Source organism: Phascolarctos cinereus, unplaced genomic scaffold (genome assembly GCF_003287225.1).
Source record: "Phascolarctos cinereus isolate Bilbo 61053 unplaced genomic scaffold, phaCin_HiC Scaffold_5;HRSCAF=322, whole genome shotgun sequence".
NCBI classification, from domain to species: Eukaryota; Metazoa; Chordata; class Mammalia; order Diprotodontia; family Phascolarctidae; genus Phascolarctos; species Phascolarctos cinereus.
Genome location: NW_027555958.1, coordinates 361,244,483 through 361,316,571, shown reverse-complemented (window position 1 = coordinate 361,316,571; position 72,089 = coordinate 361,244,483). Strand labels below are relative to the sequence as shown.

Here is a 72,089-nt window from a genome sequence, read left to right as displayed (position 1 = left end):
TATTACCATACCACCTTGCTGAATTAGAGACAGTGGCCCACACAGGAATCAAATTTATAATCTTGGCATTATTATGACCATACTCCAACCTAGTGAACTAACCAGCCTATAACTTTGCACTTTTAAGATTCTTTCCTCATTGTTTTACTCATTTTTTTTTCTGGAAGAGGTTGAACTAGAATAATCTGTAATGTCCCTTCCAAACACAAAAGTTGCTTAATTTTATAAACCTAATATGTGCTATTGGGATCATAGTAGGAGGATTAAATAAGTTTGGCTAGAGTAGAGAGTTCATACAGGGAGGACAGATAAGTTTTGAAAGGTGAGTCAGTATCCACCTAAGGAATATGGAGGTTCATGGTCTCAACCAGATCAGGATCTATCAGTAACTTCCAACATCTGATGGATTTCTAAGCAATTGGTTGGCATCATGCTTGTTCAAAAGTTCTTTCTTAGATTGACCTGAAATCTGCCTCTTGGTAGCTTCTATGTATCATTCCCAAATTTGTCTTCTGGAGCCAAGTAGAATAATATTAATGCTTTTTCCATATGGCAACTTTTTAATTAATTAAATATCATGGAATTTAAGTGATTGAAGTGATATTAGAAAGCTATCTAATCCAGCCTGTGCACGCCCAGGTGGTGGTTTTCTGACATTCCAGAAAATAATGCTTTACTCTCCCTCCCTTATCCCTGTTCCTCCTCAAAATTATCATTTATACATTATATGCATATATATACATATATATATATATATATATATATATCTGTGTGTATATACATATATATTTATGTATGTGTGTGTGTATATATGTATGTATATATACACATATATATGTATGTATATATATTATCTTCCCCTAATAGATTATGAGCTTCTTGTAGGCAGAGACTTTCAGTTTCATCTTTGTAACTCCAGTGCCTACCTAAAACAGTGCCAGAACATGTAAGAACATGTGTTCTTCAGTCATGTCTGACTCTTCATGACCCCATATGGGGTTTTCTTGTTAAAATAAGGGAGTGGTTTGCCATTTTCTTCTCCAGCTCATTTTACAGAAGAGGAAACTGAAGCAAACAGGGTTAAATGACTTGCCCAGGGTCATGTAACAAGTGAATGTCTGGAGCCAGATTTGAACTCAGGTCTTCCTGACTCCAGGCCCAGGGCTCTATCCACTGAGCCATCTAGCTGTTCTAGTGTGCCTGGCACGTAATTGGTGCTTAATATTTGTTGATGGACTCTGAAGAGAGGAAAAGTGATTCCTATATTCCATGTGGAATCTTTGCTGTTGATTCTTCCTTCTCAGGTTAGTCAATTATGAAGATCATCACAGATGACCTTTGGCTAGTTCTAACACAATAAGAACTTGTAACTGAGTAATGGCAATGGAGATGCAAAGGATGGATTAGAGTGACTTTGAGAAGGATGAATCAACAGGTCTTAGTAACTAAATGGATTTTGAAGGTTGGTGAATGGGGTGAAAATTCTGTTTGGCATCCAAGGTCCTTCATGGTCTCTTTCCTCCACCTTTCCAGTCTTCTTACATTTTTCTTACATGTCTCTATGTACTCTTTGTTCCAGTGACACTGGCTTCCTGGATGTTCCATGAACAAGCCACACTATCTCTTGGCTCCAGGAATTTTCTCTGACTGTCCCCCATGCCTGGAATGCTTTCTCTCCTCTTCTGGCTGCTGACCTCCCTGGCTTCCTTCAAGTCTCACTTAAAATCCTATCTTTTATAGGAAGCCTTTCCTAATCCCTTTAATTCTAGTGCCTTCCCTCTCTCAATTATTTCTTATTTATCTTGTATACTTTTTGTTTTGTTTTGTTTTTTTGCATGTTGTCTCCCCTATTGGATTGTGAATCCCTAAAGGGCAGGGACTGTCATGCTCAACTGCAGTACCTGGGTCAAAGTAGGCACTTAATGGCTGGTTGCTTGTTTAGTCAACTGTATTGCCTGGAACAAAGTAGGCACTTAATATGTATTTATTGACTGACTGACTGAATCAAAGATATTATGGAAAGATCCTAAAATTCTATTATTCAATGATGCTAGGGTTTCAAACCCGGACAATCAATACAGCATCTTCAATACTGGAAGGAAAGTCAGAAGAAAGAGCTGATTTGAGACTGAGGGGAAAAATGATGAGTGGACTTTGAATGTAAGATCACAGCATCATAGATTTAGAGATGGAAGGAACCTTAGAGGCCACCCTTATTCTATTCATGAGCAAACTCAGAGTGGTAAAGTGAATTGCTTATGGCTATGCAGCCAGAAGGTGTCAGAAGTGGGATCTGAATACAAATCTTCCTGACTCCAAAGCCAGCACACATGATCAATTTGAGATGATGGTGGTACATCAAAATGGAAATATATATATATATATATATATAGGCAGCTAAGTGTCACAATGGATAGAGTGTCAGGCCTGGAGTCAGGAAGACTCATCTTCCTGAGTTCAAATCTGTCCTCAGATACTTACTGACTATGTGACCCTGGGCAAGTCAATTAACCCTGTTTGCCTCAGTTTCCTCAACCAGAAAATGAGCTGGAAAGGGAAATGGTAACCCACTCCAGTATCTCTGCCAAGAAAACACCAAACAGGATCTTGAAGAGTCAGACATGACTGAAAATGACTAACAACAGAAGTTATCATAGCTTAATAGATTTAGAACTAGAATGGAACTTAGAGACCTTCAAAGTCTATTTTACAGATGAAGCAATAAAGAATGAGAGAAGTTAAGGGGTAAGCCCAGGGTCATATAGCTGGTAAGTGTCTAAGAAAGGATTTTAATTTAGATCTTCCTAATTCTAAGCCCAGTGCTATATTACCATACCACCTTGCTGAATTAGAGACAGTGGCCCACACAGGAATCAAATTTATAATCTTGGCATTATTATGACCATACTCCAACCTAGTGAACTAACCAGCCTATAACTTTGCACTTTTAAGATTCTTTCCTCATTGTTTTACTCATTTTTTTTTCTGGAAGAGGTTGAACTAGAATAATCTGTAATGTCCTCCTTCCAAACACAAAAGTTGCTTAATTTTATAAACCTAATATGTGCTATTGGGATCATAGTAGGAGGATTAAATAAGTTTGGCTAGAGTAGAGAGTTCATACAGGGAGGACAGATAAGTTTTGAAAGGTGAGTCAGTATCCACCTAAGGAATATGGAGGTTCATGGTCTCAACCAGATCAGGATCTATCAGTAACTTCCAACATCTGATGGATTTCTAAGCAATTGGTTGGCATCATGCTTGTTCAAAAGTTCTTTCTTAGATTGACCTGAAATCTGCCTCTTGGTAGCTTCTATGTATCATTCCCAAATTTGTCTTCTGGAGCCAAGTAGAATAATATTAATGCTTTTTCCATATGGCAACTTTTTAATTAATTAAATATCATGGAATTTAAGTGATTGAAGTGATATTAGAAAGCTATCTAATCCAGCCTGTGCACGCCCAGGTGGTGGTTTTTGACATTCCAGAAAATAATGCTTTACTCTCCTCCCTTATCCCTGTTCCTCCTCAAAATTATCATTTATACATTATATGCATATATATACATATATATATATATATATATATCTGTGTGTATATACATATATATTTATGTATGTGTGTGTGTATATATGTATGTATATATACACATATATATGTATGTATATATATTATCTTCCCCTAATAGATTATGAGCTTCTTGTAGGCAGAGACTTTCAGTTTCATCTTTGTAACTCCAGTGCCTACCTAAAACAGTGCCAGAACATGTAAGAACATGTGTTCTTCAGTCATGTCTGACTCTTCATGACCCCATATGGGGTTTTCTTGTTAAAATAAGGGAGTGGTTTGCCATTTTCTTCTCCAGCTCATTTTACAGAAGAGGAAACTGAAGCAAACAGGGTTAAATGACTTGCCCAGGGTCATGTAACAAGTGAATGTCTGGAGCCAGATTTGAACTCAGGTCTTCCTGACTCCAGGCCCAGGGCTCTATCCACTGAGCCATCTAGCTGTTCTAGTGTGCCTGGCACGTAATTGGTGCTTAATATTTGTTGATGGACTCTGAAGAGAGGAAAAGTGATTCCTATATTCCATGTGGAATCTTTGCTGTTGATTCTTCCTTCTCAGGTTAGTCAATTATGAAGATCATCACAGATGACCTTTGGCTAGTTCTAACACAATAAGAACTTGTAACTGAGTAATGGCAATGGAGATGCAAAGGATGGATTAGAGTGACTTTGAGAAGGATGAATCAACAGGTCTTAGTAACTAAATGGATTTTGAAGGTTGGTGAATGGGGTGAAAATTCTGTTTGGCATCCAAGGTCCTTCATGGTCTCTTTCCTCCACCTTTCCAGTCTTCTTACATTTTTCTTACATGTCTCTATGTACTCTTTGTTCCAGTGACACTGGCTTCCTGGATGTTCCATGAACAAGCCACACTATCTCTTGGCTCCAGGAATTTTCTCTGACTGTCCCCCATGCCTGGAATGCTTTCTCTCCTCTTCTGGCTGCTGACCTCCCTGGCTTCCTTCAAGTCTCACTTAAAATCCTATCTTTTATAGGAAGCCTTTCCTAATCCCTTTAATTCTAGTGCCTTCCCTCTCTCAATTACTTCTTATTTATCTTGTATACTTTTGTTTTGTTTTGTTTTTTTTGCATGTTGTCTCCCCTATTGGATTGTGAATCCCTAAAGGGCAGGGACTGTCATGCTCAACTGCAGTACCTGGGTCAAAGTAGGCACTTAATGGCTGGTTGCTTGTTTAGTCAACTGTATTGCCTGGAACAAAGTAGGCACTTAATATGTATTTATTGACTGACTGACTGAATCAAAGATATTATGGAAAGATCCTAAAATTCTATTATTCAATGATGCTAGGGTTTCAAACCCGGACAATCAATACAGCATCTTCAATACTGGAAGGAAAGTCAGAAGAAAGAGCTGATTTGAGACTGAGGGGAAAAATGATGAGTGGACTTTGAATGTAAGATCACAGCATCATAGATTTAGAGATGGAAGGAACCTTAGAGGCCACCCTTATTCTATTCATGAGCAAACTCAGAGTGGTAAAGTGAATTGCTTATGGCTATGCAGCCAGAAGGTGTCAGAAGTGGGATCTGAATACAAATCTTCCTGACTCCAAAGCCAGCACACCTGATCAATTTGAGATGATGGTGGTACATCAAAATGGAAATTTCCATCAGGCATTTGAAGATGTGGGAGGGAACTTGGGAGGGAGGTCAGGGTTGCTAAGGCTTCAGATCTACAGAACATGTAATTACTAATTTACTGTAGAATACTGAATACAAACTGAAAGTTTTTGGACTGGGAGTTCAGTCATACCCATGTCGCCAGTGCCCATTAAATTCATAGATCTGCTTTCCTTATTATGCAGAAATTCCATTTCATAACTGCCGTCAGACCCTCCAGGCAGCGTAATTCAGGGAGATTATTCTTGGGTGGTTCAAACCTTGGACTTTGGCTTTAGGAATAGAGAATACCACCTGAGATGTTCTATCATCTCCTGAAAATTTGCTTACTCTCTCTCTCACAAGTTGGGTTAAATGTTGCGCTAAGCAGCAAAATTAGAAAATTATTCCATCCCTAACCTTTATTAACACTGTGATGCAAATTCACTAAGGTGTAGGAAAAAGCCCTTCATGTAAACTTCAACAGCATTTTTACTTATGCCGTTAACTTTTAATTATCTGCATTAAGGAGGGGAGGGGAGAAGGATAGATAGATAAAGATAGATAAGTTATCAAGCGCTTACTTGTAATCGGGCACTGTGCTAAGTACTGGGTACACAAATATAAGCATGCAAGATAGTATCTACTTTCAAGAGCTTACATTCTAATTGAAGAAGACAACAAACAAAAGAAAGGTAGGAAGACAGTGGGGATCATGGCATGAAGTCTAAGATGAAGCAAAAACTGACCTAGCAGAGCTTGGGTTCCTAAAGTGAGAATCCAGGGTTCCAATGGGAAACCGGAATATAGGCTGCATGATTGGGAAATAGCTTGAAAGTGGAATGGAGGCCTATTCAATGATTCCTGAGTTCTCTAAGATGGTGATAAGTAGAATGTGATTTTTAATAGATCCTACCAAGCTCAAAAAGCTTCAGGTACAGGACTGATGATAGGATGAGCATGTGTCATTTGAGGACCAGTCCAGCTCACCATCAGAAGGTGTCCACATTATTTTTTGACCTTAGAAACTCATGAAGACATTGTGCTAAGTTGTGGACAGATTGAGATCTATATTGGTGGAGGTAAATCATGATTGGGATAAAATCATACGGTTTTTTTTTTATCCACTGGAAGAAGTAAAAGTAGTTCAACAAGGTTAAGAAGATACGGTAATTACCTTGTGAAGACATATGTAAGAATATAAGCTTGTTTGGGGTAGAAACTTCTATTTTTATTTGTATTCCCAGTGCTTAACATTGTTTTGCATATAGTGGGCATTAATTGTTGAACTGAATGACCTTGCAGGAAAGGTCAATCATAATCAATGCCAAAAGATTTTGTAATGGTAGAACACAAGGTCCAGTCTTTTCTCATGCTCTTTACTCAACCATACCCAGAATTATTGGGATGGCAGCTTTCTCTCTCTCTCTCTCTCTCTCTCTCTTTCCCTTTCCCATTACCAACATTCCCTATTTGGCTTGTGGAACACTCCATTTCTTCCATATACTCTTGGCCTTATTATGAACATCATTCTTTTTTCTTAAGTCTTTCTTTATGTACTCAAAATTATATAATCTCTACTACCACAATCACCTTCTTTGAGATACTGTTGTTGAGACTGGATATCCTTAGCCCAACCAGGTGGAAGTACAGCAACCCCTCATGGGCTTAATCCAGCTATTGATAGGTATGGAAGCTCTGACCCAGGCCAGTTAGCCACCCCTTACGGACCTGGTGGCTCCCTACTCCCAGGGACCCACTGTATCAGTGTTGAACTGATTGCATAAACCTCATCAACTTTAGCCCTACTATAGCTCAGAACTTGCAATCCTCGAGCTTCAGTCATTCCTAGTAGCAGGAATTACAGGTATGCACCACCATTTCTAGATTCCTTGAGTTTTAAAGCCACATTCATTAAAAGCCCCAACACACCAGTGGAAATCACTCTAGCATGTGCAGGACATTATGGTGAGGTTTGGGTTATAAAGACAAAAGTAAATCAGTCCCTGCCCTCAAGATTTCATTCTTGTAGGGAAAATAATATGTACATGTGCTGCTATATATTGAGTACATGCAGAATGAATACAGAGTAGTTTTAGGAAGGAAGGCTTTAGCACCTGAAAAAGCTCCACAAAAAGGATAAACTTAAGCTTAATCTTCACATGAAACTGATTTAAAGAAGCAGAGATGAGGGAGAACTTTCCAATAATTGGGGGCAGCAAGTAAAAATACACAGAAATGAGAGGGGTATTGTATATGCACAACAGCAATTATGTCACTATGGCTGGACCTTTTAGTATGTAGAAGGGTAGGAAGGAGATAGGCAATAAAAAGCTTTAAATGCCAAAAAACAAGTAAGAAAAGTAATAAGGAGACACTGGAGCTAATTGAGTACTGGGTGTACTATGACATGTGTGTGTGTGTGTGTGTGTGTATAATGTGCGTGTGGTATTTGCATGTGTGCGTATGACAGAGACAGAGACAGTCAGAGAGATAGACAGAAAGAGAGACAGAGGCAAAGACACAGACAAAGAGAGAAACAGAGAGAGACCGAGTCAGAGAAAGAAAAAGGGAAACCTGCACCTAAAAAAAATCACTGGCATCTGTGTGGAGGATGAATTGCAGAGTAGTGAGACTTAATGGAAGAAGATCAAAAGGGAAGATCTTGCAATAGTCCAAGAAAGAGGTGATGAGGTTCTGAACTGGTTGTTTCATGAGTAGAGGAAAGGGGACATATGTGAGAAATCTTGTGGAGATAGAAATAATAGGGTTTAGCAACTGCTTCGGTATGTGGGGTGAGTGAACAGTTGGGGATAAAACCAAGATTATGAACTTGGGGGACTGGAGGGATGGTCACGTTTTCAACAATAATAAGGGAGGTAGGGAAAGAAGTAAGTTTTTGTTTTGGAAAATATAATGAATTCAGTATTGGACATGTTAAGTTTGAGATGGAGTTTAAAATGTACAGTTGGTGATGCAGGACTGGAATTTGAGAAAAATTAGGGCTGGATAAATAGATTTGGTAACTGTCTGCATAGTTACGGTATGTGAACCTTTGTGAGCTGAGGAGATGAAAGAAAGTACGGAGAGGAAAGAGAAGAAAATCCAGGAGAGATATAGGGGATACCTATATTTATTTAGGAGGCATACTAGGAACAAATATTCAGCAAGACAAAACAAAACAAAAAACCAAAAATGCAGAAAGAACAGTAAAACAGATAAAAGAGGAGCTAAGGAAGAGAACAAAGTAACAAAAAAATCACAGAGGAGAAAATGCCTGGGAGGACAAAGTAATTAAGAGCATCAAATGTTACAGGAAGGTCTAGAATAGGGTTGGGGAGCCTGCGGTCTTGAGGCCACATGTGGCCCTCTAGATCCTCAAGTGCAGCCCTTTGATTAAATCCAAACTTCACAGAACAAATACCATAGTAAAAGGATTTGTTCTGTAAAGCTTGGGCTCAGTCAAAAGACTTCACCCAAGTACCAAGAAGGTCTCGAGGCCACAAGTTTCCCACTCTTGGACTCTAGAAAGATTAGGATTAAAAAAAGAAACTCCACTTAGATTTGTTAGTGAGGAGATTATTGGTAAATTTTTGTTAAATAATGAGATCAAAACCCAAATTGCAGAAGTTTAAGAAGAAAAGGAGAAAATTGAAAGATCAGGCAATAAATGTACATCGCTTCTTCAAGGAGTTTGCTTGAGAAGGGGAGCAGTAATATAGTAGAATAACTGACAGACATGGAAAGATCTAGTGATGTTTTTAAATATATATATATTTAAGGATTGTGGAAATTGGTATATTTGTAGGAAGAAGTGAAGAAGCCAGTAAATAAAGGTATGGTAATTTTTCTCTCTACAAATAAGAACAACTTTTCTTCAAATTGCACACTGGCAAAGATATATAGCTGCTGGAGATTCATTACTACCTGTTTCCCATAGATATCAAAATAATCACTTTTTTTTTAGTTGTACAGTGATATTTATCACATAACCATTTATTTAGAGAACATTTGCTGCTAAATATTGCAGAAATAATGGGAAAGAGTGATTACCTTTCCAGCCTCTGAAATTAAAACCTTGAGCAGAGGACAAAGATCACTCAATTAAAAATGGAGGATGAAGGAGAAAACTGCTCTCATACATCCACTAAGCCACAGACAGAAACTGATACAAAATCTAATAAAGAATAACAGTAGAAGGGATCAATTATTACTCATAGCAGAAAACAAAAAAGAGCAGGAACAGTAATAAAGCACATAATTCCATCTGTCTACACAAAGAAAGTACAAAGAGACAAATTCAACCTCATAGGTATCAGTGATACTGGGTGAGCTGTTAATTTTGACTGGAAAATGGCTTTTGAAGGGTAAAGCCTATTAAAATAATTTTTTAAAAATATTACATATTTTCCAATTAAATGTAGTTTTTTTAACATTCCTTTTTAAAAATTTGATTTCCAGATTCTCTCCCTCCCTCGCTGTCCTTTCCTTCATTAAAAAGGCAAGAACTTCGGTATAGGTTATGTATGTGTAGTAATGACAGATATTTCCATATTGGTCATAAGAAAGAAAACATGGACCAAAAAAACCCCAAGAAAAATAAAATTTTAAAAAACTATGGGGTTTTTTTGGGGGGGGTGGTTAGGTAATGGGGTTAAGTGACTTGCCCAGGGTCACACAACTATTAAGTGTTACGTGCCTGAGGCCATATTTGAACTCAGGTCCTCCTGAATCCAGGGTTGGTGTTCTATCCACTGAGCCACCTAGTTGCCCCCCAAAACTATGTTTCAATAGGTGTCTAGACTCTATTACTTCTTTCACTAAATGGGGTTCACATTTTTATCATTTCTTTGGAATTGTCTTAGATCATTGTATTACTGAGAATAGCTAAGTCATTTACCATTGATCATCTAATAATATTGCTGTTACTGTGTACGATGTTCTCCTGGTTCTGCTCACTTCACTCTGCATCAGTTCATGTAAGTATTCCCAGGTTTTTCTGAAAATATCCTGCTCATGGGGCAGCTAAACGGTGCAGCTGATAGAGCACCAGCCCTGGAGTCAGGAAGACTTGAGTTCAAATCTGGACTCAGACACTTAACTAGCTGTGTGACCCTAGGCAAGTCACTTACCCCCAATTGCCTTTAAAAAAAAAGAAAAAAAAAGAAAATATCCTGTTCATCATTTCTTGTAACACAATAATGTTCCATCATAATATGTATGATTGTGATAGAATGTATATATCACAACTTATTCAGCCATTCCTCAATTGATGTGCATCCCTTCAATTTACAGTTCTTTACCACTACAAAAAGAGCTGCTACAAATGTTTTTGCATGTAGAGATCCTTTCTTTCTTTCTTTCTTTCTTTCTTTTTCTTTCTTCCTTCCTTCTTCCTTCCTTCCTTCCTTCCTTCCTTTCTTCCTTCCTTCCTTCCTTCCTTCCTTCCTTCCTTCCTTCCTTCCTTCCTTCCTTCCTTCCTTCCTTCCTTCCTTCCTTCCTTCCTTTTCTTTCTTTCTTTTCTTTCTTCTTTCTTTCTTTCTTTCTTTCTTCCTTCCTTCCTTCCTTCCTTCCTTCTTCCTTCCTTCCTTCCTTCTTCCTTCCTTCCTTCTTCCTTCCTTCCTTCCTTCCTTCCTTCTTTCTTTTTCTTTTTTCTTCTTTCTTTCTTTCTTTCTTTCTTTCTTCTTCCTTCCTTCCTTCCTTCCTCTTCCTTCCTTCTTTTCCTTCCTTCCTTCCTTCCTTCCTTCCTTCCTTCCTTCCTTCCTTCCTTCCTTCCTTCCTTCCTTCCTTCCTTCCTTCCTTCCTTCCTTTCTTTCTTTCATCTCTCTCTCTTTTTCTTTCTTGTTTTCTTTGGGGTATAGACTTAGTAGAGCTATTGCTGGGTCAAAGGGTATGTGCAGTTTTATAGCTCTTTGGACATAGTTCCAAATTACTCTCTAGAATGATTGGATCAGTTCACAACTCCACCAACAGTGCATTAGTGTCCCAATTTTCCCACATCTCCTCCAACATTTGTCATTTTCCTTTTCTGTCATATTAACCAATCTAACAGGTGTGAGGTAGTACCTTAGATTTATTTTAATTTGCATTTCTCTAATCAATAGTGATTTAGAGCATTTTTTTTCATATGACTAGATAGTTTTGATTTCTTTATCTGAAAACTGCCTGTTTATATCCTTTGGCCATTTATTAATTGGGGAATGACTTGTATTCTTATAAATTTGACTCAGTTCTCTAAATATTTGAGAAATGAGACCTTTATCAGAGAAACTTGCTGAAATGTCCTTCAGCTTCTTCCCTTCTAATCCACATTAGTTTTGTTTGTGCAAACCCTTTTTAATTTAATATAATCAAAATTATGAGTTTTATATCCTGTAATGCTCTCTTATCTCTTGGTTAGTCAAAAATTCTTCCCCTATCCATCAATCCGACAAGTAAATTATTCCTTGCTCTTCTAATTTGCTTATGATATCACACCTTATATTTAAATCCTGTACCCATTTTGACCTTATCTTGGTGGATGATGTGAGATGTTGGTCTACACCTAGTTTCTGCCATACTGTTTTCCTAGCAGTTCTTTTTGTCAAATAGTGGGTTTGTGTCCCAAAAGCTTGGATCTTTGGGTTTGTCAAACATTAGGTTACTATGGTCATTTACTACTGTGTGTTGTGTACCTAATTTATTCCACTGATCCACCACTTTATTTCTTAGCTAGTATCAGATTGTGTTCATGATTACCACTTTGTAATACAGTTTGATTAAGCCGCTTTACTTCACATTTTGTTTTCATTGATTCCCTTGATATTCTTGACCTTTTGTTCTTCCAGGTAGATTTTTTAAATTTATTTTTTATTTTATTTTTTTTTTAGATTTTAGATTTATTATTTTTTCTAGCTTTGTAAAATAATTTTTGGTAGTTTAATTGGCACTGAACAAGTATACTAATATAGGTAGAATTTTCATTTTTATTATGTTGACTTCTCCTACTGATGAACAATTAATATTTTCCCAGTTGTTTATATCTGTCATTATTTGTGTGAAGATGTTTTGTAGTTGTGTTCATATAGTCCCTGGGTTTGTTTTGGCAGGTAAATTCCCAAGTGTTTTACAATTATTTTAAATGGATTTTCTCTTTTTATCTCTTTTTCTAAATTTTTTTGGTAACATATAGAGATGTGGATGATTTATGTGGGTTTATTTTATATCCTACAACTTTAATAAAGCTGCTAATTATTTCTTTTTTTCTTTTTTTAAGCTTTTATTTAGTATTTTATTTTTCTGCAGTTACATATAAAACAATTTTTAACTTTAGTTCTTAAAACACTGAGTTTCAAATTTTCTACCTTTGTCTCTTCCCACCTGCCTCATTGAGAAGGCAATCAATTTGATATAGGTTTTAAATGTGTAGTCATGCAAAACATATCCGTAATAGTCACGTTGTGAAAGAAAACACAAACAAGAAAAAAACTCAAAAAAAATAAAGTAAAAAAAAATGTATGCTTTAACCTGTATTCAGATATCACCAATTCTTTCTCTGGGGATGGATAGAATTTTTCATCACAAGTCCTTCAGAGTTGTCTTGGATCATTGTATTGCTGACAGTACCTAAGTCATACACAGCTGATCATCTTACAATATTGCTGTTACTTTGTGCACATTACATTTCACTTTACCTCAGCCCATGCAAGTCTTTTCAGGTTTTTCTGAGAACATCCTGCTCATCATTTCTTATAGTACAATAGTATTCCATCATAGTCCCATACCACAACTTGTTCAGGTATTCCCCAGTTGATGGGCATTCCCTCAACTTCTAATTATTTACCCCCAGAGAAGAGCTGTTATAAATATTTTTGTGCATGTTAAGTCCTTTTCTTTTCTTTTCTTTTTTTTTATCTCTTTTGGGATACAGACCAAGTAGTGGTATTGTTAGGTCAAAGGGTGTTCATGGTTTTATAGCCCTTTGTGCATAGTTCCAAATTGCTCTACAGAATAGTTCAATCAGTTCACAACTCCATCAACAATGCATTAATGTCTCATTTTTCCCATATCCCCTCCGACATTTATCATTTACCTTTTCTGTCCTATTAGCCAATCTCATAGATGTGAGGTAGTACCTCAGAACTGTTTTAATTTGCATTTCTTCAATCAATAATGAGTTAGAGTATTTTTTCATATGGCTATAGATAGCTTTGATTACTTCATCTGAAAACTGATAATATCTTTTGATCATTTATCATTTGGAGAATGGCTCTTATTTTTATAAATTTGACTCAGTTCTCTATATGTTTGAGAATTGAGGCCTTTATCAGAGAATTTGCTTCAATTTTTTTCACAGTTACTATTGCTAACTGTATTCCTTCCACCCTATATCCCCCCATTTATTCTATTTTCTCTCTCCTCACCCTGTCCCTTCTCAAAAATGTTTAGCTTCTGACTACCACTTCCCCCAATCTGCCCTCCCTTCTATTACACCACCCCTTATCCCCTTCCCCTCCTACTTTCCTGTAGGATAAGATAGATTTCTATATCCAACTGAGTATGTATGTTATTCCCTCTTTGAGCCATTTCTGATGAGAGAAAGGTTCACTCTTCTCCACTATAAAAGCTTTTTCTTGCCTCTTTAATGTGAGATTATTTACCCCACTCTAACTCTCCCTTTCTCTCTCTCTCAGTACATTCGTCTCTGACCCTTTAATTTTATTTTTTACATATCATCCCTTCATATCCAACTCATACCTGTGCCTTCTAACTACCCTAACAATGAGAGAGGTTTTATGAGTTACAAATATCATCTTCCCATGTAGGAATGTAAGCAGTTTAAACTTATTAAGTCCCTTACGATTTCCCTTTCCTGTTTACCTTTTTATGCTTCTCTTGAGTCTTATATTTGAAAGTCAAATTTTCTATTCAGCTCTGGTCTTTTCACCAAGAATGCTTGAAAGTCCTCTATCTCATTGAATATCCATTTTCCCCCTGAAGGATTATACTCAGTTTTGCTGGGTAGGTGATTCTTGGTTGTAATCCTATCTCCTTTGCCCGACCCTTGGGTCCCTTAATGTAGAAGTTGCTAAATTTTGTGTTATCCTGGTTGTGTTTCCACAATATTTGACCTGTTTCTTTCTGGCTGCTTGCAGTATTTTCTCCTTGACCTGGAAACTCTGGAATTTGGCTATAATATTCCTGGCAGTTTTCATTTTGGGATCTCTTTTAGGAGATGATTGGTGGATTCTTTCAATTTCAATTTTACCCTCTGGTTCTAGAATATCAGGGCAGTTTTCCTTGATAATTTCTTGAAAGATGATGTCTAGGCTCTGTTTTTTGATCATGGCTTTCAGGTAGTCTAATAATTTTAAAATTATCTCTCCTGGATCTATTTTCCAGGTCAGTCATTTTTCCAATGAGATGTTTCACATTGTTTTCTATTTTTTCATTGTTTTGTTTTTGTTTTATTGTTTCTTGATTTGTCATAAAGTCATTAGCTTCCATTTGCTCCATTCTAAATTTTAAGGAAGTATTTTCTTCAGTAAGCTTTTGGACTTCCTTTTCCATTTGGCCAATTTGGCTTTTTAGGGCATTCTTCTCCTCATTGGCTTTTTGGACCTCTTTTACCATTTGAGTTAGGCTATTTTTTAAGGTGTTATTTTCTTCAGTATTTTTTTGGGTCTCCTTTAGCAAGCTGTTGACTCATTTTTTCCTGATTTTCTTGCATCATTCTCATTTCTTTTTCTAATTTTTCCTCTACCTCTCTTATTTCATTTTCAAAATCCCTTTTGAGCTCTTCTATGGTCTAAGACAAATTCATATTTTTATTGGAGGCTTTGGATATAGGAACTTTGACTTGTTGTCTTCTGTGTATTTTGATCTTCTTTGTCACCATAGTAACTTTCAACAGTCAGAGTTTTTTTTCCTGCTGTTTGTTCATTTCCCCAGCCTATTAGTTGACTTTTAAGTCTTTCTTAAAGTAAGGACCTGCTTCCAGGGTGGAGAGCGCACTGTCCTAAGCTTCAGGGGTTTTGTGCGGCTGTTTTCAGAGATACTTCTAGAGACCTGTAAGTTTTGAGTTCTTCCAAGGTGATATGATCTAAGAGAGGTGTTTACTATGCTCTAGGCCTGTGCTCTGGTCTCTCAGTGACCATAATCACTCTTTCCTTCCCTAGAACTGTGAGGAGGGTACCCCCTCCACTGTTTAACAAGTTCTACTATACTGGTGCTCCTCCTCACCATGGGCCAGACGGTGACCTGGATGTGAGTATGGGCAAAGCAACAAAATCCTGCCTCAGCACTAGCAAAAGACCCCTATACTCTCCTGATCAGTTGTTCAACCCCCTCACTGGAAGTAGCTGCTGCCATTGCTGCCACTGTTGATTCGTTCACTCCCAAGGCCTGTTCTTGGTTTGTTGTGTTTGAGGCTGTGCTGGCGCTGCCTACACTAGATTGAACTCCACTTTCACCTTTCCTGCTGACCTCCTAAGGTGTCTTTGGCATCTATGGGCTGATAGGTCTGGAAACCACTACTGCTGCCAGAGGCCTGTTCCAGGTTTGCTGGTACGCAGTCTACACTGGGGCAGCCTGTACTGGACTGAGCTCCTCTTTCACCCTAGTGCAACATACATTTCCTGCCAAACCTTTCAAGTTGTCTTGGGCTCAAAATTTGTTTCACTCCATTTTTATGGGTTCTACTTCTCTAAAATTTGTTTAGAGCCATTTTTAAAGGTACTTGGAGGGGTTTGGGGGAGAGCTCAGCAAGTCCCTGCCTTTACTCTGCCCTCTTGGTTCCAACTCAGTTGCTAATTATTTCAACTAATTTTTTAGTTCATTTTTTAGGATTCTCCAAGTATCATACCATTTGCAAAGAGTGATAGTTTTATTTATTCATTGCCTGTTCAAATTCCTTCAATTACTTTTTCTTCTTTTATTGCTAGAGCTATCATTTTTAGTATAATATTGAACAATAGTGATGATAATCAATTATTAACCATGATCCTGGTAAGTCACTTAATCACTGTCTACTTCAGATTCATCAACTGTAAAATGAGGTTGATGATGATGATGATAAACTCTACCTCCCAGGGTTGTTGTGAGGAGCAAATGAGATATTCATAAAGTTCTTTGAAAACCTCAAAATACTATATAAATGTTGGCCACTACTACTACTAGCTACTAAGATGCATGGTAGAGATCATTTGGGTTCAGGAGAACTTGAGTTTAAATCCTCACTCTGACACCTATTAATTGTATGGCCATAGGAAAGTAATTTAACATCTCTGAACTCCATTTTCTTCATTTTTGAAGTGGGCATAATATTATCTACAGAACCTAACTCACAAGATTTTGATGAGGACAATATGGGAGAGTATATGAAGTATTTTTGTAAACCTTAAAATATTGCAGCCATATCAGCCTTAATATTTTAGACTTGATTTTTACTAATAAAAGATTACTTGCTAAAGTAGAAAGAATTAATCTTAAAAAACAGGAGTTTAAGATCAACCTAATGAGAAAGTGGCCATTTCATCTTAGAGCTAGTGACAGATAGTGAACAGAAATCTGAGCTTAACCTGACATGAACCCTGGATTTTAGAAAGCAAGATTTCAATGAGTTTAGGAAAAGAATCTCATGGCTTAAAATTCTATAATGGAGTTGGCCCAGGAGGGATGGAATGCTGTCAAGAATGAAAGCTTAATGAGACAATGACAACTATTCCAATGAGCAAAGAAAAAAGGAATTAGATAAAGGGACTGCTGTGGATGCACCAGAATGTAACAGACCAATTTAGATTTTTATAAAAAATACATACAGAAGACAGAAGCAAGGGCTAATAACCAAGGATGAATACAACCATGATGAGGTCTTTTGAGAACTATGCCAGGAGTGCTTAAGGTCAAAATGGTCTGATAAAAAGCAGAAATTATTTATATAATTATTCACCATTTTGGGACCAAGAAGAAGATCAAAGAATGGATAGGATGGCTGATAATAAGAGATGATAGAGAGATGGCAGAACTTCTTACCTCTTATTTTATTGCTACCAAAAGAACTGATCTTCAGAGTGGGAAGGACAGAACAAAGACTATTTTGTTGTTGTTTTAACTGGTTAATATGACTGCTGATCTTTGAAAAAAATATGGAGAATAAGAGATTTGATGAGGCTGAAGATGAGTAAATGCCCTGATTTTGAAATAAAAATGCAAGAGGCTAGATTGTTTAAGCTGTAGGCTCATGAGCTTTACTCCCATGTCGGTAAGACTCTAAATTGTGTTATTAAAGGATTTCTGAGCATTTAGAAAGGGAAGTGGTGAACAGTAAGAGCCAACACGGATTCATGAATAATAGGTCATGCCAAACTAACCTCATTTTCCTTCCCCCCCACCCAGGACTATAAGTCTGGTAGATCAGGGAATGACATAGATTCAGTATAATTAAATTTCAGCAAAGCATTTGACAAAATCTCTCTTGCTCTCCTTGTGGGGAAAATAATATTTAGATGTGATATAACTGCTTTAATATATTTCAGGAGCCAGTAGATGAAAGAATACTGTACTATGGAGAAGATACAGCATATTAGACACCAGAGATAGAATTAGAGGACATGGTTTCAAATATCAGTTCTACTCCTAAACCACATATGAGTGCAAAAGTTGATATGGAGAGAGAGAGACAGAGAGAGAGAGACAGAGAGAGAGAGAGAGAGAGAGAGAGAGAGAGAGAGAGAGAGAGAGAGAGAGAGAGAAAGAGAAAGAAAGAAAGAAAGAAAGAAAGAAAGAAAGAAAGAAAGAAAGAAAGAAAGAAAGAAAGAAAGAAAGAAAGAAAGAAAGAAAGAAAAAAAGAAAAGAATAGAGCAAGAACCTGAAGGACCCAGGAGGGTATGGGATCAAGGTCCCAAATTTAAAAAAAATAGCCTTGGCAAGGAGGAAGTCCACATCATCCTCTAAGACTGGTGGGAACGAATAGATTTTAGCTCAAGGCATGTCTCTGTTGGGTTTTAAAGTATGTACGTTTTAAAGTATGTTGTAGGTGGTGGCTGATGACTTCAATCTTCCCAATAAAGCAAGAGGCTAGGCTATCTGCTACAGCAGATATCTAGGCCATGAGATTAGATTTGGGTGCATGAAGAAATCTTAGAAAGGTGCCTGTCAGTAGTATGAAAGGAAGTTAGTCAGAAATGAATAAGATTTCAATGAAAAGATAAGGAGTCAGTTAAGGTTCAATAATATGATTCTATAATGGAAACACACAGTATAATTTTGTGACTTTCTCCACTAGCACTTGGTGCCTCTGGACAGAAGATCATAAAATCATAATCTTTCAACCTAGAAAGGGGCTTAGGTATCATCTAGTTCAATCTCTTCATTGGAGAAACCGAAACCTTAATAAATTACACGAAGTAGTAAGACCTTAATTTGTTGTTCAGCCATTCAGTCATGTCTGACTTTTTGTGACTCAATGGCCCATAGTGTCCAAGTGATTTTCTTGACAAAGATCCTGGAGTGATTTACTATTTCCTTCCCCAGTGGATTAAGGCAAACCGAGATTAAGTGAATTACCCAAGATCACACAGCTAGTAAGCATCTGAGGCCAGATTTGAACTCAGGTCTTCCTGAATCCAGACCTACCACTTTAACCACTGAGTCACCTAGCTTCTTCCTATTATTACCTAGTAAGTAGTAAATCTAGGATTCAAAACCAGATCCTCTGACTTCAAATCCAATACTATTTTCACTACCTTCAATTCAATTCAATAAACATTTATTAAGAAAATACTATGCAGCAGCCACCATGCTAAACTGAGGATACAAATAAGAAAAAAAAAGTCCCTGACCTCAAGGAGCTTACAATCTAATGGAGTTTGGAAGCTGGGAGAACAGACCATGGGGTATTGGGCTCAGAGGCATCTTGTTCAGTGGAGTTGAAACTTGGTTTGCAGATGTTGCAGAGTTGCAGATGCAAAGTGCAGAGCATTGAAAGTTCTATTTCTTGACTTTGAACTTTATGTTAAAGTTGGGCTTTACTCACTTGAGGGTCGGGAAGCATTGTCCCAAGCTTCAGGCTTTATCTTGCTGCTATTTTCAGAGCTAGTTCTGTGGGTCTGCAAGTTTTTGGTTCTTTCAGTGTGTCATGATCCTGGGAGAAGTGTAATCACTGCTCTCCTGGTCTGCATTCTGGTCTTTACCCAGAAAGGATCCCTCATTTTCTGGAGTTGCAAACACAAATACTTTGCTTTAAAACTGTAACGAAGGCACCTGCTCCCTTGTGACTGATTGTTAAGTGCCCCCTCTCCACCTTGGGAGAAGTTTAGTATTTCACTCTCTAGCTCTCTATTTGGAGTGGAGAGGAGAAAGGTGGTATCCAGGTTTGAGTCAGCAGTATGGTCATGAGATTAGAAGTGATGAGCCTTAGGGCAAAGCCAAGATGGTAGATTAGGGGCAGCCCCCCAGATGAGCTCTCTTCATATTCCATTCCAAACAACTTAAAAATAATCCTCAAATCAAATTTTGGAATAGCAGAATCAACAAAACATTGGGGTGACTCATTTTTGCAGCCTAAGAAAACAAGAGGTTGGAAGAGAAGTCTGTGATACCAGGGTAGAGACCTGTCCAGAAACTATGCACATGTTGGTAGCAATAGCACTTGCAATAGCAGCAGCAGCATCTTTGGGAGCTCTCAGTTCAGATGGCAAAGGGGTCAAACAACTGGTCAGAAACAGTTTTACAGAGGACTTCTTGCTGGTACTGAGTATAGCTGGCATGGATTAAGAACTTTATTATCCATACACAATTCTGGGCCACAGTTCCAAGGTGGAGAGGGGGCACTTAACAATCAGTCACAAGGGAGCAGGTGCCTTCGTTACAGTTTTAAAGCAAAGTATTTGTGTTTGCAACTCCAGAAAATGAGGGATCCTTTCTGGGTAAAGACCAGAATGCAGACCAGGAGAGCAGTGATTACACTTCTCCCAGGATCATGACACACTGAAAGAACCAAAAACTTGCAGACCCACAGAACTAGCTCTGAAAATAGCAGCAAGATAAAGCCTGAAGCTTGGGACAATGCTTCCCGACCCTCAAGTGAGTAAAGCCCAACTTCAACATAAAGTTCAAAGTCAAGAAATAGACTAGAAAAATGACCAAATGACAACAACAACAACAACAACAACAACAAGAATTTGACAATAAGAAGCTACTATGGTGGCAGGGACGTCCAAGATATAAGCTCAGGAGACAAATTGTGAAAACAGCTATAAAAGATCCCCAGAGAAAAATGATAATTGGACCCCAAATCAACAAGAATTTCTGGAAGGGTTAAAGAAAAAAGATGAGTGGGGTCAGCTAGGTGGCACAATAGATAGAGAACTTGCCCTGGAGTCAAGAGGACCTGAGTTCAAATATGGTCTCAGACACTTGACCCTGGGCAAGTCACTTAACCCCATTGCCTAGCCAAGAAAAAAAAATAAAGAGATGAGTAGTAGAGGAAAAACTGGGAAAAGAAATAAGAGTAATGGAAGAAAATTATGAAATGAGGCACAAAAATATACTGAAGAAAATAATACCTTAAAAAACAAGACAGGCCAAAAGAGTCACACAAATCCACTGAAGAGAAAAACTCCTTAAAAATCAGAATAGGCCAAATGGAAAAAGGAATACAAAGTCTCACTGAAGAAAATAATTCCTTAAAAATTAGAATTTGGCAAGGAGAAGCTAATGACTCTATGAGACATTAAGAAACAACAAAATGGAATCAAAAGAATGGAGGAAAATAGAAGAAATTGTGAGATATTCTCATTGGAAAAACAACTGACCTGGAAAATAGATCAAAGAAAGATAATTTAAGAATTAGGGGACTAACTGAAAGCATCTTCAAAGAAAGAGCCTAGACATCATATTTCAATAAATTATCAAAGAAAATTTCCCTGATATCTTAGATCCAAAGTATAAAGTAGAAGCTGAATGAATCCACTGATCACCTCCTGAAAGAGATCACAAAACAAAAACTCCCAGGAATATTATAGACAAATTACAAAGCTCCCAGGTCAAAGAGAAAACTCTTCAAATAGCCGGAAAGAAACACTTCAAATATCATGGAGCCACAATTGGGATCACACAAGATTTAGTGGCTTCTATGTTAAAGGGCTGGAGAGCGTGGAATATGATATTTCAGAAGGCAAAGGAGCTAGGATTTCGAATAAGAATCACCTACACAGCAAAACTGAGTTTAATCCTTCAAGGGGCAGGAGCGGGGGTGGGGGGAGGAATGGATATTTAATGAAATTGAAAACTTTCAAGCATTGTTGATGAAAAGACCTGAGCTGAATAGAAAATCTGACATTCAAACACAAGACTCAAGAGAAGCATAAAAAGGCAGTCTTCGAAGAGTAATCATACAGGACTCAGTAAAGTTAAGCTACTTACATTCCTGTATAAGAAGATGTTATTGTAACACCTAAGAACTTTATCATTATTAGGGAAATTAAAAGTTTACATAGACAGAGGGCATGGGTGTGAATTGATTATGTTGGAATGATCTCCAAAAACAAAACCAAACAAAAAATGAAGGAGTGAGAAAGAGGGATGCATTGGGAGAAGGGTGAAGAGAGGTAGAATGGGGAAAAAGTTCTCATATACAAGAGGTACACAAGAAAGAGCTTTTACAATGGAGATGAAAATGCAGGGTTTATGGGCAATACTTGAACTTCATTCAGATCAGCATTAATTCAAAGAGGGAAGAATACAAACACACACACAAATTCAGTTGTGTACAAAAATGTAACTTACCCAATAAGGAAATAAGAGAAGAAAGGATAAGGAGAAAGGATAAAAGGGAGAGTAGATTAGGGAGACAGTAGTTAGAAGCAACATAGACTTTTGAGGAGAGACAGGATAAAGAGACAGAGAGAGAGAGAAACAGAAGAAAATAGGATAGAATTAGAAATAAAAACTGTAAATGTGAATGGGATGAGCCCCCCACAAAATGGAAATGGGTTAGAAAACTGCAAAATGGATTAGAAAGCACAGCCTAATCATATGTTGTTTACAAGAGACACACTTGAAACAAAAAGACACACACAGAGTTAAAATAAAGGGCTGGAGAAGAATCTAATGTGGTTCAGTGGAAGTAAAAAAAAAAAACAGGGAGGGGTAGCAATCATGATCTGAGACAAAGCAAAAGCAAAAATAGACCTCATTAAAAGAGATAATCAGGGAAATTATGCTAATAGGTGCCGTGGATAATGAAGTAAAAGCAAAATGAACAAATTTCCTTGATAAAGGCCTCATTTCTCAAATATATACTGAGTATAGAACTGAGTCAAATTTATAAACCATTCCTCAAGCGATAAATGGTCAAAGAATATAATCATGCAATTTTCAAAAGAAGGAATCAAAGTTATCTATAGTCATATGAAAAAATACTCTGTATCACTATTGGTTAGAGAAATGTGAATTAAAACAACTCAGAGGTACTATTTCATACTTATCAAAAATAACAAATGCTAGAGGGGATGATGGAAAAATGGAAGTACTAGCACACTGTTGGTGGAATTGTGAACTGATCCAACCATTCTGTAAAGCAATTTGTAACTATGCTCAAAGGGCTATAAAACTGTGCATAACCTTTGACCCAGCAATCCAACTATTGGGTCTGTACCCCAAAAAAGAGAAAAGAAAAAGATAAAGATTTATATGTCCAAAAATGTAGCAGCTTTTTTGTGTGGTGGCAAAGAATTAGGAAATGAAGTTATGTCCATCAGTTGGGTAATAGCTGAATAAGTTTTGACATATGATTATGATGGAGTACTATTGCGCTATATAAGAAATGATTAAGGGGGGGGATGTTCAGAAAAACCTGGGAAGAACTATATGAACTGATGCAAAGTGAAAAGAGAAGACCCAGGATTACAGTAATGTTGTAATAATGATCAACTGCAAAACACTTGGCTACTCTAATTAGTACAATGATCCAAGACAATTCCAAAGGACTCATTATGAAAAAATACTATCCACCTCCAGAGAGAGAACTGATGAACTCTGAGTGCATACTGTTGTATAATTTCCTCACTTTCTTTTTTGCTATATAGCTAATATGGAAATATGTTTACATGATTTCACATGTATAATTGATAGCACATTGCTTGCCTTCTCAGTGGGTGGGAGAGGAGTGAGAGGGAGAGAGAGAATTTGGAACTCAAAATTTAAAAAGAGGAATATTTTTAAAAATAATAATTTAAAAAAATTAAAAAGAAATGATGAGCTTATCTTAGGAGTGGCATCTTGTTACCTGGAGTTGAAACCAGTTCATGGTGAAGGTGACCCAGGTTTAGGTATTAGCAGGATGAAGACTATAGAAGGACAAGGTAGAGGAAGGGATTCAAGAATACAATTGAAGATAACTGCCTTTTTTGAAATGGCTGACTATAGGGAGAGAGGGACATTAAACTAGAGGCAAAGGTGATGTATAGGAAAGTAATAGGGAAGGCAATCAGAGCTTATGGAGATGAAGCAATAGCTGTTGATGGTAGAAGAAGAGGCTGATGAAAGGCCAATATACCAGAAGGGTCATCACTATAAATAATGAAGTCATGAAAGATGAGGACAGGGTTTGAATTATAATGAAAGACTAAAGACCATGTTCAGTCATTAAGGAGCATTAGGAAAATATCTTAGAGTCCATTAGCTTCATCTTTATATAGGAACACGTAAAGGATCTTTTCTAGATGTTGGTATTTAGGAAGATGAGAACTTTAGAAAGATAGGTTGATGGTCATTTCAAGATGGAGACAGATTGCAAAGCACCATCCATACCTCTGTGAAAATATGATAGAATCACACCACATTAGAACAAGAAGGGTGCTTAGAAATCAGCTGGCTCAACACTCCTCCATTTCACCTCCCCATCCACATTTTATAGATAAGAAAACTGAAACCCGGAGAGGAAAAGTTAACATAGTTAACAAAGTTGTGGCAGAATCAGAAACAGAATGCAAAACATAGATTCCTAGATCAGGGCTTTTTCTACTTTATTATGCTGTTTTCAGTCAGTAAATAATAGTCTATAAAGTACTAACAGTAGTAATAAAAATACCTAACTTTTTGTATAGCACTTTAAGGTTTATAAAGCACTTTATACTATCTTATGTGACACTCACAACAACCCAAATGAGATAGGTGCTATTATAATTCACATTTAAAGATAAAATTAAAAAAGTACTGTTTAGGATCTTCAGAAAGTTAGTTATCCTACTAACTGAGTTCTCCACAAAGCCATCATATTCAATCAACAAACATCAATTAAGTGCTTACAATGTGCCAGGCACTATGTTAAGTTCTAGGGATATCAAGAAAAAGCCAAAAAAAAAAAGTCCTTGCACTCAAGGAGCTTACATTCTAATGGAGGAGGAAATATAAATCAGTACATACAAGATAAATACAGTGTACATAGAAGGCAATCTTGGAAGAGGAGGCACATTGCTAATTTATTTTAAATTCTGATTTGATCTGAATTCCACTCTTGTATACAATATATCAATGGCTAAGAAAGATTCTTTGCTAATAATCCCCATGCCTATCCTATAAAACCCTAAAAACATTCAATTGAATAAGCTTTTATTAAGCACTTACTGAATATAGAGTCCCATACTGCTTCTAAGGGAGAAGCAAAATTCAGAGAAGACTTGATTCCTGATGCTGTGGAGCTTATAGTATATGAGTATATATAGAATATATATGTGTGTATAAATATGTATCTATATATAATATAATATACCATATATTATACAATAGTATTATAATACAATTCATATTATATATATGATATATGTATATTGCATATACATATGTGTATGGGTATATATACATACATGTGCATACACACATTTATACCCACACACAAAAAGGCATAACTATGATACAGGTGTAGAACATGGGATTAAAGACTAGAAAGGGCTGAGGCTGGCCACACATATATTACAAAGCAGCTAGATGGGAAAAGCAATGACCTTGTTCTCTGGGCATAGCAATGTGTCTTCTTACATTCATTTTTGTAATAGGATCAAAACATTTTGAATTTTCTAACAAACCTGAAGTGGGTCATACCTACACAGTTCTATGAGTCACACCCTCCCTCCCCCATAGCTCTTAAGCAGTCTTCTGAAATAGTTTGAAATCACAGGATCCTCATGAGGAATGAAGCAGGGACTAGTGTGGAGTTTCCAACTCTAAGTCAGAGTGAGCCCTCTGACAGAGAAGCTGCCCTTTATGAATGGGAAATAGAAGTGGAAAAGACAGATTTAGGTTTGAGGTTACCAGCTAGTAGGAGCTGTTTTTTATTTCACAGAGCTTGTTGCCTCAGATGAGCAATCTCCTTGTGAAGAGGAAGTATAAATTCCAGTCAAGACTCAGAGAAGTAGTCAAGTTAGATCCCTCTTTATGAAAGAAAAGCTGTGAAGTTTTATCCCTTAATCTGATGGCTGCATATACTGAAGCTTTTGCCTTTCCAAAAGAATTGTAGCAAATAATAATAATAAAAGCCCCTGTATTCCAAGCTAAAAGATAATTGGAGCAGTGGGGTGAGCCTGTACCTCTTCCTCAGAAGATTTGGTAGCACATTACCTCAAGACTCCAGCTGAAACCAGAAGCTGGGAATTGAGAAAGACTCCATAAACTCATGTCAATTTAAGTGACATCTGGCAGCTACCATGGGACTAGAAGAGAGAAATGACTGGCAGAAAGCATATATGGTGAAACCAGTGGGAAGCAGTCCCAGTGGTAGCAGTGAGATGACATCACCAGAAAACACGGGTGGCCTTGCAGCATCAGAGATGTAAGTTGCCCCTCCATATGTGTACTCTGGACACACATGGTCCCTACATGTGTGCTTCTCCATGGGTGTTCCCTACATGTGTCCACTTTTCCCACTGTATATTTGTGGGAATGAGAGGCTCTAGTTTATGGGGGAAATGCTTTACTGCCACTTTTCTTACTATGCTATATCATTAAATGCTTTTCCTTTGAACTAGCTGCTTCTAGTAAAAAGTAAACACATTGGTGGGGGGCTTGTGAGCTGTGATTTTGAGTGGATGTGGACCCACATGATAGCCTTGCCAGGTGGACCCAGATAGAAAACAAATTGCCATTTGAAGGTGGTGGGGTAGATGGAAGGACCATTGTTGATAATAGAGCAGCATTGGACTAGCAATATTTTGGAAAAGATGCTCAAGTTTATAAAGAATTAGCAGCTGTTATTATTTTGTAGCTTTTTTTTCCTATAGGGCTTGATCCAATGCATATCTTTACCTTTGAGGTAGAGCCCCTAAAGGGGTAAAAGGTTGGAAAGAATACATTCTATCTCATATTCTCCTCACCTGATGACTTGAAAGGTTTTCCACATCCGTAAACACGGAATATGCTTACAGGATAAGTTTCACCTCTGGCTCCTCCTGTGCACTGGTTGCAAAGCTGACTGAGCTCACCAGCCATGGTCCCCTCTGTGATATTATGGAAAAACCAGGCTGACCATGAGGAGGCATGCCTGGGGCTTATAGGAATCAGGATCAAAAGAGAGAGGATGCTCCAAGTTAGGATGAAGAGGAGCGGTCAGAGGGATGGAATTGGAATCAGAAAGTCCTTCATCTGATTTACACTTCTGAGATTTACTGGCTGTGTGACCATGAGCTAGTGACTTAACTTTTCTTGAGTCTCAGTTACCCCTAAAGCAAGGACTAAAAATACCTTTAGAAAGCCCCTCAGATGGTTGGTATTAGACACAAATGAGATATGGTATGCAAAGGGTTTTGCAAACTTAAAAATGCTACATAAAATATTTATTATAATGAAAAAATAGAGTCCAGCTTCACATGCAATTGGAATGTAGTAATTCAATTTAACCTTCTAAAAAAGCTTCTGACTATTATGACACACACAAAAACCTCCCTTGAAGCAACTGAGAATTTCTAGGGATCAGATCACCAAATATGATCTCATAAGGGAGAATAAAATAGGGTGGTGACATAAAAGGTGTAGACAACTGAAATCAAGTAATCAGAAACCGTAGAGCTGGAAAATTATACTGAACGGCATGTGCCAGGGGTCAGTTGGGGTCTTGCCGTTTTATATATTGCATATGTATACAGATAGGAATATATAAACAAACACACACAAAAATATGTACAATTCTTGTGCAACAGCCTGAGAAACCAGATCTCTGCATCTGTCTGCACGGCATATTCACCCCAAACCCGGCCTAGGGGTTGCCAGCACAGCTGCTTGAAAGGTGACAAGGTCACTTAAAAACGCATGTTGTTCTTTTGTGGGGGGAGATTTCCATGATGTTCAATGACAACGGTTTTTTTTTTCTTCCATAAAACATCAGAGTTCTCTCAGGGAGACAAAGTAGAGGGAAAAGGCTGGAATGGGTAGAGGCCTTAGAGTGGAAAGGCCATCTGAAAATTCAGAGGATTTAAAAAATTAAGGAGTATGCCGTACCAACCTATTTTATGAGGGGAAAAAAAAGTTCTGGCTGAAGTTTACTCGGGTGTTGCCTGAGACAAGATTTTTGGGGTTGTGACTGGTAGTATGGAGCTGTTTGTAACCCACAAAAGTAGAGCATACTACCCTTTGTCTTATTGTTAAGAGGAATTAGCAAGCAGATTAACAATTAGATATATAATTTGGGCAGTGAGGTGGCACAGTGAATTGAAGGTGGGACCTGCAATCAGGCAGAGTCATCTCTGGGCAACTCACTTCACCCTGTTTGCCTCAGTTTCCTCATCTGTAAAATGAGCTGGAAAAGGAAGTGGCAAACCACTTCAGTACCTTTGCCAAGAAAATCCCAGATAGGGTCACAAAGAGTTAGATGCAACTGAAAAATAACTCAACAACATACAATTTGAGTTTGAGACTATTGACTTCCACCATGTTAGATAATCAGTCAAAAAATGAAAAACTCAACCAAACTAATTTTTAAAAATGTATACTGCACCACGGCAAACAAATGGCAAAATGTGGAATGAATTGATTTAGCCCAGGGTTGGGGAACCTGCTGTCTCGAGGCCACATGTGGCTCTCTAAGTCCTCCAGTGTGGCTCCTTGACCGAATCCAAACTTCACAGGGGATTTGCTCTGTGAAGTTTGGATTCAATCAAAGGGCCACACTTGAGGACCTAGAGGGCCACAAGTGGCCTGGAGGCCATAGGTTCCCCATCCCTGACTTAGCCCATTAGATTTTTTTTTCTTTTTTCCTTTTAGGTATCATGGGCACAATGAAAGACAAGATCATCAGAAAGCTAAAACAACAGAGTAAGCTAGCTATTTTCATCAGGCAGACCAAATTCCAGCTTTTGTTTATTTCTTTTTATGACTTCTTTTTTTAAATTTCTCATTCTATTGCATGGAAATGCACATCCCATCCAAATAAGTAGGTATGGTGAGACTAACCTCCAAGGGAATGTGAATCATTTGGTTGTCCATACCTTCAGGAACCAAGCATTGCCTGTATATAGCAAAGGAATTCCTCTGATCTATATCAGCTCTATCTTGGACTCTATATCATGTTTATCTCAGCTGGAACTGCAGGGGGGAAAAAATGAAGTTTCTTATGGTCTTCATTGTACCCACAGAGGATTATTACTCTTCTGTTTCTAGAGTAATCTTTTTCATTCTGAGTGGACAAAACAAGTCTCCTAGAGAGGAAAGAGAGCTGAGAATTTGAATTCAGATTTAATGTGAAAGGTGCTATCATAAGAATGATAATTTCTATATGCGATTATATGGAAATGCAATTGATGTTAAGTTTATTGTTAGTATTGCAAAAGTTATTACTGTTTCTAAATTGTATTGTGTTCCTAAAACACTTAGATTGTAACATTTGAAGGGAATTATCCTACTCCCTCTGTGTCTCCCCTTTATGCAGAACTCCTTGTCCCATTTTGGTTAAGATAGAAAGGAAAGAAATCAGGCTGATGGTTCTCAAGAGTCAGGGTTAAGTGCCAGTTTGAGACCACCTTGATGGTTACTAAGATTTAGTGAGAGGTGAGAAGTCTTCATATAGTATAGAACAAGAGGAGGGATTGAATGGGATGCCCCAGTGAAGACTTCTCAGTGTAATTAAGGTAATGAGTTCAGAAGGTAGTGTGAGAAATGAACTCTCAGAAGTGAAGGCTCCTCAAAGGGTCAAATAATTCTTGATTATTACTTTCAAAATCCTCCCCCACTTAGACCCTGTTTTTAAGCACTTAACAGAAAGAATAAGCCCTGCCCCACCCCCAACCTGAGCTTCCGGCCTTTCCCTGTCTTTGAATTTCGGGCCTGGAATGTAAGCCTCACCTCCCAGTTCAGAGGATAGGAAGAAACTTTTGAGCTTAGAATGTCAGCCCCGCCCCAGTTAAGGGGGTAAGGGATAGTGGTGGGTGGAGGCTTGTTTGCGTGGTGGGCGGAGATTTCCTTTCATAAGGCGGCCCCTGTTATTCCGTGTCTGTCTGTCTGTCTGTCTGTCTGTCTGTCTGTCTGTCTGTCTGTCTCTCTCTCTCTCTCTCTCTCTCTCTCTCTCTCTCTCTCTCTCTCTCTCTCTCTCCCTCCCTCCCTCTCCCCCACGTGTATCGAAGGAGCAGACAGCCATCTCTCGAGAATGTAATAAAGGTAACCTTTACTTTCCAAAAAAAAAAAAAAAACCCAAAAAACCCAAAAAAACCCAAAACACCACGTCTCCTAATCTTATTCAGCTAAAGTAATTTAAATCTCCCTGTATATATGGCTGTTGCTCAAAGGGGAGCTTGGGCTCTTGGGCCAGGTATAACAGGGATGATTTTGGGATGTGGTGGCAATAGGAATTAATCATAGGACTGCCTCTGTCTATGGGCATGTGTATATGGGCGTGTGTGTGTGTGTGTGTGTGTGTGTGTGTGTGTGTGTGTGCGCGCGCGCGCAGGAAGATTTTTTTGATGTCGGTTTAAAACGCACAACAATTTGGGGAGGCAGCATGTTGCAATGGACAGAGGGTTGGACCTGGAGCTAGGAAGACCTGGCTTCAAATTCCGCCTCAGCTACTTACTACCTGTGTGATTTCGGGAAAGGCCTTCAGTCTTTTACACTTCATTTTCCACATTTGTAAAATTGTACTTTGTAAAGTGAGGATCAAATGAAGCTATGGAGTTAAAGACCTTTGAGAACTTTAAAGCACTATATAAATTTTAGACTTATGGTTATAATGGTAAAGTTAATTAAAAACAATTCAGTAAAGATAACCAAATACCTGTTTCTACTGATTGACTATATATGTATTTTAGAGGCAGAGGGATATGGTGTAAAGAATGCTAAATTTGAAGTCAAAGGACGTGGGTTTGCATCGAGTTTTGCCACTAATTACCTGCATGACTGATGTAATTTACTTGACCTCCCTGGGTCTCTGTTTTCTCATCCATAAAATGAAAGGCCTGCAAAATTTCCCCAGTAAGGTACCTTCCATCTTTAAATCTTTGAAGCCTATGTCACTCTAATGGTGGCCATCTCTAGGGTGGGGGAAGGGGTAAGGAATGAAAAAAAGACAGAAATTTACACAATAATTTTGTTGTATATGTGAAAGGAATAGCAAGTTGGGATTTGCAGTTTCATGTGCAATCATCTTTTTACTAGACTATGTTATGGAAATGATTGTTTTATTCCATAAATTAAAAGTAAAATAAATTTTAAAAATAAATCTATGACGTCCATGAAGCCAGCCAGACCTGAGTAGCAGCAAGGAGATGAAAGGCGAGGGGCTGGGGGTATTTGTCATCAATCATAGAATATGGACTTCTGAAAGTCCCCAGAATTCTACAAAAGAATAAGAATATGTTAATGTTATGTGAAATAAAAGAAAAAAGCCATCTATACACACATATACCTGTATGTATATAAGTGCACAAATATACACACACAGGTTGTTGGTGTTGTGTTTGTCCTTCATTCTCAAAGAGAACCATGACATTAGAGAGATGATGACATGACTTGCAATTGACTTTAATTTGAGTGAGGGAGGGCTGTAGATCCTCATCCTCACTTTCTCCTCCAGAGCTATCTGGGTCCAGTGGCCAGATACTCATCAGGACAACTGGAGATGCTCAGGATGCAATGGGAGACCCTGGTCCTTTTAAGCTAAGGTCTTTTGAGTTTCTCCCTTTGAGCAAGGCAATGCCCATTCAGTGAATAGGCCTCTTCAAGAAGTGAGTCAAGGAATGGCCCCTTTAACAACAACAACAAAAAAAATCAAACTAAGTGGGGAAGACCCTTAGGATTGCTAGCCAAAAGAGAAACAGTTACTATTTACATTCACCCTGAGCCAGGAGGGCCCCCAAAATAACCATAAAGTGGTGCTTGGGCAGGGACCTATTGTTGTCCGATCTATGAGCTCCAGAGTGAATTGAGTTTAAGGCTTGGTGTTTGAGAATGAAATCTAGGCAGCAAACCCCAGAGAAGGTGAGAGAGAGGGAGAGAGAGAGGGACAAGGAGAGGATGAGGGTGAGGGGATGACGAGCTGAGTTACCCAACTAGAACTGGCCAGCTGGTTCCCTATTCAGGCAGCTGATAATGATGACGTGACTTGCAATTCTCTCTCTCTCTCTCTCTCTCTCTCTCTCTCACTCACACACACACATACATTTCTATATATATGGGTATGTGTTTCTGTGTGTGTATGTGTGTGTCCATGTGTATGTATGTGTATATTTATACTTTTTGTTCTTCAATTGTGTCTGACATTTTTGTGACCTTATATGGGGCTTTCCTGGCAAAGATACTGGAGTGATTTGCCATTTCCTTTTCCAGTGAATTAAAGCAAACAGTGGTTAAGTGACTTGCCCAAGGTCACATGGCTAGTGAGTATCTGAGATCAGATGCGATCAAAGGTCTTCTTGACTGTAGGTCCAGTGTGCTATCCGCTAACTGAAGGGACATAGGATATATATATCTACACCTACAGCTATAGCTATATCCTTTCTGTTCAAAAGCAATGCTATTAATGTACTAATGAATTTAACTTCTTGTGTAGATGTGGCTAAAAAATCCAGTGGCTAACAATCTCTCCCACACAGAAATGTTGCTTAATAAATCAGTGTCACAAATTCCATTTATGGTAGACACCAGGGTTGGATTATCTCCATCCAAGAAGACTGGGCAAACTTCCATATTGCCAGGCCAAGGGGCAGGGCTTCTAGAGACAGGGTTTCCAGGGATTGTTGACATCATACTTGATAGTTACCAGTAGAGGGCTACTCCCTTCTTTCTTCTTCCCTCTCCCCAAGGGCAGGTTTCTAGGCAAATACCCCAATGACTTTCCTCAATACCCCCATTCTCAAGGCAAAGGCTATATCCACTAGTTGGAGTAAATACAATTTCTTCTGTAATCCCCATTTCCACCTCCTAACTCATTTTGGTATATAGATGCAGGTTTAGTATAGTCTCTCTGACTAGGTAACCCAAAGTAAATTCTCAGTGGGGTGGCGCCAACACCTATCCTTAACCATATTTTCTTATGGAATTTTGGAAAGTAGCAAAGACCTTTTGTAGACGTAACATCCCTTTAGTTCTAAATTTTCCACTCTCTGTACTGTTCTCTCTTTCTGTTCCTGCTCTCCACCAAAAGCAAATAGGACAACTCTAGGTTATTTCCCTTAAAGGCATTAGCAGCTGATCTTTACTACCTAGCCATAGTTCAGAGCAACCATGATCACCTTTGGTGTGCTCTCTAGAAGGCCATTGATGCTGATCAAGCTGACGAAAGCTACAAATGACTTCCAGCTGAAGCAAAATGAGCCCTAATCCAACTGGCTCAATCCAGGGAAAGCTTCCTGTTGGCTCCTCAAACAGACCTACTGCCTTCAGACCAGGTCTTGGTAAGAGTTCAGGGAGTAGTAATGTACAGGATACGCCCTTCACATTCAACCACTAGAGAGGGGATTCAGCTAATTAAGTCCTCTTTATTGTCTTTCCAACACTAGACAGATGCATTCTCTGTCATTTTGGTATATAAATAGAGCTGGGAATGCCTCAATAACCGGATGGTGCAAGTAATTTTCCCTTCCATGTTGGGTTGCCAAGGCCTTGAAAATAAACCTTCTCACACATTTAGGAAGGTATGTCCAAGGCTTAGTTGACGTTTCAGGTGAAGAATCCCACCCATCCTTACTTAGCAAGTTCCTTACTCCCCATGAATAAAGTCAGAGTACCCATCAAAGTATTAATTTGTAATCTGAGAATGTTATCTCCCTGGGAGTTTATTGAAGTGGTAATTTCTTTATTTTAGATTCCTTCCCATGAAGAATTGGAAAGAAGTGGTAGATGTATTCTGTTCAGATAATTCCCCTGGGCCAACTTGGGGATTCTTAACTAGCTCAAGTACAAAACTTTTGTGTAATGGGACTGGGCTGGGAATCACTAAGTAAATCCTTTGGACTTGGGCTCACAAACAGTTCTTGCCTGACTTGTATAGTCTGTGGGAGGGTCAGCTCCCAGAAGGATAAAGCAGAATGCTAGTGATTGTAATGAATGAGTCAGGAGTCCCTGAGAGATGATATTGTCCATTCATCAGCTTGGGGGCAGGGTCACACCTCTACCCTGCCTCGGACATAGCATCAAAACTCATTTATTTCACAAAAGTATATCTTGACTCTCTAGCTGGACTATAAACTCCTGGAAGGGAGGAACCATACCTAACATCTCTTCAACTTAAGGGGGGAAAATCTCAGCTGATCAAGTAGTTTAGCATTAGAAACACAGAACAACTTATTGACAATTTTTTTTAATGTAACATCATTTGTTTGGGGGTAGAGACAGAGGTTATTGGATTTTAGAGACCATAGAGATCATTTAGTCCAGCCGAATCATTTCAAAAATGAGAAACTGAAAATCAGACAGATTGAGGCGTTTTACTGATATCATATATGTAGTACATAGGCGAGTAAAGATTTGAACCAAAGACCCCTTATTCCAAATCCAATGTTCTTTCTAATACACTGCATTCCTGTTAATGCATGTCCTGTTAATATTGCTGCGGGACCAGACCTCTGTCCAGGGAACTCCTTGTTGAGGAAATTCCCTCTAGCAGTGTTTCTTGGCATTTGCTTTTTCAATTACAGTATTAGAGAGTTGTGGGACCTCTGAGGGATTAAGGTACCTGCCTAGGATCACACAACCAGGATTTGCCAGTGGCAGGACTTGAACCCAGGTCTTCTTGCCTCTGAACCTAGCTTTCTATCTACCGGGTCATGCTGCCTCTCTAATAATATTACTTTCTGTTAAAATATTAATAATATTTTTATTAGTAGTAATTAGTGCCTACCCTCTGAGATTATTTCCAATTTATCCTGTATATATAGCTAACAGAATTTTACTGAGTCAGTCTTTAGCCTGAGAATGATAAAACAGTAGGCCAGGGACAAAGTGCCAGTAATCAGGTAGCCTTTAATTAATTTATTTCATTATGAAGAACAGATTTGCAAGTTGGAAACTCCCCTGATCAGAATTCCACTTTGCTGAAGTGAAGACAGTGATTATATACATAAATCACAAATGGGAAGGGAGGGGGAAGGTGGATTATAGACAATTGTTCCCAGGGCCAGAGTGCTTTCCCATGACCAACCCACAAATACCACAATGCTAAGGTAGAGGTGTCTTGAAGTTCTGTGGAAATAGCATTGTTCAAGTCTTTGGGGGGTCATTACTTAGTGGCTCACAGGACCAGAGTTCTGTGATGGAACAGTTTCTACAGTCTCTGATTCACTTCACTTCAGGTACATAGGCAGTGATTGTGAGCCTTGTCAAAGTCTGATTGATCATTGCAAGCTGCATCGTAAGTCTGACAGAATTGCCACAAGAGAGGCAATTCTGAAAAATCTAACATATTAGTATATTCATTATACATATATAGATTATAAAAAGCATAATTCCACAATATCTTGCTTATACATGGTTGTTTACATGTCATCTACCCCATTAGACAGTAAGCCCCTTAAAGGCAGGACTATTTTCCTTTCTTTGTATCCCAAATGATAAACACAGTGCATTCACATTTGTTGTTGTTCAGTTGTTTCAGTCATGTTCAACTCTTTGTAAACCCATTTGGGGTTTTCTTGGCAAAGATACTGGAGTGGTTTTCCATTTCCTTCTCCAGCTCATTTTACAGATAAGGAAACTGAGGCAAACAAGGTTGAGTGACTTGCCCAGGATCATACAGCTAGTAAGTGTATAAGTCTAGATTTGAACTCAAGAAGATGAGTCTTTCTGACTCCAGGCCTGGCATTGTATCCAGTATACCATCTAGTTTCCCCATTCACATAGTAGGAGCTTAATATTTATTAAGCTTGTTGACTTGATTTGTTAATTAATTACTTGTAATTATTAATAATAACAATGATGAAAACTCTCATTTGCATAAAGCTTTATGATTTATAAAGCACTTTTGTATCAACAACCATGTGAGGTAAATAGTTTAAGTATTATTTTCTATATTTCATAAATACAGAAATGCATATGGGTGCCATGTCTTGCTGGAGGTTACTCAGCTAATGAAAAAGTTGAGATTCAAAAACAGGTTTCATGATTTCAAATCCAGTGCTTTGCCTCAAAAATGAGTGTGGTAGGGAAGTGGCAGAGGGTGTAGTGGGTGAGAGGTTGAGTGCTGGGGAGAGAAGTGGAGCTAAAGAAACTCTCCTTGGTAAATATTCTAGGGTCTAAATCAGATATAGATCAGTAACTCTAGACCAGTAGATTCCCATTGTCTTTACCTGATAACATTCAAGTAGACCTACTATAGAGGGTAGATGAAGGTGAGGAATGCTCTGAGGCATGAAAGCCAACAGGGATAGAATTATTGAAAGTGATTACAGAATCACATGATTTCAGAGTTGGAAGAAACCTTAAAAATCAATTAATACAACCCTCTCAATTTATACATGAGGAGACTGATTTCTAAAGACATGAAGTAGTTTACCAGGAGAATCCAGGTCTTCTGACTCCCAGGACAAGATATATAATAAAAACATATGAACTAAAGTCTGATTTCTAGAAGGTCTTCAGCGCCTTCCTGAGTTGGTTTGTCAGCTGAGGTAGTGACTTTTCCATGGATTTAGCTAGTGTAAATAATCCAAGTGACAAAGATTTTTTTTCTTTTTTTTTGTAGGAGAGCAGGTAATGGTTACAAACTGAAGGTTAAGATAATTGTTGCCATTGTTTTCTGGATTAGACTATTTTGATTCAATTGACTGGTCGATTAAATCAATGACCAATCTGAAACCACAACTGATTTGCCCGAAATTTTACTGAATCAACCATTTTGGATTGTCCTAAGGATATGTTGCTTTTGTGTGATGTCACCTCAGCCTTTTTAGTATTCTAGTACTTTCAAAAGCTGCATAGTCTCTGGGGTTTCATATAAATGACATTTAAAAATCCCTGAGAGGATTAGTTGGGAAGATGCTCAGTTCTTGGCTTTCTATTTCCTTCAGTGAAATTCATCTCCTGATTTTTAAAAGAAGCTCTAAATTTTTCCTAACTGGAGCAAGAGGCTGACTGAATTTCAGGGCAAGCAATGCACTTGGGATGGGAAGACCCAACAGTTTCTTGTTTATGAATGAAGCTTTATATTAAAACGTGGCAATCATGGGGAAGGGCACACCCAGTACCAAAGTGATTTGAGCCCCCAGTTCCCCCAATGACTGCCTTTCAAGCATTGCTATTCCATACAAAAACAAACTGGGACTAGATTAAGTGCTGGGCACTCACATTACAAATGATGCTCGTAATCTGGATTTCTCATCATGGTGCTTCTGCCAAGTCGAGACTCCTGCCAAGGATGATTTAACTCTTTGGAGTGTCAAACTGACCTTGTGCCTTAGGGATGGGGATGGGAAGCAGCTTAATTGAATGAGTATTGTTTTCTTGAAAATGAAAATATTTGGAAATCTTTCAAGCACTCTCTTGATGTGTTTTCCCCTCATTCCCAATAATTAAAATCTGTAGCATACACAAACACAAAAAAGCAATTGGAATTATGTGTGCTGGAGGCTTGAAGAACTTCCAGACGTTAAATCGGGCAAACACTTTTAAGGAACGTTTTACAGGTGGGTGGGAGGAGATGGAAAGACATGGATTAGAAGGATTTAGTCAGCAAAATGAAAAAGGATTGTCCAGTCTTGTTAACTCTAGGCTTCTACCTGAATATATTCTTTACTACCTCAAGAACAAGTCGCCTACAGTGACAGGGCTGGGGAACGCAGAATGAAATATTGTCTCGGCCCTGGATCTGCAAATTGGAGAGCACTTAAAAATAAAACCCTAAGTCCTCCTAAATATGAGTAAGCACAAATAATGAGCTCTAAGTGCCTTCGTGTCACTGTGCTGTTAGGCTGGTAAATATAATTGTCGTACGGATAATGGCACCAGATCTCTGCAGTCCTCATTAAGGTAATTAGAAGGGGTGCCTAATCACTGCTGTGATTAAGATTTTCTCCCTTTATATGTTGGGTAGAATTGAATGCTCTGATTGTGGCTAAAAGGTTTGGTAAAATACTATGGAAGCAGTTGGATATTTATAGTTTCTCATTATTGCTTTAAAAGGAGGGAAGGCGCCCAATGTGCCTGAGCTCCACCATAGGCTTCCTCTCAGTCAAAGCACTGATTGTTCTGTACAAAGGAACAGAGTCACACAAGGAGGCAAATGTCCAGGCAAAAGATTACTAAGAATCCCTCCTTTGCCCAAATTGGTGATTGCATGAGGTGGTGAGGAGGCTTCCCAGTCTCTCCTTCCTAGACATAGTATTTACCCTCTTTGGCAGTAACAGTGTTCCTGATGTTGGGGTGCCCGAAGGGATGCTTGTATGGTAGGATGAGTCTCTATTGTTCTTGTCCTCTCCAGCATGAGCCCAGAATGGGTAAGGCCATTTGGAAGTGGCCTTTCCTTCATTTTGCACTTCTCTGAAACACTAATCATGTATTATTTTGTACTGTAGTTATTTATGTATGAGTCATAGATCTCTACAAGTTGGTTAGCTCAGTAAGGACAGACACTCTGTGTTAGAGGCAGCTAGGTGACTCAATGGACAGAGTGCTGAACCTGGAGTCAGGAAGATCTGAGTTCAAATCTATCCTCAGATCAGAGACCTGTGAGATCATCTGTCTTTTGACTGAGCCCAAGTTTTACAGAACAAATCCTTTTGTTAAGGGGATTTGTTCTGTGAAGCTTGGGTTCAGTCAAAGGGCCACACTTGAGGACCTAGAGGGCCACATGTGGCCTTCAGGCCACAGGTTTGCCACCCCCAAATCCATTCCCTTCCTATGGAAGAATTTTCTCTAAAATATATCAACATCCAACCTTTGTTCAAAGACCTTCAATGAGGGTGAAGCCAACTGGATAGATAAAGCATTTATAAAGTACTTTATTATGTGCCAATCACTGTGCTAAACACTGGAGATACAAATACATCTTTATTTCAAATGTTTCTTCTTGAAATAGTTGTGCCAGGTAAGAACTCACAAATCAGGGGAGGGGCTACCAGGGCCATCTTCAGGATGATAATCCTATTTATGTTGGAATGGAAAAGTCCTGAGAATCAGAAGCAGGGAGAAAAGAGAAATAAACAGGGATGACCTAAGCTTTTCCAGAAATAATAGCGCAGGGTAAGAATTTACCAGGAGGAAAAGGGACCTTCGGGGGTTTCCCATGTGATTTTTGCGCATCTAATCATTAGGCTGTTCTCTTCCTCAACCTCAAGCTTTATTTTTTTTTCAATTCTGTGGGATCAAGTAGAACTAGTTTGATCACCTTTCCACATGACCTTTCAAATACTAGAATGCTATCATGTCCCCTGTCATGGGTTAGACCTGACTTGGGCTAGCTCCTGGTTGTTCAGGTCTGAAATTAGAATGAAACCAGCCATATGTAATCCATCTAAGAGTTAACACACAAATTATTTAACCATAGCAAGGAAAGGATATCCAGAGTGAGCCATTCAGGAGAGTGATCCAAAAGAAAGATTTAGTTTTTCAGGGCCATTCATGCTACTGGTCTATGGACGTAAATGCCTTGTCTCTTGGCTATTTTGTACTTAGGTGATGAGGAAGCTAAGTCAATGTCTCAGACTTGGTCTCCTGAGCCAATTTAAGCTCTAAGAAGTTTTGAATATTTTTTAAAGAAGAACTAGCCCAACTTACATGAGAGGAGTGAGCAACACATCCTCCCTAATTCTTTTCTGGGTTAAACATCTCTGTTCCTGCACTGATTATTATGTTCTACATATGTGGTCCTTCCTTTTCCTGGTATTCTTCCTCTGGATGCTCACCAGTTTATTCCTAAATGTGTCATCCTAATATGTGTCATCTAGAACCAAACCCAATACTCCAAATGTGTTCTGACCAGGGCACAGTATGGCAGGGCAATCTCCCATGTCTTGGACACTATGTTTCTTAGGGCAGTCCAAACTCACATTAGCAAAAATTAGATCAAATGAGATAACCTGTGTGAAGCATTTAGTATGGGGGTCTGGCACATAGTAGGTGCTTTTAAAATACTTATTGCCTTTCCTTTCACCTCAACATTAGCTGCTTTGACTACTATATCATCCAAGAATTGTTGCTTAAATCAAATCAAATTGAGTTGAAATAATTCTCTGGACTGTCTGGATTTTTGTAAATGAGAATCATGCCTGATCCATTACATCTCAGTGTGTAAGGTTTTCCTCTTTTGATTCAATCACATATGACTTCCTCTGCTGCATAATCATGAATCCAAAAGACATTGAGGTCTACCCTGCACCTTACCCCTAGAGACACTTCAGAAAAGATTTTTTTTCAGAATTATTTGAATGTAGTCCAATGTCAAGGACACTCTGAAATTTGAAATAGTACTGGGTTTGAAGTTAGAAGACCTTTTAACTTCTACCACTTAGTACCTGTGTGATCTTGTGCAAATCACTTTGTCTCTATGGGATTCAGTTTCCTCATTTGTAAAATGAGGGGGTTAGACTAGATGACATCTGAATTCCCTTATGACTCTATATCTATGATAATATGATTACATAAACATAGAATTCTAGATTTCCAGGTAAATCTGGTATTTATTAATGTATTCATTTACTTATCTATTCATTATTTGGGAATTTATGAAGTACAGCAAAGGACAATGATGTGAATGTATTCTAAAAGAGGAGATATGTTGCATACCCTTAAGGACCGTGTCAATGCATCATTCACTTTTGAGATCATCATAAATTTGCTAGACATTTTTCCATTTCTCCCCCACTATGATTTCCAATGTGTTATTAGGTTATAAATGAGACATACTGCTCAGAATAGGAAAAGCTCTTCTATAAGCTGGCTTGCTCACACTATATCTAGAATATTGTGTTCAGAGCTGGACATCACATGTTAAGAAAAACATTGACCAACTGGAATATTTCCAAAGCAGAACAATGACGAGGTGAGGGAAACTGGAGATTAGCTCATACAAGTTTCAATTGAAGGAACTGGGGTATTTAAACTAAAGAAGAGAAGACTTACAGTAGAGAAAGACTGATGTCAGGAAGACCAGGTAGAAGGCAGTAGCCATTGTTCAGGTGTGAAGTTAAGAGATTCCATCTGAAGTGATGACAATGGATTAGCCAGTAAGGAATGGGCACACTATAATGTGTTAGGGAAGCAAAGTTGACAAGTTGTGCCAAAGGGTAAAGGAAAGATAGGATCAATAATGACTTCAAGATTTCTAGTGATGGTGCCCTTGTAACAAAAGGGAAATCATTGAGGAAAAGATTATGAGTTTGCCTGAGACGCCGCAAGGTCATCCAGATTCAGATGTCTTATAGGCAGTTGGAAACATGAGATCAGTGCTCAGAAGAGAGAATAAAGTTTGAGATATGGATATGGGAATCATCTGAATAAAGATTATAGTTAAAGTATTGGGAGTGGATGAGGTCACTGAAAGAAAGATAGCATTTAGAAAAAGAAGAGGGTTGAGTACAGTGCCTTGATGGATTCCCATCTTTAAAAGGCATGGAAAAATAGAGGTAGACAGTGAAGAAAATGGGGTGGGAATATAGCTAGAGATCTGGAAGGAGAAAAAATTTCATAGGAGTAAAGAATTGTCTCTATTTAGGACTGGGACTTCTAAAAGCTTTCAAATCCAATCTCCTCATTTTACAGATGAAGAATACAAGGCACAGAAAGATGAAGTAACTTGTTTGGGATCACATTGTTAATAAGTATATGATGCAGGATTTTAACCAACTTCTTCCTGACTACATGTCCAGTGCTCTGTCTACTATTCCAGTAGTTTCCATTTAGTGGATGGTGGTCTAAGGGGTTTGCACTAAAATTTATTTGATTTCACCTTAAACAGAAAATAACTGCCCAATTATGTTACAAATATATTTTCCCTCTGTCACAACAAGCACATGCATGTTTAAAGTGTTATAGGTTTCTTTCTGAAATGATTCAAACCCATCATGATTTTGTACATAGTGATTTGGGTGTTGGTGCATTAATTACATCACTCTGACCACTTCGGATTAAGTACGATCTGTTCTTGCAGTTTTTCAATCTGTCATCAAATTGTTTCCAAACCATCAAGAGTTCAACATTTGAGTCTAAACTGGTTCCCAAAAGATGGTCAGACAAATATGCATACCGTCATTTGTGTTCTATATACTGTATCAGAGTAACTCCCTTATTCATCTCTGTTACCCTGTAATGTATCCCATCAACTGTGTAATCATGTGATCAAGATGTTCTGAACATTTATTTTCTAGTGGCACAAATGTCAAGCTGCTTGAAAACTATAATCCCTTGACATACACAGGACAAGCTCTCTTAAAATTAGAATGGACCATCACAAATGTTCTATTGCAACAAATCTTATATTGCTTCCCATTGCAGTACTAAGGCTTTTTTTGGTTTGGTTTGGTTTTTTAATTTAAACATCCTCTGCTTAGATTAGTATTCTTCAATCTGGAAGATTTTCAAATAAACTGATTGGCTAAACTGGTCAGTAGAGTTTCTTTGAGAGTGAAGATGATGTATCAGTGCTAGAAGAGAAGAAATTCACATCTGAAGATATTCTTTCCTTGAAAAAATTAGTTTATGTACATACATTTTAAAAAATAAAGTCGTATATGCTCATGAAGTTTAAGTATATTTTTCATTTAATACAACACTCAACACTAGCCAGAAGAAAAGTAAATATCTTATATCATAACTAGCTATTAATTTTCATTGGCTGATTAGGTAGCTAATTTTTAAAATGAATTTCCATCTCTCAGCTTGTAAGATTCTACCAATTTCTATCACATATTTTTGTGAGTGAGCATTTTCATAGCTAGATGGTATAGTGGAGGATCAAATACTTGCTAGCTGTGTGACCTTGGAGAAGTCATTTAACCTCTGTTTGCCTCAGTTTCCTCATCTATGTAATGAAGATAATAATAGAACCTACCTTCCTGTTGTTTTTGTTTGTTTATTTGTTTGTTTTGTTTCATTTTTTAGGCAATTGGAGTTAAGTGCCATGCCCTGAGTCACACAACTTGTAAGTGTTATGTGTCTGAGGCCGCATTCAAACTCAGATCCTACTGACTCCAGGGCCAGTGCTCTATCCGCTGTGCCACCTCGCTGCCCCTCTGATTTGTTATAAAGATCAAATGAGATAATATTTTAAAAGTGGGTAGCATAGTGCCTGATCAAAATACAGAAACAAAACAAATAAAAATCATAAAACAAAACATCCTTCCTGCACTCCAATTATTTAAGCAACATTTCTTCTCATTCCTTTATTTTGCCTTCATTAACAAACTTTCTGGAATGAGTAGTTTATCCTCACTGCTTCTATTTCCTCTACTCTTACTTGCTCATCACCTTACAATATGTCTTCCTCCCTTGCTATTTGACTGGAGCTGTTCTCTCAAAAGGCAATTGCCTCCTCAATCTCTCTATTGTGGTCAACACTATTGACAGCTCCTTCCTTATTACTATTCTCTTCCTTTGGAATCAATGGCATAGTGCAGTGGTTCTCAATGTTTTTTGTTTCTTGCAAACTCTTTTCAACAACAACAAATGTGGAGTAAACCCCTAGGGTACTTTATGTGTTACTCATTATTATTTTAGATTTATTCATTAAGTGTATAATAACTGCAATGATAACTTTTGCCTAAAAACCTCCAAATTAAAATTTGTTATATAATTATAATCATAAAATATAAAATATTTTCTACCTTTAATTATGAAAAGGGTCGTAAATATACCTCCACATAATATTTGATTTTGAAACTAGAGTTGATGCGAGGAGAAGAACAACTTGAAAGAAATGGATTGAAAACACAAGATAGGGTGAGGATGATTGAAGGAACAAAATCCCAGAGGGCACGGGAGTGAATGTTACCTTGAGCACTAGTAGGAAAATTAGCTTTGGCAAGAGAGAAAGATGCTCTTTGTCACAGAAAATAGCATAGGAGGAAAGAAAGTATGTTATAGGGAATTTTTGAGGGGGATGTGAGGGCAACTGGGGGTGCTAATGTCTAATGGCTTCCATTTTATCAGTAAAGCAGGAAGTGTAAAAATTAATACATGTGCGTGGGCTGATTGAATGACTGAAATTTAAAGAATAAAATAATACCTGTTTTCCTGAAGCTTACCTTCTAATGGAAGGTATGTGAGGGAATTGGTGATGGGGAATATTGGTCCTGCAGAGAAGTTTCCTTATTCCAATAGAGCAATGCCACTGCTATTAGAGTTTCTCTAGAAATTGGTACTGAACCATACAGCTATCTGGCTTAGTTGCTATATACTGATGTATCAGGGGAGTAGATGAGATCAATGGCGAGAGTATATATAGAAAAGAGAAAAGGGACAATGGTGGGCACTATGGAAACTGTTTTCATTTAGTGGATGGAAAAAGGAATGGGAGATAGAGATGTTGGGTATTCCCCCAGGCAATGAGGAGTTTAATTTTTAGGGCCTTGTCTTCTAATCTGCCCAACTTCAGGTCTCTCTATTTCCCAGTCAATGATTTGCTACCATTTTGATGTTGACTATAACTCTGAGATCTTCGTTGTTGAGAAAGGAGAAAATTTAGTGAGTGATTATAAGCTGAAACTTGACATGCATGATGACCAGGATTAGATCCTTACTAGTGATATTTCCAATCCTGTGTGATCCAATCACTTTACATTTTAACCCTAATACCAATATATGCAGGAATGAAGAGATAGCTAAGAAATATGAGGTGGATATAAGAACCTTCCTGGCTTCTTTGTTCTGATTTCATGTTCAAGTTCAATGTAGAGCTGTACTTTATTTCTTCAAATGAGCACATCAAGTGACTCTTTACAACAAAATTATTTCATGTAACAAAGTGTAATTCTTACTGTCTTTACAAGTAGCTGATTCTGGCAGGAAGAAGAAAACAACAAATAGGGACTTTGAAACTATCACTGCTCTTTTCCTTAATTATTTTAAAAACATGACTTCCATATTTGACTTCCAGACTATTGACATTGGACATGACAGTCATTGCTCAGGGGACCTCTAATTCTCCAAGTCAGTAACTTTTGGTTTCCATTTGGGAGCTAGTAGCTTCTTTCCACCCCTGTAGAATGAATGACTTTTTCAACATAATTCAATAAGCATCATTAAATATTAACTATGTGGAAAGCACAGTGCTAGGCATTGAGGAAAATGGAAGAATAAACAAGATAGTCCATACACAAATGGGACTTGCAATCTCTGACATGCACACAAATATCTATTACACAATAAGAAAAGGAAGATCTCTGCAATTCGGTGAAGGAGGGTGGAATCTGGAGACATGTTGGACTGATGACAATGGGAAGCCTACTTTTTACTTTCCAGAGTAAGGGCACACCTGATATGGTGATCTCACTGTAAGCAAAGTATACTGGGTATTCCTTGAAAGTCCTGCATGCAAATAGTCAGTCAATTAGTTAGAAAGTACCTACTAAATTCTTACTATATGCCAAGCACTATGCTTAGTGCTGGGATACCAAGAAAGACAAATAGTCCCTGCCCTCAAGATGCTCACATTCTAAAGGGGGAGATAATATGAAAATAACCATATATATGATATATATGTATATATATACATATATGCATACATATATGTATATGTATCTATATGTGTTTGCATCTTTATATATACATGCATGCATATACATACACACACGAACAGAATAGATGGAAGGTAGTCTCAAAGAGGCTCACATAGTCCATACGTGTCAGAGGTAGGTCTTAAACTCACATCTTCCTGGCTCTGAGACCAGCTCTTTGTTACCTATATCTTTAGTGCCTTTCACATACAAAGTAGATATAAAATAAATGCAAGATAATTTTGTTTGGGGGAGAGCATTAGCAGCTGGGGCTCTGGAAAGGCTTCATGTGGAAGGTAATGCTTGAGCTGAGTTCTGAAGGAAACTAGGGCTTCCTAAGAGATGGGCTGGGGTGGGGGGAGGGAATACATTTCAGGTGTAGAGGTCAGCTATGCAAAAGCAGTCAATGGTCAGTTGGTTAACATTTATTAAGTTCCTAATTTGTCCAGACACTGTGGGAAGCACTAAGGATTCAAATACAAAAAAAAAAAGTACAGCCAGCCCTTACCCTCAAGAATCTTACAATCTAATAGGAACTAGGAGATAGAAGGTTGTTTCTGAAGAACAGCAAGAAGGCCACTTTGGCTGGGCATTTGGGAACAATGTCTGGAAAGACTAGAAAGTGAGATTGGGGTGAAATAGTAAAGGGCTTTAAAAGCTATACTGAAGAGGTTATCTTACAAACAATTACTTTACATTGGAGATTATTGAATATTCTGATATGGTCAGAAAAAAAGCTGTCTATAATCAATGGTTCCACTTTCTCTCTTTCTTCAACACTCACTTGTTGGAGGCTTAAGAGACAGAGTAAAGTGTATTTCCCCTCAAGAGGATTATCCCTAAGATCCAGAAGGAGTTTGAGTATAATTGGGTGGTGGTGGTCTATCTCTGGAAACTGGAACTTGATAGTATAAGAGCAGGTTGGAATGACTGAGTCAACCCAGAGAGTTGAATGAGTATCTGCACATCTGTGTGAGGTGTGATTTCTGTATAGTGTTACCCTGACAGATGGTTCTTCCATAACACCGTATCATATTATATATATCACCTCCTCTGATGAACCACCGTTTATTCATTTCACTCAAATGTCTTTCTGCTTCCTATCTCCTTACCTTTGTATTGTATCTCCCCCATGCCTGGAATGCACTTTCTCCTCAACTCCACCTTTTTGAATTTCTAGTCTCTTATAAGATTGCAAGCACCACTTTTTTACACGAAGCCTTTCTTGTTTCCCCCATGCTTCTGCCCGCTCCTCAAAATTAGCTTATATCTATTTTGTATGTGCCAATTTATGTATTTTCTTCCCAATAGAACATTTGCCCCTTGAGGGCAAGAACTGTTTAACTTTTGTCTTTGTATGTCCAGCACGTAGTAGAGTGTCTAATACTTAGTAGGTCCTTGAAAATTGATTGTTGATTGATTGATCTGCCAATATATACCAAAACATCGATTGTAGCACTCTTCATAATAGCAGAAAATAAACATAAAAACAGAGCAAGTGCTCACAAATTGGGACTGACTGAAAAAACTGTGGTATATGAATATATTGGAGTTCAATAATAATGACAAATAAGTGAAATTCAGAGAAATATGGGAAGTATAGAGTATTATATCATGAAATAAACTAATGTAACAGTATGTAAAATGACTACAACAATGTAAATGAAGTGATCTCACACATATATACCCACAAACATCTTGAACATTTAGGTACTGAGAAAAGTTAATGACACTTTTAGAGACTGTATAATTAAACACCTGCCTTTCCTCAGAGTGGAAAGGTTTTTTTTTTTGTTTTGTTTTGTGTGTGTGTGTGTGTGTGTGTGTGTGTGTGTGTGTGTGTGTGTGTGTATGTATGGTGGGGAGGGGGGGTGCTACTAGGACAGAATATTGCATACATTATCGTATTCAGTCATTGTATTGAATGTCTTTGCCCAATTATTGTTTTGAAACATGGAAGGATTCAATCTGTAATAGGAGAAGGAAACTGAGATGACTAGGAAATGAAACAAAGCATCAGAAAGACAGATACACATACCACTTTATATATATATGTATATGTAATGTATGTGTATATATACATATACTAATATATGTATGTATACACACACATATATCAGCTGAGAGCACTTTAAATGATAAAGGGTATGTATAGAATCCTGGCATACTTTTAGACTCATTGCCAAACTGTTCAGATTAAGGACAATCTTTCTCATTAGATGATAGTTCATTTATTTATTTAAATAAATATTTAAATAGTTTATTTATTTATTAAATAATAGTTTATTTTATTTATCTAAATTTATTGAAATTTATTTATTTAAATAAATAAATAATAAACTATTTATGTACTATATAGTTTTAATTTAATGTATTATTATAATTTAAAACATTTATATTTTATTTAAACAATTTTATTAATTAGTTATATTTAGTTTATTAATTAGTTATATTTAAAATTAATAAATTAATTAATAAAATTAATAATTTAATACTATTTAAAATGAATAATTTAATAATATTTGAATAATTTATGTTATTACAATTTGAAATATTTTTATAAATTAATTAATTTAATTTAATTAATACATATTTAAATACAAAGTATATTTATAAAACTATTAATAGTAGTAGTAGGTAATAATAGTGATAGTGGTAGTGATAGTAGTAGCAGTAGTAAAGGAAGAGGAGGAGGAGGAGAAGTTGTGGTAATTCATATTTGTATAGTGTGCTTCAAGGCTTGAAAAGCCCTTTGCATATATTATTTCATTTGGCAGTATCTATGTACAACATTCATATTTTATTTGAACTGACAACCAATCAGTTTAGACATGGAAGTGGGAAAGGAGAATTAAATACAGTTAAACCTAATCACCTAACTAGTTCTTTTTGCTCACATGATGTCACATATTTGGTTTGAGTTAATTTTTCACTTTTCAACTGATTTATGTTGGATTTGCATAAATACAACTTTATGCTAGAAGTATCTGGATGCCAAAATAACTAGATATTCTATCCATTCAACAAGTATTTATTAAATATCCACTATTTATCAGGCACTGTGATAGTGTAGCCCACGTAAGTTGTAGATATCTTTATCCCAACTCTCACTCTCGAAGGTGAGTTAGGTTTCCAAAGTAAGGCTGGCTACATCTACTCCTCAGTGTTCTGAGGGGTCCCAGGGAATAATTCTATGAAGCCTAGGGATTGAACCCCTATTGGTGTGATTCATCCTAACAATGTCAGCTGAGAATCATTTAGTCAGCCAGCTTTAAGTAGCTTTTAGATAATAATTAAAGTGTACATTAAGAACAGTTGGTACAAATGTGCCACCAAAAATCTGTGATATACTTTCCAACAAGTATATACAGAGTCCAGGGGAAAGTGGGATCAGGTTTAGAAAATACATGTAGAAAAGGGGTAGAATTCGTAGCCCCAGGATCCTTGAAATCCTTAACTGCCACTCACTCAAGAAGGTTTCCCTGAAGTATAATGAATCTCTGTCCATCTGCCTTCAGCTCATGAAGCAGATCTCTGCCACCATTTAGAACACTATTGTGAAGATGGGAAATCCAGCATTCTCTGGACATTTCCAAGTTGCAAGGTCCTTGCTTACTCAAAGGTACTTAGCCAAGGCCAAAGTTAAAGCCTCTCCTTTCCCTCAAGGTGGTTCCTTCTTGGAAAAGTGATACTGCCCAAGGCATGCTTGGGAAACAGTGGGAGGACCAGTCTGACTAGAAAATGGAAGTAGTTGTTGCAAAACTAAGTTGGTACGAGATGGTGGTCATTGAAGTTTTGCTTTCGGAAGTCTAAGTACATCAAGACTGTCTATATGTATAACCCATTCAGTCTTTATTACTGAATTGACTTTTTACTAACTAATTTTTACTAATTGTCAGTCATTTTTTAAAAATTGACTAACAAGTAATTTAGTTGACTAGTCAACTTATTCAAAACAGTTGATGACAAATACTCACAGACTTAGGTTTGGAGACTGGTGGGTAGAAATTCTTTAATTGTCAGTTTGTTTGCAGGTAGAAAATTATAAGTAGCACCTGCTCCAAAGTGTGAGCATATTCTTATAAATGTACACATATTAATTTATAGCTTATGATCATACTTATCCCCATAATATTCACTCTCACTTGAACAAAAGTTTTGTAGAGGATTGATTGGTATTGGAACAAAAAGCCTCGAGAATGAACCCATCAATATTAGAATTGAGAAGGCATCATTTTGAAAATTCGTCTTGGGCTTTTGTATCTCCTTCTGGGCTTTTACTTATCCTTAACTAGAAGCAGAGCTGACAAGCCACTTTAATTCAGATGTTTACTTTAGGCTGGATTTAATTACTTGGGAGATGTCTTTTATTAATGAGATTGAGCAATTTAAACCTTAGCTTTCATTCCTGAGACTTGGCTTCACTTAGCTAAAAAACATAGCTAAGGGTTAAATAGACTTTTGAAATAAGATTGTCTTTTAAAAATTCCTATTATATTTTAAACACAAAGTTTCATGCTCCAAAGAGATTTCTGATTTTTTCATAATAAATAGTGATTCTCCTAAAAATTTTCAAATGTAAGCCAAGAAAAGCTATTGAAAAATATTTTCTCATCAAATATGAGAAATCAAATATTCCTCATCATTATCTAGTGCTTGTTAATTTATGTTTTGAAAGAATTTTTTTCTTATCTCTGATTTGTCTTTCTTTGACTTGTTTCCCAATCATTTTTTTTAAATGCTAGACCTGTGATTTCATTGATATAGGGAATTCCTGGTGAGAAACTGCCCTCTATCAATGCAGATCTGCAGAGTTTTTACAAGACACTTCTGACTGAAAACAGATTGCTCCTCCAAAAGCTCCTCCACTGCCCAAAGCCTCCATAAAACTCAAACTAGTGTTTGCACATTCCTTTCTCTGAGCCCCATTATCCTTTTCCAGCAGCAGATCATTTGTACCTCGAGGTCCTGCTTCAGGAGGGATCACTGATATTTTATCAGAGCAGTCAGGCATTTCATAAAAGCAGTTGTTTTCACTAAGAGAAGCCAGGGGAACTACATTGCAGGGAGAAGCAAGCACATGGCATGAGCTGGTATCTATTATGGTCTTCCCTTGGGTACAACAAGATTATGAGTAAGTCTTCGGTGCTTATATCCAAGATCTAAGAGAATCCCACAGGAGTGGAATTGGGAAGGAAATGAGCCATGTGTTTTGAGCCTAGAAAAAGGGAAAGGAGATCCCTGAATCCCGTGAGAATATAAACCTTTTAACCTGTAGTATTGTCAACAACAGAAGAAAGGGATAGTGAATCAGCAACAATTTAATTAGCTCCTGCTTTTAATATTTCCCTTAAAAGTCTGGTAAATCTGGGTCCCATCTCTGGCTGTGCCTATAGCTCTCTGAAGCAACCGAATCATGAGATCATAGAAATATAAAATATAGAGCTGGGAAGATCCTCAAAGATCACATAGTTCATCCTCTCCCCCTTATTTTGCAGGTGAGAAATCTTAAGCCCAAGGAGGTTAGTTATTTTTAATAAATTCCTTGAAATAACCTATAGGATCAAAGCTTTTATTTCTAATATAAAACCAGTTAACAAAACTCTTGGGGATTCTCCACCTATTTCCACTTCAGATACCAATTGCAAATTTTGGGGTCTATATGGGCACTTTTTATAAGGGGAAAAAACAGGCTTGTATAATACTATAGTTATAGCACAACCCTGAATTCTTAATAAGGCTATATTTATTTCTATTAGCATGTGGGAATAAACTTGGCAACCTCCAGCCTGATTCCTCTCTAATCTATGATTGTAGGTGCAAGGATAGAATCTGAACTAGTTTTCATTGTTCTCCTTTGAAGACTTGTAGGGAACAGACTAATGTAGCAGAACTTAGTGGATTAAGTGCCAAATTTATCAGGAAGGGCTGGGTTCAAATCCCGCTCCTGATCTTTGTTAGCTCTGTTACTGTGGGGAACATTTATTTAACTTTCTGCTTCTCAGGCAATTCTTGTAGATATCTAGCAAGTTATAGATGAACTGATGTTTGACTTGATAATATTGACCTAATAGATATATTTGGTATCTTCTTAATTTTTATCCATAAACTACAATATACCCCCTACTCAGAAATGTTTTATTGATAAAATATGGATCCAGGAGAAATGATGCAGTAAGGGGCTTTATGACAGCAGTCTCCTTCAGAGCCCAGAAGTAGATGAACAAATGAGGATGGTAATCTATTATTAAAGGGACAGTATACACACACACACACACACACACACACACACACACTTTTTTCTCCTTAATAGATATTCATTTTAGAAAACAAAAGAGAAAAAAATCAAGCCAGGATATTGGGGAAGGCACACTGAATTAAAAAAAAAAACAACAAACAAACCAGAGACAGGGCAGTGAATAAATGCATATGTTACATTGAGGCATTGGAGAGTAAAATAAATCCAATCTCTTATAGCAAAAAGATAAGCAAATCAGGCAGAATTTGAATGTCAAAGACTTCTAGGTAATAGCTTGTATTTGTGTTATTGAACCTCTGGAGTTCTAAAGAAAATTTCTTGAACTAAGTCTTTTTTTCCTGTGTGGGAATCTGATCAAGAATCAGATTTATCAAACCTATAAAGTGAAAAAAGACAGAAGAGAAGAAAATTGCCCATGTCTGTGTATTAATTAGGTACCATAGAAAACAGTAGCTACAACTTATGAAGAAGAGCAGTAGAGATCCAAAATAATTCATAGAAGACAAAATTACAGAAGGGAGCCAGCAATAAAATTCATTTCCTACTCTATTGAGAAGCTAAGAGACATCTATTGTGAGCATCGTCTTCTTCTTAATTCTATACTTGAATATTTCTTACTATCTTCCCCTATTCTCACTTCCTTCATTCTAGTCTGAGGAAGAAACGGTCCTTCTCCTTGTTAACACCAACACTTTTACGCATGTCCTTGGTCTCATCCTCTTTTGTATCCTCTGGAAGCTTATCCCTATAATCATTCCCCCTTCATTTACCTTATCTTAACTCCTACCCCATATCTCAGGAAAGTAAGATTCTTTCCTACTGCCCATAAACATACCTCAGTCTCCCCCATGTGTTAAAAAAAAAAAGAAAAAAAGCCTTTGTTTGATCCTGTGGGTACACCAAGCTTTCATCTTGTATCTCTCTCCCATTTGATAGCCAGCCCCACACTAACCAACTAAACTACCTTTGCTCATCTCCAACTCAGTTATCTTCTCCCATCCACACCTGTTTTTTCCTTACATCAAGTTGAAATGGATACTTTACAGTTTCTACACATTGCCCCTATTTCTGTATTCTGGGAGTAAACTAAATATAATCCTTTTTTCCCATGAAAGCTCGTCAAATACTTGAAAAAAGTTTTCATGTGACCCCAACACGTTCCTTTCTTCAGAGTAAACAACCATTGTTCTTTTAACTGACCTTCCTATGGCCCGCTCTCTATCGTCCTTCCTCTGGGTGTGTTGTATCTTGCTTTAAGCTTTATGAAGTAATCAACACATCTCTCCTGTACCTAACATTTCTGTTCCCCATATTTCAGCTCCCACTTCGTGTCATTTTCCCAATTAGAATGTAAACTCCTTGAGGGCAAAGACTATCTTGTTTGTATTTTTATACACAGAACTTAGCATTGCATCTGGCAAAGAGGTAGTGCTTGATACGTATTCTCTCTCTCTCATATTAATTTAGCTATCATCTGCTATTATTATGCTTATTTTATAGATGAGGACATTGAGGCTCAGAGAAATAAAGTGATTTTTCCAGGGTTGCACAATTCAATTAATCACTAATTAAATTATTTCCAGCAGGAGTAAGGGTTTCAAACCATGAAGTGAGTGATCATTTTTTCCCGTTAAGAGGTATTATTTTGTGGGGCAAAGGGGTTATAGTGCATATGGTGCCCCCCTCAAATGTGTATTTTTTAAAAAATATCAGTTTCTGACCCTATTTAGACTCATTCTTACTACTTATTTCTTGGAGCATTTCTAATTTTAAACAACCAATCATCATTTTAGGCTAATTTCACACACAACAACGTAAGCACATAAATCAGGAAAGAGGATCTACCTGGCAGAATCTATCCATGCTTGCGCCTATATACCATCCACCTCAGCCAGGAGTTTCTGATGAGTTATTCATTCCATTCAGCCACATTGTAATAGGACACTACTGTCACTGCAACCACCTAGAAGTTTTAAGGGACAAAAAGTTGCCTCATTTATTGATGTTCTTCCTCAATATGTTTGATCACTTACCTTGCTGTGCCCCTTCAGCCTCAGGAGAGCTGCTGTGCCCCAAGTGTCTACTGGGACTCTGGAACTGGACAGCTAGGATCTAACAAGGAAAATCAGAAATGAATCTTGTATGGTCTGGTGTATCCTGGAGCAAACATGTTAGAAGTGTGAACATGTTTCTCCAGACATCCAATAGGAAGATAATGGTCTTTTCTCTTACATTGTGTAAAATTATTCACAAATTTTCCCATGTCACATATGTATTAAAAAGTTAGGCAGAGTACAATGATGCATTTGGCAAATGTGACCAACAATATGTGCCATTATTTTTCTTATGTATTGACAGTTATTGAATCCAAACAATATGGTAGGTGTGAGGGACACATTGGGAGCCTGGAGAGTTTGTGATTTAATTTCCAGAACTCACAATAATTGACAACATAGTTTGGTAACCTGAAGACTTGTTCACCCCCTTGCATATGCTGCTTTTCTACATGTATGGGTTATTTTATTGGCCTACTTTTTCCAAGTGTATTAGACAGACAAAAATCCCATTATTCTAAAGTAATTTTTTTAAACCAGAGGACCCATGATTTCATCAATGTAGTAAGCTTTTCTCTGTGCTTTATAAGTTTGAGAGAGTTGCCTTGGGAGTTATCAGTTTAAATAATTTTCTCAAAGTCAGATAGCCTGTATGTATCAGAGGTAGGTAGAGGGTAAGGATAATTTATATAAGAATATATGTTTATCCTTATTATATACAGGTATGTATTTGTTTTATATGTGTGTGTTGTATATACATATTCCACACATATATCTAAATCTAGTATATATTTATTATACATAATAGTATAATTATATTTATATGATATTTGTACTATGTAATACTATATTTATGTGTGAATAGGCATTTATATAGTACCAACTGTGTGCTAGGTACTTTACAAATGTTATCTCAATTATCTTCACATTAACCCTGCAAGGTAGTAGTAGTAGTAGTAGTAGTAGTAGTAGTAGTAGTAGTAGTAGTAGTAGTAGTAGTAGTAGTAGTAGTAGTCATTAGTAGTTAATAGTTAATAGTAGTAGTAATATGGTGTTAAGGGAGAACTAGCACCTCTCGTGTGAGGGTTTGCTGAGTCCTTGTCAGTGTTGCTCATCCACTTTTGGTGTCTACCTATCGTCTGCCTCTCACCTGTGGCTGCAGAAGCTGTAGAATGTGCAGTGGCTGCACCTTGGTAAATCTTCATTGGATGGGCTAAATCAAGTTGAAAGGAACTGACAGGCCTCAAACCCATTGGTGAGTTAGGGGGATGTCTACCTCAAGCATGTGAAGACTTCCCACAGCAGCAGAATGGGGGGATAAGAACAATTTGTTCCAGTTGTGATGAAGGCAGCTGAAGCAGGTACTATGGAACATTTAGGGCCTGGTCAGATATTGAAGACATCAAGGTCATCCACTGCATCCCAGAACATTGCCAGTCATCTTGACTTTTATCCTATCACTGGACTTTGATGACTCTGGAAGAGAGAATGAGGCTGTTTTGTGCAATTCTGCCTCACTTAAATCTAATTCACACAAAAGTCAAGACATCATTCAGTGGTGTCATTGGTCTTCTTCAAAAATGAAAACAACTAACATTTATATAGTGCTTACTTTGTGTCAGGTACTGTGCAGAGCGCTTTACGATTATTGTCTCATTTGATCCTTACAATAACTCTGGGAGATAGGTACAATTATCCTCTTTTTAGAGTTGAGGAAACTGAGGTAGATATCAGTTAAGTGACTTGCCCAGGGTCACATTCCTAATAAGTATCTAAGGCCAGATTTGAACTCAAGTGTTCCTTATTTCAAGCTTAGTGCTGTATTCACTGTGCCTAATTGGGACTCACCCCTGTCTTCTAGATCCTGAGGCCACTTTTGTCTTCCAAAGCCTACCAGATGATAGAACTGGAAGCAGTGTTCCAGTAAATCTGAGGCTTCAGAATTTTTTTTAAAAAGTAAAAACGAAAACAAAACTGTCTGACATTTCCATTAGTCAAATAGTGAAATGAAAGATTCATGCAAAAACTATTGAATATCTCCTATGTGCATAGTGCTATGTAAGTGTTGAGGTGGGTGGTTAGGTGGGAGGATTTAAGGAAGTAAATATAGTTGCCTTTCTAAGCAGAGCCAAAAAGGTCAGCTAGAAAGATAATCCTTTACTTAGAGAATCCTAGAGAATCAAGTAAAGAAATTACTTGAAATAATAAATTTAAGGAAGTTGCAGGATATAAAACAAATGCATAAATCATCAGCATTTCAATGTATTACTAACAAAGCCCAACAGCAAGAGATAGAGAAATTCTATTTAAAGTTAGTGTAGGCATTATAAAATATTTGGGAGTCTACCTGCCAAAACAAACCCAGGAACTATAAAGCTGGGAAACAATTTTTACAGCCAGTGTCTCTGATAAAGGCCTCATTTCTAAAATATATAAGGAACTGAGTCAAATTTATAAGAATACAAGTCATTCCCCAACTGATGGTCAAAGGATATGAACAGGCAGTTTTCAGAGGAAGAAATGAAAGATACCTATAGGCATATGAAAAAATTCTCTAAGTCACTATTGATTAGAGAAATACAAATCAAAACAACTCTGAGGTACTATATCACACCTATTAGATTGGGTGATGTGACAAAACAGGAAAATGATAAATGTTGGAGAAGATATGGGAAAATTGGAACACTAATGCTTTGTTGGTGGAGTTGGGAACTGATCCAACCATTCTGGAGAACAATTTGGAACTATACCCAAAAGGCTACAAAACTGTCCATACCCTTTGACCCAGCAATACATTTCTAGGTCTGCATCCCAAAGAGATCATAAAAATGTTCAGAAGTATTTATAGCAGCTCTTTTTGTGGTGGCCAAGAATTGGAAATTGAGGGGATGCCCATCAATTGAGGAATGGCCAAACAAGTTGTGGTACATGAATGTAATGGAATACTATTGTGCTACAAGAAATGGTGAGCAGGCAGACATCAGAAAAACTTGAAAAGACTTATATGAACTGATGCTGAGTGAAGTGAGAAGAACCAGAAAAGCATTGTACACAGTAACAGCCATACTGTGCAATGACTAACTTTCGTAAACTTGGCTTTTCTCAGCAACACAAGGATCTAAGACAACCCCCAAAGATTCATGATGGGAAATGCTATCCACATCTGGAGGAAGAGCTATGGAGTCTGAATGTAGATTGAAGCATACTATTTGATCTCTTTTTTTTCTTTCATTGTTTTATTTTGTTTCTTCTTTCTTGTTCCTCCCATTCTCTCTAGTACTTCTTTACAACATGACTAATGTGACAGTATGTTTAATATGAATGTGTATGTAGCCTATATCAGATTGTACACCATCTTGGGGAGGGGGAAGGAAAGAGGAGGGGAGAAAATGGCAACTCAAAAGCTTATGGTAGTGAATGTTGAAAACCAAAAATAAATAAATAAAAATTTAAAAAACATTGCAAAACCAAAAAAAAGTTAATCCTTTACAATCAAAATATCCCCCATTTATTAAGTGCCTATTTTATGTTGAATAGATGTGCTAAATGACAATATGAGGATAAAAGTCAATACTTCCTGCCCTCATGGAGCAGGGGAGACATTAGTATCAGTGGAAACAACACATACTCACGTAAGTAGATACAAAATATATCCACAAAGTTCAAACTAGATACAAAAATATACAAAGTTCAAACTATACACAAATCAAAGTTACTCCAGAGTTTGGTGTAGGAAGACATTAGAGGATGGCAAGAAGAGAAAAGGCCTCATCTAGAAGGTGGTGCTTGAATGAAGCTTTGAAGGAAGCTAATCTATTCTAAGATGTAGTGTTGAGAAGAAAAAATATCTAGGCATGGGGCACAGCCTATGTAAAGGCACAGAGATGGAAAATGGAAAGTTGTAGGTGAGGAAGAGCAAGTAATCCAGTTTGACTGGACAATGGAGTACATAAAGGACAGAATTGTGTAATGAGTTTGGAAAGGTAGATTAGAGCCAGGCTGTGAAAATCTTCAAATGCCAAACAAGGAAGTTTGTATTTCATCAAAGAGGCAATAAAGAACTAATAGAACTTTTTGAGCTGGAATGTTGCATGGTAAGATCTCTGCCTTGGGATTATTTGGCAGCTGTACAGAAGATGGATTGGAGTGAGGAGAGAACTGATCTAAGGGGCCCAAATAGGAACCAGTTGCAGTAGTCCAGGTGAAAGGTGCTGAGAATCTAAACTCAGGTAGCAGATGTATATATACAGAGAAGAAGTCAGATATGAAAGATGATGCCGCAGGTAGAATAGAGTAGCTCTTTGGAGGGGGGCAGTGGTGTTGGTGGGTGTGATGCTATAGAAACACGAAGGCTGTGTCTACACACAGAACGGTTTGAAACAAGATACACCAAAGGCTGCTTTCAGTTAAATCAGTTATTTTACATTGACTCTGAATGAATACTTGCCTGAATGTGGCATGCATAGCATTTTATAATTTTTCCTGCATCGAATATGTCTTATCTCTTTCCTAATATCAGAACTTACATCAAAGGGTTGTTTTGAGACTCAAATGATGGAAATCGGTTAAAGAAGCATTTTTCAAATGCCAGCTATGTGCTAGCAAATGGGGATACAAAGGCAAAAGTAAAATATTCCCTGCCCTCAAGGATCTTACATTCTATCAGAGGAGACAATATGCTCAAACATAATAGTATATACAAAATTCACTAAAGATACAATGTAATTTTAGTAAGGCAAACCACTAGCATCTAGGGGAGTTAAAATATTCAAGCCTTCTAGTGCTATATAAATGCAAGTGATGATAATTATGATAATAGTGGTATTCCTTAACCTGAAATGCATGGTACACTTCATTTTCCTGTTAATTAATAGAAATTGTCCTGTGCATGATATTGAAAGCTCTGCTAGTTACAAGGTGTGGGACTTTGGACAGTTACAATGGAGTCTTTTTGAAACACAATTTCCTCATCTGTAAAGTAAATTTGTAGGACTAAATGATTTCTAAAGTCCTTTCCTGATTGATGAAATGGTGGCTAATTAACTAAGATAAACCTTGAGAATCTTCTTTGACCCCAGGAAGCAGGTGTCCACAGTTTGGGTAAACTAGCAATAGGTGGTGCTTTTGCTCATTTTGGTAAGACTGAAACTATTGTTCCCTTTTTTAGAGTGGAGGATACTCAGTAATCCCAACATTTTTAGAGTTGAGAATACTTTGTCATCCAAACATTATAAATCAATTTTAATGGGATTATGTAATCTCACTTTTTATTCATATGATATAGTAATAAAATTCACAATTTAGAGTTGAATTTTGAAAGGAAATCTTTCCCCTCTATCCTTTAATAGTAAGAATACAAAAAGGACAGTCTATGCTCAATGATCAGTTCTTATTCTCTATTATCCTTATTTTTTAAAATTTATACTCAGTGGTGGAATGTTGGTATTCTCCCAACTTAACCTAGAGTTCTTTTTGAAGCTACTTCAAAGCATTCAGAGCCACTGGTCCCCATAGACATCTCTGCAGCAAAGTTGAGATATCGCTGCCAACTTGAAGCTAGAGGCAAGAACTCATCTCTCTAATGAGGCACTTAGACCTTATCTGTCTAATTAAAGCTGAATTTAAATCAGGCCTTGTGCTGACTTCCTGTTCTTGGCTCCCCTCTTACCTTTCTCTAACTGAATGAAATTAGAAGATGCTATTTGTCCTTTTTATCTTCATCTCACCATCGTGTTCTCTCTCAATCAGAATTAACTAGTCAGAAAATGAAAGCATGATTTTGTTCCTTCCACTGAATGTCTCCAAGTTCTCTATGTGTTTCTGCCTTCTTGCTTCTCCTGCCCTTCCCTGTGTAGTAAGGCATGGAATTAGTTAGTCATTGTCCAGTGCTTTCTGCTGAAACCTTTAGGCACATTTTCAGAAATGCCTTCTTTTAAGCTCCTGAGCAGTTTGTGAACTAACCAATATAACCAGTCTTAAAATAGTGATGATGGTATTATTTCCCCAAAGCATGGCAGATTTTGATGCCTCATTGTGGTATGGACCTGACTCTGGGCTCTCAAAGGCTATGCCAGTGGAACAAAAGCTCTTGGCAGGATCTACTCCGTTGGAAAGACTTCATGTATGGGCCAGTGACAGACTGTCTGCTGTCCTAGGACCAGCCTAGCTGAGAATAGAAAAGCTCATCACCAGAATATTGGCTACTAGGAATTTCATTTTTATCAACAATTGTGATCTATGAAAATACAAAATGACCTTTGGGTCAGTGCCAGTCCCCTTTGGCAGAAAAGAGGGCAGAGGTTGCTGATAATCACGTTGTTATTAGATTGTCTGTGGGCCTACAGTTAACTGTTGGTATTCCTAATGTGCAAGCACTGTCCAAAGACCTATGAATTTATAAGCTACTTTAGGAACTAAACTGCTTCTATATTGATATTTCTGGTGTCTTTGATAGTTCTATCAGGTCATCCATGTGATTACCCAACAACCCAGCACATTCTCCTCCTCTTGTTCAATTTTGGACCGTGCTGATTGTCTGCTTTGAGTAGCTTTCCAAATATATGTTATGATGGACAAGCTCAAATGAGCATATGTGTATGTTGTATGGATAGATAGATAGATATGTGTATCTCCTATATTATGTAAAGTTGGCTGGGCTTATGTGTGGCATGGATCTGAGAACAGGACCCCGTCTCCAAGTGAGATTGCAATTACCATCTACGTGGGGGAGTAAAGAGAGAGAGATGACAACACTGCTAGTAGTCTGTGGGGAAAAGGATATGTTTGTTATTGTTGTTCAGTTGTTTCAGTCATGTCTGACCCTTTGTGACCCCGTTCAGGGTTTTCTTGGTAGAGATAATGGAATGATTTGCCATTTATTTTTCCAGCTCATTTTACAGATGAGGAAAATGAGACAAATAGGGTTAAGCCACTTGCCCAAGGTCATACAACTCGTAAGTGTCTGAGGCCAGATTTGAACTCAAGAAGATGGTCTTCCTGACTCCAGGCTGATGATCTATCCACTGTGCTACCTAACAGTAATAGGAGTAGACAGGATCCAAGACTGCCATGGTTGGATAATTTCTCCCCTAGTTTTCTATATCTGAAAGGTATCACAGATAATTACGTCTGTCTACCATGTTTCAAATATCTCTTTTCTATTGGTACAATTCTAAGAGTTTCATAATGAAAGCTATTTCCCCCATTGCTCTCAAGGGGGAAAGAGAGTACCCCTTTACTTCTACTCATAAGCTTAGTTCCCTCCCACCAGCTGCTGGTTACACAAACGAGCATCAGAACAACTAGCAAATCTACTAGTCAGAGAAATTATACTGATTAGAATAGATCAAAGAATACAAAGTAGTAAATGGAATCTTCAGCTGAGCAGAATATAAAACACCTCATTTCAATCAAGGAGAGAGGAAACAGTATCACCAAGGGAAGCCTAGTCTTAGAATTCTCTAGGGTTCTAAGAACTAGAAGACAAAGTCTAGCTTCTCTATATCTTGGCAGCTCTAGATCACCAGTCCAGCATTCAAAAATCCAAACCTTGCTTCTCTTTCAAACTCTAAAAGTCCTCTTTCCAAGTGTATCCTCCAACAATATCCCTCATGTAGGTGCACAGCACCAGACTTAGCATTCTCTCAGCCATCAGGAATCATATGTCCTTCTGTTTACATAGTACCTAAAGTCACAGGACTGTCTCTTAAGAAAAACTGCTTCAGGTTTGGGCAGAAGTAGTATTACATATGTAGAATGTTTTGCCAGTTTTAAGTATTATAGAAATGTCATTTATTATCAACCTCATTACAGTTTGTCTACACCATGGCCTAGAAAACAGGCCTTCAACTAACTAGTTGATTCTTGTGTGGTTAGACTCAACTCTTTTAAGTGAATATAGGTCTCAATTAAGAAATTTTGCAGTGTTCTAGGACTACATGCAATCAGCAGTTTTTCTTTTTATGCAGACAGGAACATTAGAAGGAGCATGCTGTAGAAACTTTTTCTTCTATTTGGATCCTATCCAATATCCCTGAGCAGGTGACTTGACCTCGGTTCTTCATCTGTAAAATGAAGGATTTAGATTAGCTGGCCCCTTACTTTCTTTCTAACACAAAATCTGTGATATCCCATGATTCTGTGTTAGACATCTTTGAGAATGGCAAACTTATTTGATGAGTATTCATCTCTATGTTTTACATTCTGTTGGATAGTAATAATATTCTGTGGCTTATCAAACAAAATTGCCTTTGTTACATCTTTCAAGGAATCTTGCATGGCCTTGACACATGAGTGATAAACATTTTGTTGGAAAGCATAGTGGAATTTTCTTTCGCCATCTTCCTGTGAATTTGGTAACTGTAAAGATGTGGTTTGCCATCAGTATCTTTTCTGAAAGCCTGCCTGTTCCCTTATCTTAATTTGCACACAAAATTATTATTATAGAAATTTTGTAGAGGTGGGGAAATAGGTTATTAAAGTTAGTAGTAATTCTCTGTCACCCTTTTTTTTTTATAGTAACAAAGTCTGGATTTCCCCCTGACTTTGATATATTGAACTATTTCAGATATTTTGAGAACCTTCATAGTAATGTCACTTCTAGCATAGACCTCATCAATATATATTTAATCTAGTCTGGTTCTGTTGCCATTGATTAAAAAAAATTGTCATGAAAATCTTTACAGATATTTCCCATTTTTTTCTCCTCCTTTCAGTTTTATCCTTAAATACCCTTTGGATGACTTTGCTTAGTTGAGTATCTCACCAAGCTTTCTATAAACTTACATTTCTAGCCACTAATTCTCATTTTTATGAGATGATACCATCAATTTTCAGTGCCATAATGAGAAGACCAAAGGAACTTCAGCCAGCAAGTACTTGATATGCTTGCCAAGAAGAAAGATATGTCAGCCAAGGGTTATGACAGTTTAGAACATGTAAGATATTACAAAAGGTTTAATATTATAAACTTGTGCTGCTATTAGCAGCCACATCTTTTTGATTTGCAATGATATTGTTTTCTGCCTGAAGTTCTTTTGCTTACTTCATTGGTTAAACTTCCTTTGAAAATTATGACAGTTTGTTTTGATGTTTGTTCTTGTATCTATTTCCTTTTTTTTTTACTTTGAACAGTTTGAATAGGGCTCATTGGTATTGCCCCAGTTATAAGTTATATCCTTTTTTGTTCTTTCTTTTAGGTTGGTATTGGTTTATATCATCAACCAACAAGCATTTATCAAAAATGGTAGAATAGAGAATCACTTAACCAAGCTCTCCCAACGTTCCCCTCCAAACAACTTAAAATAATGCCTCAAATCTAATTCTAGAGTGGCAGAGTCAATGAAAGGTGAGAGATTCTTCTAGCCCAAGACAACATAGGAGGTCAGAAAGAGAGATCTGTGAGGAGATGAAATGCCAGTGATAAAACTGGGTGGTGGTAACAGAAGCAGCAGTAGCTTTGGGAGCTCTCAAGACAGAGACAGTAAAAGGACCTGAAAAATGGTCAGAAAGAGATTACAGGGAAACCTTGTGATAGCACTGGATGCAGAACCAAATGCTTTTTGATAACTCCATTGCCCATAACCACTTCTGAGTAATAGTTCAAGTCATAGTCAAGTCAGAGTGGAGCACTGTCAGTTAAGAGGGAGTAGAAACCCAGAGGGGCACTATCACTTGCAGCCCCAAGGTATCAGAGGACACTGAAGGTCAGTATCACTTCTGGCCTGAAGGAAGGAGGGGTATTGAGGAGAAGTATCAAAAACAATCTCAAGGGATCAGAGACCCTTCCTAGGTAAGGACCAGAGTGCAGGCAAAGAAAGCAGTGAACACATTTCTTCCTATATCATACCCCCTAAGAAGCACTGAAAACTTCCAAAATCACAGAACTGGTTCTGAAAACAGCAGTTTAAAAAAGTGTAAAACTTGAAACAGAGCCCCTTATCTCACTATTTAGGAATAGAGCTCAATACCAACATAAAGTTCCAATCAAGAAACAGGATGGAAAAATGAACAAACAACAACAAAACCTTGATCATAAAAAGCTACTGTGGTGACAGGGAAAATCAAGACATAAAATCAAAAGAAGACAATGAAGTCAAAAGAGCTATAAGCAAAGAATCAAAGAAAAACTGGAAATTGGAAACAAGCTAAACAAGAATTCCTGAAAGAGCTAAAAGTGACTTTCAAAATCAGATAATAGTAGTAAAGGGGAAATTAGGTAAAGAAATGGAAGCAAAGAAAGAAAATGAGGGAAAAATAATTAACAACTTGGTAAAAGAGGCATAAAATATACTGAAGAAATTAACACCTGAAATAACAAAACTGGTCAAATGGAAAAAGAGGTACGAGATTTCACTGGAGAAAGCAATGCCTTAAAAATTAGAATTGGGCAAGTGGAAACTAATAACTCCATGAGACAGCAAGAAACAATAAAGCAAAGTCAAATGAATGACCTCCTTACCCACAAATGTTATTCTCAAATAAGCAGATTACCTGTTTATTCTGCCCTTTATTTGTGACATGGAAACTGAGTATTGGATTACAAAGCTATCAGTTGGTAGCTCTCCCCATTATAGATACCTGGTATGTGTCCTACTCTTAGGACCTCTTCTTTGTTCTGATGTCCAGCTTCTCCCTGGATACTACAGTGCTCTGTAGTAGCATATCCCTAGTATCTGCAGATCTCCATCAGTCTCTGTATGCTGAGAAGGGCTAAACAAATTGCTCACTGTTACTTTTTCTGGGTTTCCTCTTCAGGATTCAATCTGCTTTATTTTCAAGATCTGTTTGGAGGAATTTATGGAGAAGAGTCCTCTGCACTACTTCTATCACTCCTCTAACTTAGCTTTTCCTCCTCTACTCAGGTTCAATGGCTGGCCACTCCTGTTTGCAAAATTAACCATGTGGGGCAGTAGAAAGAATGCTTGAATTGCAGTGAAAGGATTAGATCACTTTGGAGGCATGAAAAACTGCCACCAATTGGAAATACTCTACCTCTCTTGCCTTCCTCCCTTGTCTTCTCTCCTACCCCAGATGTCCCAGAACACAGACAGCTAAGTGATGAACTGCCACCACAAGAGTACCCTACTTTCCTTTCCTTCTGTTTTTGTCCCCTCTTCTACTCCATGATGTCCCAGGTGGCCTAACCCCCTACCATGGAGGCCCTTCCCCTATTTCCTTGAATGTTTGACTGCTTATGGAACTTGGATGAGATAGTAGCCCATAATTCCATTCTGGATGAAATAATAATACCCCAGGTTTTACGATCTGTCCTATCTCTATGGCTCCGATATTGTAATTTAATCACTTATATAACCTGAGGACCTCTGGGCATTGCCATATATTTTCTATCACTGGACCTTAGGACTTAAGGACTGTTCCACGTTCTGGGCAGCTGAACTTTATTTGATGTGTTCTCCTCCAATTAGCATGAACTCCTTGAGAGCCCAGGATGTCTTGATTTTTCTGTTTGTATATCCAACACTGAGTACAATGATAGGCACATAGTAAAAAATAATAAGTAATTTTTCATTCATTCTGTTATATATTATCTGTGTGACCTTGGAAATGTTAAATAATTTCACTAGACCTTAAACAAAATGAGGGGGTTGGATGAAAAACTCTGTTTAGATCCTTTTGATCAAATCTGTACTCTGATTGGGCTATGATAGTTCAGAAGTGAGAAGAAAATGCTTTTGGCCTGAGGAACCAGGAGAGGCTTCCTGGGAGAAATAAACTTAGAATATGTGAAGAGTTTGGGGAGGACCATGAAATGATGAGGGAGCAAATTATAGGGAGTAGCACCTCTGGCATTTTAAGCTTTTTCCACGCTGCTTCCAGATTTTTCCAACAGCTAGTTGAGAAAAACTGCCTTTCTCAAACCTTCTTTGGAAAGCTCAGACTTTGTACATTTCCTCTAATAGAGCAGATTGAAATCAGACCATTTATCTTGAGCTAAGAACCTTCTTTGCTGCTGCCCGCTATCTGATAGAGTCTGAGCTCTCTTAGACAATAGATCATTTCCTCATTCTTTATGCAATTGTACTTAAACAACAACAAAACCCCAAAACAAAACTTACCACCCCCTGGATGTCAGAATAGGACCAGGGTTTGGAGGTAGGGTCCTGGAGAGGAAGCCAAGTAAAGTTGCATAAAAGAAATTTTCTATTTCTGGAATTTGTCCCACACAGACACTATTCATATTAACAGGGATATCTTTGAATTCTAATCTTATCTAAATGAGGTAGTGAGAGCATCAATTGTTCTACTGTAGTAAGTTAACAGCTTTACATACTTTAGATGTAATGAGGCTAAACAAAAAGGAATTCTCTTCCAGTGGTTTCTGTGGTAGAGCCAATAAGGGCTGGAGTACAGACCCTGTGCAGAGGAGAATTACTGTTTTGGAGCAATTGTCTTTTCTTGTTGCCCATTGCTGGGTTAACCTGAGCCTCGCTATTGTCCCCCAGACTGAGCCCACACCTAATGTTAACCATTAAGCAAGAAATAGTTTCTTTTCTTATGCAACAGCTTAGACTTAATGGCCATAAAAATTCCACTGTTCTGTGCTATTAATTGCTTAAGGAATGAACTCTCTCTTCTCTCTCTCTCTCTCTCTCTCTCTCTCTCTCTCTCTCTCTCTCTCTCTCTCTCTCTCTCTCTCTCTCTCTCTCTCTCTCTCTCTCTCTTTCTCTCTCCCTCTCCCTCCCTCTCTCTCTCTCTCTCTCTCTCTCTCTCTCTCTCTCTCTCTCTCTTTCTTTCTCTCTCCCTCTCCCTCCCTCCCTCTCTCTCTCTCCCTCCCTCCCTCCCTCCTCTCTCTCTCTCTCTCTCTCTCTCTCTCTCTCTCTCTCTCTCTCTCTCTCTCTCTCTCTCTCTCTCTCTCTCTCTCTCTGTCTCCCTCCCTCCCTTTTTCCCTCCCTAGCTCTTATAACACATACCAGGATTATAACTCTAGAGCTGAAAGGGACTTTGGAGACTACTGTGTACACACAAGATTCCTATTTCACTGATGAAAAATCTGAGGCTCAGAGGTTAAATGCTTTGCCTAAGATCATGGAGATTGGCTATGGCAAGTGATGTCTGCCTGTTGCCCAGCTCTCATCTGTAGCTCCAAAGAAACTGTAGCATGAGCAGTTGCCACAGCCCAGTAAAACCATCTTGATAAATAGGCTAAACCAGGTTAAAGGTAACCAAAAGGCCTCAAACCCCTCAGTGAGTTAAGGAGATATCTACCCAGAGCATGTGAAGACTTCCCCTGGTAAAGTGGGCAGATAAGAACAATTTGTTTCAACAACCATGAAGGCAGCCAAAGCAGGCACTGTGGAGCATTTAGAGTCTAGTCAGACCCTGAAAAGGCCAAGGTCACCCACTGCATCCCAGGCCATTGCCAGTCATTTTGACTTTTGTCCTGACACTGGTCTCTGATGACTCTGGAGGAGAGAGTGAGACTGACCACTTGGAAACTGTGCCTCATTTCAATCTAATTCGCACACAAGTCAAGACATCATCTGTGATGTCATTGGCCCTCTTCAAAAACAAAAGACAAAACAAAACAAAAACAAAGGACAAACAACAAAAGCTATGTGATGTTGGGCAAGTTACTTTACTTTTCTGGGCCTCAGCTACTTCCTATACAAAACAATAACCTTAGACTAGAAGACCTCAGAGTACTCTTCCAGACTTAAATCTATAATTCAATGATTGTATTTTCCTCAAGGAGAGTATAGGGCACAATATACAATAAGTACTCAAAGAATGTTGAATTTGATAGGAAAGAAAAAAAACCTCTCTTTTTCAGCTCTGTTATACTCCATTCCCCCTGTTATACTCCATTCCCCCTCTTGGCTCTGACTTTTCACAGTTGCTACCCTGCCTCAGCTTCCGTCTCACCTGGAACTTCCTTCAGAGCTTGGGACCTTCTCTTACTGGAACATCCATCTATCCCCAAAGCCTTCTGACCTTGGAATATCCCTTCTCCCATTGGTGAGTTCCTCAGGGGTGGAGGGCTTCATTTGCAGAGAAGCTCAGGCCAGCCAACCTGCATTGTTCTCCTGGCTCTGCTTCTGGTTTTCTGGACTTTGATGCCATGTTCACAAGTGGGTACCTTCTCCACCCCCCCAACCTTCAAGCCCATTTTCAGTTCCCTTTTGTGTGTTGTTTTTTCTCATTCAAATTTAAGTTCCTTGAGGTCAGAGAATATCTTTTCCTTTGCTTATATTTGTATCCCCAGTTAGGACAGTTCCTGACACACGATAAATGCTTAATAAATGCTTCTTGCCTTGCCTCAAAATGACTGCATTAAGGATAAGATGATTGGACAGTAGATTTAGAGTTGGAAGAAACTTTAGACCCTACCTGTTTTAGTCATTTTGGTCACATTCAACTCTTTGTGACCCCATTTGGGGTTTTCTTGGCAAAGATACTGAAGTGATTTGCCATTTCCTTCTCCTGCTCATTTTGCAGATGAGGAAACCGAGGCAAACAGGGTTAAGTGACTTGCCTAAAGTCATGGAGCTGGTATGAGTGTGAGGCTGGATTTGAACTCAGGAAGATGAATCTTCCTGACTCCAGGCCATGTACTCTATCCACTGTGCCACCCAGCTGCCCAGAGCCTAGCTAGTGTAACTCAATTATTTTGAAGATGAAGAAAATGAGGGAAAGATAAATTAGGTGACTTGCTCAGTTTAACATAGTTAAGTTAATGGGGGCAGAAATAAAACTCAGGTCCTTATAGTCTAAATGTGGAGCTCACAGCACTACCCTGTCTGGATAGTGGTAGATATATCCATATACTCATAGAATTTTAGAGGGACGTGATATCTTAGACAAAGAAAAACAGTAGGATATTTTTGTATCATAAAGGGGAGCTAGGAACAATGCATGAAAGCTGCCAAGGAAGATTTAGGCTTGCTACAAGGAACAAGAAGGTGAGGTTCTTTGGTATTCAAATATTTGGTATGTGTAGTCAGATCACATTTGGAGAATCGTATTCATTTTAGGACACCACAGTTCAAAGAATAAGCTGTAGAATTTTCAGTGGAAGGCAGTCAGGATGGTAAAGGGTCTTGAGTTAAAACCATATGAGAATCATTTGAAGGAATTAGAATGCTTAGCTTGGACAACAGAAGGCTTGAGGGTGGATGTTAGAGATGCCTTCGTATATTTGAAAGACTATCATTTGGAAGAGGTATGAAACTTATTCTCTGATTCCAGAGTATAGAACAGGAAGAAATGAACAGAAGTTGAAGAGAAGAAAATATAGGCAGGCTCCTTAACAATCAAAATTATCTAAAAGTGAAATGGGATGCTTTGGGAGGTCATTCAGCAGAGGCTAGGCAACCACTTTTTATGGTATAAAAGTAGGTATTCTTTTTCAGGTAGGAATTAGATTAGGTCCAACTGAGGTCTTTTCCAGCTCAAAAATGTTATAATTCTTAGTTTCATGCAACTGTTGAAGATGGGCAGCAATAGAGTAATTCAGACAAAGACAAATGAAAAAATTTAAAGATACTGACACACAGCTGTAAACAACTGGCATTTTGGCCAAGCAATAGACAGTAATTAAGACAACCTGATTTTTTTCCATGCAGAGGTATCAGGTGATGAGTATAAGGTAACATCTCTGTTATGTCATAAAATCTGGATTCACCTTAAGCTGTTCTAGGGCCAATTGACTTGATTAAATAGCCCTGTAAATAATAGGAATGGCACAAACATAAATATGCAAGATTTCCCAGAGTGATCCTGACTAAATAAACTACATTTATTACAGCAGAGATTGATTATCTGGGACATCATACACTCATGGGATTTTAGAGTTGGAAGAGATGTTAGAGATTATCTAAGAGATAAGCTGAGGGGAAAAAAGAGAGAGAAAGAGGTGATAATACTTGTGTTACTTCATGGGGTGGTTGCCAAGATTAAATGAGATAATATATGTAAAGCATGTTGTAACTGTAAAACACACCAAAAAAAATGTGAGGTATTATCCTTCTCTAGCCTAATCTTCTAGTTTTTCCAATTTGATAACTGGAACCCCAGAGAGACTGAAGTGACTTGATCAAAATAAAATACCTAGTTAGTCAAAGAGCCAAAACTTGAACTTGGTTTTTGTGATTTTTAGTACAGTGCTCCTTCCATTCCATGAATCTACTTTCCTTTAATTTCCTGACTGAGTAGAATCCCTAGTCATGCCCAATGAAGAAATCACTGATGCTGAATCCAATTAGATCATGAATGTTTATGCCCTCCAAAAAAGGCTTTCTCCTTATGTCTGAAGGATTGAGTGTAAGCTTTTAAATTTATATCCCAATGAGTATAAATAATATATAAATAAATTAGTGTAAAATAATTTTTCCATAAACATTAATGTATATCTGAAAATCAGCTAATGAGCTAGAACTTTCTAAGAGGGTTGAAAATAAGAGGGACCGTCAGTTTCAAGAGATATCTTCTATTTCACTTCTTTTTAATGATTTAAGTAAAGTAGGTGAAGAAGGAAAGGATTGAATTTCCATGAAAAAAAGACTAGTCTAGCATTTTAAGTCCTAGTGGAATCTGAAAATATCAGAAATGTCATAGGCAGTCCTCTTCTCAAAGATTTCCCGGCCAACTTTTGATACCCCAAGAGGCTCAAAAAACGTGAACTTCTGGGCACATACCAAGATGTCCAAACCTTTTTAGATTCACCCATCACAAGCAATGACGGCAAAAAAGTTTTTTTTAATAAGTGCCTTAAATAAATTAGGCAGAATTTGAAGACCAGACAAGCCTATATTTTAGTTCCTGTAAGAAATGGTTGATTCAAATATGCTTTCTTCTGAGTTAAAAATAGTTAGAGCTGAAATAGCTCATCCTATGAAACCCTTAAAAGTGAAATGTGTTTTTTCTTTAAAAAAAAAAGCCATTGCATTAGAAGAATCAGGCCACTGCAGTCTGGATGGAATGCTAACCATGCCACTGGATGGCAAATTGGAGGGAAACATGCCTTTCATCTTAATTATAGGCTGGACAGGGGAATGCACTATATTCTGTGCTACGTATGAGCTGAAGGAAACTTTCCCAGGGTATTTTTCTTTTGCATTTCTGACTCTTATTGGGTTGGAAGCTTGTCCATGTGACCCAGCAGGGTCCACTTTCCATAATAAGTCCAAAAATATGCCAGAAATGTTTTCTTTAGCACAGCCTATGAATGTCAAACATGAAAGAGACAGCTTTGCTTTTCCCTCTGCTTCACTTTTTTTTATTAAAAAAAAATCCAGCTACCCCCTCACTATTATCTAAGCATTATTATTTTAATGGTATTCCAAAATTGAAACCAAGTGTCAGATAGAATCACAGTAGAAAACTGAAAGCCTTGAGGGGAAACAAAAGCCTTTTTTTTTTTAAATTTAAGGATGATGCTATTGACTTATCTCACATGGGCATTATGCTTTGAATCCTTTCTCTAGCAGTAGAGAACATTTGCACTAAACCATCCTCACTTTCATCCATAGCTACTTGTTGCATTAGGGATACAAAATGTAATTAGAACAAAGTAATTCTAAGTAATTCATACCAGGACCTTGTATGACATGACCTTGGGCTCACTGTACCATGTTCTAACCACCTGAGCTAACTACCTATATAAAATGACAAGTTCACTTGAAAGCCTTTATCAGAGTTAGGACCTTTATCTCAGGTTTCTTGTTCCCAATGGTGTGCTATAGTCAGATTTATTTTTAGCCACTGAGGCTAAAAGCCTTATCTCTATTGCCCAGGAATGAAGCAAACCTATTTAGCTTCTCTTAATGCCTTCCCTTACATTCTCTCTATTTTCACTTGACATTAATTAATTTAAAAACATTTATTAATTTTCTGCAGTGTGCAAATCACAGTTCTAAGTGCTAAAGGGATGCCAAAATATATGTCAAGGCCTCTGGCTCCTGGAGTCATGTAATAGAGAGAAAGCATAGACCATGGAGTGGTGTGTGTGTGGGGGGGGGAACCTGCAGCCTTGAGGCCACACATGGTATCCTAGATCCTTTAAGTGTGGCCTTTTGAAAGAATCCAAAATTTACAGAATAAATTTGGGTTAGTCTACTAAGAATTCCTTCTTTGCCCTAATTGGTGATTGCATGGGGTGGTGGGGAGGCTTCTCAGTCTCTCCTTTCTAGGCATAGTACTTACCCTCTTTGGTAGTAACAGTGTTCCTGATGCTGGGATGCCAAAGGGGATGCTCTTATGGTAGGATGGGTTTCTATTGTTCTTATCCTCCCCAGCATTAGCCCTGGAGGCTGCAGGTTCCCAGAATTTGTTCTGTAAATTTTGGATTGAGTCAAGAGGCTGTACTTAAAAGATCTAGGAGGCCACATGTGGCTTCAAGGCGCCAAGTTCCTTACCCCTGCCATAGACACTAGATTGCTATAATCCAAAATGGAACATATTAAGTGCATAAAATAGGTACAAAAAAGTATTTGCAGTATCTGGAAATTTTGATAGGCAGAACCTATATCTCTGA

At 37.8% G+C, this 72,089-nt stretch overlaps 1 long non-coding RNA gene across 3 annotated transcripts; it reads right to left on the bottom strand.

Annotated features, from left to right (window-relative positions):
* Window positions 1-34,584: 34,584 nt before the first annotated feature.
* On the bottom strand, window positions 34,585-67,570 carry LOC110205563 (uncharacterized). 3 transcript variants are annotated; one of them, XR_013487305.1, is made up of 4 exons: window positions 67,481-67,570; window positions 54,747-55,072; window positions 53,388-53,654; window positions 34,585-42,214 (listed from the first exon to the last, which is right to left on the bottom strand). It is a non-coding gene; the product is annotated as an uncharacterized LOC110205563 (long non-coding RNA). The 3 variants fall into 3 exon arrangements; XR_002323611.2 differs by having other exon boundaries at window positions 34,585-38,742; XR_013487306.1 differs by lacking the exon at window positions 34,585-42,214 and adding an exon at window positions 43,429-45,095.
* Between the last annotated feature and the right edge of the window lie 4,519 nt (window positions 67,571-72,089).